Source organism: Nelumbo lutea, chromosome 5 (genome assembly GCF_056320005.1).
Source record: "Nelumbo lutea isolate HS-2025 chromosome 5, American lotus-T2T, whole genome shotgun sequence".
In the NCBI taxonomy this organism is placed as follows: Eukaryota; Viridiplantae; Streptophyta; class Magnoliopsida; order Proteales; family Nelumbonaceae; genus Nelumbo; species Nelumbo lutea.
Window position 1 is genome coordinate 60,230,667 of NC_142688.1, and position 72,089 is coordinate 60,302,755.

The 72,089-nt window shown below is 38.4% G+C and overlaps 1 protein-coding gene and 1 long non-coding RNA gene across 3 annotated transcripts in view; both read left to right on the top strand.

Annotated features, from left to right (window-relative positions):
- The first annotated feature begins 25,677 nt into the window (after positions 1-25,677).
- On the top strand, positions 25,678-32,586 carry LOC148852659 (uncharacterized). Its single transcript, XR_016099236.1, has 2 exons — positions 25,678-25,791; positions 32,143-32,586. It is a non-coding gene; the product is annotated as an uncharacterized LOC148852659 (long non-coding RNA).
- A 9,609-nt stretch (positions 32,587-42,195) lies between these two features.
- LOC148852660 (ENTH/VHS/GAT family protein) overlaps positions 42,196-72,089 on the top strand; it is a 61,886-nt gene continuing 31,992 nt past the window's right edge. The window contains exons 1-6 of one of the 2 annotated variants that reach the window (XM_088944650.1): positions 42,196-42,720; positions 44,441-44,605; positions 45,744-45,822; positions 51,649-51,747; positions 51,853-51,966; positions 62,463-62,620. In XM_088944650.1, the coding sequence (XP_088800776.1) occupies positions 44,505-44,605; positions 45,744-45,822; positions 51,649-51,747; positions 51,853-51,966; positions 62,463-62,620 (551 nt within the window). In that variant the 5' untranslated portion in view covers positions 42,196-42,720; positions 44,441-44,504. Of the gene's footprint in view, positions 42,721-44,379; positions 44,606-45,743; positions 45,823-51,648; positions 51,748-51,852; positions 51,967-62,462; positions 62,621-72,089 lie in introns of both variants that reach the window. The other variant, XM_088944651.1, reaches the window with a different exon arrangement.

Genomic DNA, 72,089 nt, shown 5'->3' on the forward strand with positions numbered 1-72,089 from the left:
AGAGGTTCTCCTAGTCCTATTAGGAGTTTCCAAATCCAAATCTTGTATTTGGATCTGGTCTCTCTTTAAGAGATAAAGATAATCCCTTATCTACAGATAAAGATCAACATTCCTAATCAAATTAGGAGTTTCCTAATCCAAATCTTTATTTGGACTTGGACTCTTTGAGTGGATAGGGATAACCCCATCCAAATCCCAGAACTGCCCCTTATTTAATTAATCTTATTAAGCCAGTTTGAATGGGCCTTAGATCCATTAAGTCTGTGTGCTCACTTAACCTCTTAACCTACTGCCCAGTTGGCTATCCTTGTATGGCCTGGGACTGAAACATTGATCTACACATCAGCAACATGGGTTTAGCCCAGCATTTGTTACAAGGCCTGGCCGAATTCACTATAGGAGACAGTGAACCCCTAAGTCCAACACCATGGTCTCTTAACGGGCTCAACATTTACACTAAATGGTCCTTGGGTCCAGCCACCTTATGAAAACCCAAGGACTGTGGGCAGATGCAAGATTAGCCCATCAGGTTACCCTCGATGGTCTTACACTTAACCTCTCAGCCCATAATGATCAAACACTGCCCGACAAGAGAGGACCTCTCCCTCCGCTGTAAGGTACAATGTTGCACTCTCTACTCACATGGATCCCAGGAATTAAAACCTTTTGTAAACATTTTGAAACCATAATATATATATATATATATATATATGTATATCTTTATATAAATATATTTTGCAAAACAAATTTCAACGGTTGAAATCAACTGTCGGCAGTTTAGGTTTCCATCAGAGAGAGCATCTCCGATCATTCACTTTGTCCGACAAAGGGGCTGATCCTGTCACTATGATCACCCACTCAGGTGCATTCTCGGACTGTCCCAACATACCCAGGTTTTGATCCCCTCTGAGGATCTTACTGATTAGCATATCAAAGACTGTCCAATCCGACACCTAGTGCAGTATCATAATCGAGTCTAGGGGTCAGGTGTAACATTCCAGTTTTACCCATCTATCTCCAAGGTTCAAGGCAATACTGGACTTTTGGTCTGGTTTATGGTTTCAAGAAAACCCACATTGCATTTACCTCAGGTCTCACCCTGGCATCTGAGACAAGCCACCCCAACCAACTTGGCAGCACATCAGTGTTAGCCTTGGCAAGATAAATCTCTCCAGATCTATCCAACGGTTGTGAAGATTCTAAAGTAACACGAGTCTCATTAAGTGTCAAGTTTTAGGATATTACAAAAATACACCACAATGACATGAATCAATTATGTACTTTATTCATTTACAATAAATGTCAAAAAGTACATCAATCTGATTAGAATTAAGGGCATAACTATTTAATAGCTCCCCCTTGCACTTAGGTCCAATCGGGTACAAGCTGGAGTCCCATACTTTCTAGGTGTTTCTCAAACACCTTCTATGTTAGTGGCTTAGTCAATGGGTCTACTACATTTTCCGTTGATGCTACCTTTTAGCATCAATCTCCCGTAAATCCAGTGTTGTCACACAAGAGTGGAATGGGTGATGTGCTGAATTCCAAATTCCAGAATGAACACCTTCATTCTTTAGGCAGCCTCACTTACAACAATGTGTTCGGCTTGGGTTGTGGACTGTTATTCTTACTACTCAGGACCCCATCATGAATATGTAACCAAATGTAAACATTCTACCATCTGGATCTGACTGGTAGTTGGTATTGGTATGGATCTATAGTGAACTACCATCGAAGACTAGACAAAAGTCTTTTGTCCTTCGAATGTATTTTAGTATATTTTTAACAACGGTTCAATGCTCCTGCCCTGGGTTTGATTGGTATCTGCTTACCACATTCATTGCCTGAGAAATGTCCGGACGAGTACACAACATGGCATACATGATGCTCCCTACGGTTGAGGCTTAGGGAACCTCTTTCATGCCCTCAATCTCTTCGGGAGTCTTGGGAGACTTACCCTTGCAGAGAGTGACTACGTGCCTGAAAGGAACATTTCCTTTCTTGGAGTTCTCCATGTTGTATCTCTTGACTATATTGTCAATGTAAGCAGACTAGGATAGTTCTATTATTCTCTTTGATCTATCTCTATAAAGTCGAAGACCTAATATGTAGGAGACTTCTCCAAGATCTTTCATGGAGAATTGTTGTGAAAGCTACACTTTCACCATAGTTAACATTCCTACATCATTCCCAATGAGTAGAATGTCATTTACATATAGAACCAAGAACGTAACCTTATCACCACTGGTCTTCTTATAAACACAGGGCTCATCCAGATTTTGCTCAAATTCAAACTATTTGATGGTAGAGTCAAACCGAATGTTCCAACTCCTAGAAGCTTGCTTAAGTCCATATATGGATTGATTGAGTTACATACCCTGTGTTCCTGACTTACAGCTATGAAATTTTGTTGTTGCTACATAAAGATATCTTCAGTAAGATCTCCATTCAGGAATGCAGTTTTGACATCCATTTGTCAAATCTCGTAGTCATAGTATGTTGTTACAGCTAGCAAGATCCTAATGGATTTCGCCTCAAGACGAGCCTTGTAGGTCTCAACTTTACCATCAAAGCCCTTCTTCCTCTTATAGATCCATTTGCAACCAATTGCCTTTACCCCAGGAGCGGATCTACTAGAGTCCAGACTCCATTGGTCTCCATTGAGTCCACCTCAGTTCTCATGCCATCTACCCACTTCAACAAAATCTATGTCCAGCATAGCTTCCCTATAAGTTACGGGATCCTCCTTACTGGTCGTGGCTTCCACCAAGTAAATTTCTTGGTCATAGCTGAAAAGAACTGGAGGCCTGGAAACCTGGGTTGGAACCCAGTTCAGCACGTATATTGCAGTCTCTAATGTGTAACCCCAAAAGGATGAGGGTAACTCCGAGTGTATGAGAAATGATCGGACCATATCCAGTAAAGTCAAATTCCTCCTTTCAGACACACCATTTAACTATGGTGTAGCAAGAGGAGCTAGTTGTGTTACTATCCATTGTCCTTTAAGTAGTCCCTGAATTCGTCAGAGAGATACTCGCCGCCTCGATCTGATCAAAGGTTCTTAATTTCGATCCCTAACTGTTTCTCGACTTCTTATATGAATTCTTTGAACTTTTCAAAACATTCAGGGGACTACATACATTAGTTTGTATAAGGTCAAGCGTGCCTGTAGATCATTCAGGCTTACTGATAAGTGGTCATTTCGTCATCTTACCCTGAAGACAAGGTTCACAAGTTGGAAGATCTTCTATAGTTAGAAAATCCAAAGAACCATCCCTTACCAACCTTGTGATATGATCAACATTAATGTGGCCAAGTCAGTAATGCCACAAGCACATAATATTCATTGTATCACGGGTCCTCTTCTTGGGGATTATTTTCAATGTAGTTTCGGTAAGGTTTGTTTCTAGAGAATGATGGAGAACATAGAGACCATTCTCAAGTTCTCCATATGCGAGGAATTTGTTATTCCGTTTAATAGTAATCACATTACTGAATAAGATAGAATAACCATCATGCACAATTTTGAGACAGAAATCAAATTTTTTCTTAAATTTGGTACAAAAAGACAATTTTTAAGTACAATAGTTCCTTCTCTGAAAACTAATTCTACAGTTCCTATGGCTGTAGCTGCAACTATTGTAGAAATCCCCAAGTACAGTGTCACTTCTCTGTCACTCAGTCTTCTACTTATCTTGAACCCTTGCAGTGAGTTACACGCATGAGTTGAAGCCCCGGAGTCAATACACCAGGAAGCAGAAGTGACCAACAAATTGGTTTCTATGATAAAAGATTCGAAATTACCTTTCTTCTTAGTCTCCAGATATTGAGGATAATTCCTCTTCCAGTGGTCGGCCTGTTTGTAGAAGTGACAGGCATCTGATGCCTTATCCTTCTTCTACTTCTTAGCTTTGTTACTTTTCTTCTGAGCCTTCCCTTTAGCCTTCCGCTTTCTCTTGTCTGATTTGCCACCTTCAACAAGCATGGCTATTGGCTTATCCTTTTTAATCAGTTCTTCAGCCCTCTGCAACATATTGTTGAGTTCCTGAAGGCTAACGTTTAGCTTATTCATGTTATAGTTCATGATGAACTGATTGAAGGAGGGAGGCAGGGAATTGAGGACAGCATCAATTTTGGTGTCATGGTCTAGCCCTGACCCCAGAGCCTCTAGTTCATTGATATAACCCATCATCTTTAGACAATGGTCATGAGCATGTTGGTTCTTGGTCATTTGTGCAGTCATAAACAACTTTATGACCTTCTGATAAGTAACGGTTCTGCTCCTCATACATAGTCTTTAGACTATCCAATATATTCTTGGACACTTCAATCTTATCGAATTGTCATTGTATCGGATTATCCAAAGAGGATATAATATAACATCGGGCAAGATAATTTTTCTCCTCCCATTCTTGATACTCTCTTCGTTTGGCCTTAGAAGTCCTATCACCCGGATGATCCAGAGCAGGATTTTTAGCAATTTTGTCCAATTTCTCGGACGTTAAGACCAGCATAAGGTTCTATAACTAGTCAGCATAATTAGGGCCCTTGAGTTTGTTGTTATCCAACAGTTTGGTGAAGTTTCCGTTTGCCATTTTTGGTAAAGACAAGGCAGATTTGTAAGTCCACAACCTAATTGATTCATGTCATCACATAGATATTGAAGGGGATGAGAGATCCATCATATGGATGGCCGAACCTTTCAGGTAGGTAAGGCAAAATTTCAAAAATTTCTCTCTCTCCCATGTGGGAATCACATTCCCTGTTTTAGAAAATCTGCATTTTCAATGATCAATCTTAAACCAAGAACTGAACCAAATCTGAAACCAAAAGGTAGGAGAGGGATATACCTGATACAGAGTAGAAGTAACCCCCAATGAAGGTGTTCACACCCAAGAAAAACTCCAAAGACTGCTCCCACTAGAGATGACAGTGTAGGGTGGAGCAGAATCAGTAGGTTCTTCACAAGAACCGAATCCTTCAACAAGAATTCGATGAAGGGTATGTGAGCACAACTTCAGATCAATTTTTCTCCAAAAACTAATATCAAGAACTCTTCTTGATTGCTCCTACAGTGGAGATCAAACTGGAAATGGCAGCAGTAGGAGGAGGACGCAAGAGCAGAAGATGGCGCAGTCTCACTATAGCTATCTTCTCTCTTTCTGTGATCTGAGATCTGTTGTGATGTTGTGTCTGGAGGTTCGCCCTCCTCCTCCTTTTATAGCCTTAAAGAGAGCTCCTAATCTCATTAGGAGTTTCCTAATCCAAACTATATTTGGATCAGGATTTCTCTTTAAGAGATAAGGGTAAGCCCTTATCTTTTCTGTAGATTAGATCAGCCCTCCAAATCTTATTAGGAGTTTCCAAATCCAAATTTGTATTTGGATCTGGACTCTCTGAGTGGATAGGGATAACTCCCTATCCTATCTGTTGATACAAATCCCAGATCTGCCCCCTTCTTTAACTAATCAAATTAGACCTGTTCGAATTGGGCTTTAGGCTCATTAAGTCTATATGCTCACTAACTTCCAAACTGTTGCGCAGTTGGGTTTTATTGTATGGCGTGGGACCCAAACATTGATCTACACATCAGCCACATGGATTCAGCCTAACCTCTTTTACAAGGCCTGTCTGAACACTGTTATGGGCAGTGAACCCCTGAGCTCATCACCATGGGCTCTTAATGGGCCCAAAACTTACACTAAGTGGTCCCTGGGCCAAGCCACCTTATAAAAACCCAAGGACTATGGGTAGATGCAAGATTAGCCCATCAGGTATTACCCTCAATGGTCTTACACTTAACCTCTCAGCCCATAATGATGAAACACTACCCGACAAGAGTGGACCTCTCCCTCGGCTGCAAGGAATAGTGTTGCACTCTCTACTCACACGGATCCCGGGAACTAAAACCTTTTGCAAACATTTTGAAACCGTAATATATATGTATATCTTTATATCTATATATTTTGCAAAAACAAATGTCAACGATTGAAATTGGTTTCCGGTAGCTTTGGTTTCCATCAAAGAGAGTGCATCCCCGATCATTACCTTTGTCCGACAAAGGGGTTGATCCTGTCACTATGATCACCCACTCAGATGAATTCTTAGACTGTCCCAACATACCCAGGTTTTGACCCCCTCTAAGGATCTCACTGATTGGCATATCAAAGACAGCCCAATCCGACACATAGTGTAGTATCATAATTGAGTCTAGGGGTCGGGTGTAACATTCCAGTTTTGCCCACTAATCACCAAGGTCTAGGGCAATACTGGAATACCAGACAAAACTCTTTTGTCCTTTGAAGGTACTTAAGTATATTTTTCACAACAGTCCAGTGCTCCTGCCCTGGGTTAGCCTGGAATCTGCTTACCACACTCATTGCCTGAGCAATGTTAGGATGAGTGCACAGCATGGCATACATGATGCTCTCTACGGCTGAGGCATAGGGAATGTCCTTCATGCCCTCAATCTCATCGGGAGTCTTGGGAGACATCCCCTTGGAGAAAGTGACTCTGTGCCTAAAAGGAACATTTCCTTTCTTGGAGTTCTCCAAGCTGTATCTCTTGACTATTTTGTCAATGTAAGTAGATTGGGATAATCCTATTATCCTCTTTGATCTCTATAGAGCCGAAGACCCAGTATATAGGAGGCTTCTCCAAGATCTTTCATGGACAATTGCTGTGAAAGTCATACTTTCATTATAGTCAACATTCCTATATCATTCCCAATGAGCAAAATATCATCTACATACAGAACCAAGAATGTAACCTTATCACCACTAATCTTCCTATAAACACAGGGTTCATCCGGATTCTGCTCAAAGTCAAACTTTTTGACAATAGAGTCAAACTAGATGTTCCAACTCCTAGAAGCTTAACTAAGTCCATATATGGATCTATTTAATTTACATACCATGTGTTCTTGGCCCGTGGATATGAAACCTTGTGGTTGCTACATATAGATATCTTCAGTAAGATCTCCATTCAGGAACGTAGTTTTGACATCCATTTGCCAAATCCCGTAGTCATGGTATGTTGCTATAGCTAACAAGATCCAAATGTATTTAAGCATGACCACCGGCAAAAAGGTTTCCTCATAATCGATGCCCTCTTTCTGAGTGTACCCTTTCACCACCAGATGAGCCTTGTAGGTCTCAACCTTACCATCGGGGCCCTTCTTCCTCTTATAGATCCATTTGCAACCAATTGCTTTTATCCCGGGGGGCGGATCTACTAGAGTCCAGACTCCATTGGTCACCATTGAGTCCATCTCAGCTCTAATGGCATCTGCCCACTTTAAGGAATCTATGTCCAACATAGCTTTCGTATAAGTCATGGGATCCTCCTCACAAGTCATAGCTTCCACCAGGTAACTATTCTGGTCATAACCAAAACGAACTGGAGGCTTGAAACCCGAGTAGATCTTCTAGGTTGGTCACTACCTGGAACTTATGAGACACCTCCCACTACATCTGAGCACTCCTCATCAAGAACAACTTCCTGACGATGACTGTTCAGGATGTAATCATCCTCCAAGAAATGGGCATTTTGGCTACAAAACACCTTCTGTTCTCCTGGGTCATAGAATAGGTAACCCATAGAGCCCTTGGGGTAGCTTACAAATAGGCAATGGCTGGTCTTGGATTCCAATTTGTTTGCACTCATTCTTTTAACGTGTGACAGAAAACCCCAAATCTTCAAGTGTCTGACACTTGGTTTCTTTCTGGTCCAAAGTTTATATGGAGTATTTGGAACTGATTTGGCTAGAACCCAGTTCAACACGTATATTGTAGTCTCCAATGCAAAACCCCAAAAGGATATGGGCAACTCTAAATGCACGAGAAGTGACCAGACCATATCTAATAAGGTCCTATTCCTCCTCTTTGAAACACCATTTAAATGTGGTATAGCAGGAGGAGCTAATTGTGATACTATCCCATTGACCTTTAAGTAGTCTCTGAATTCGTCAGAGAGTTACTCACCACCTTGATCCGATCGAAGGGTCTTAATTTCTCTCCCTAACTATTTCTCGACCTCTTGTCTGAACTCTTTGAACTTTTCAAATGATTCAGAGTTGTGTCTCATTAGGTACACGTAACCATACCGAGAATAATCATCGGTAAATGTAATGAAATACACGTGCTGGTTATGAGTCCTAACACTCGGGGGACCACATACATCAGTATGTATAAGGTCAAGCGTGCTTGTACATCTTTTAGGCTCACCGTTAAATGGTCGTTTCGTCATCTTACCTGAAGGCAAGTTCACAAGTGAGAAGATCTTATACAGTTAGAAAATCCAAAGGACCATCCTTTACCAACCTTGTGATACGATCTATATTAATATGGCCAAGTCGGTAATGCCACAGGCACATGGGATTAACTGTATCAAGGATTCTTTTCTTGGGGATATTATCTGACGTAGTTTCGACTATGTTAGTTTCCAAAGAAGGATAGAGAACATAGAGACCATTCTCAAGTTCTCCGTATGCGATGAATTTGTTATTTCTTTTAATAGTAATCGTATTACCAAAAATAATAGAATATCCATCTACACACAATTTTGAACAGAAATCAAATTTCTTCTCAAAATTTGTACATAAAGACAATCTTTCAGTACAATTGATCCTTGTCTGAAAATTAACTCTACGGTTCCTAGAGTCGTAGCTGCAACACTTGCAGAAGTCCCCAAGTAAAGAGTTACTTCTCTGTCACTCAGTCTTCTGCTTATCTTGAACTTCTGCATTGGTTTCTATGACATAGGATTCGAAATTATCTTTCTTGGATTCTAGGTACTGAAGACAGTTCCTCTTCCAGTGGTCGGTCTGTTTCCAGAAGTGACAAGCATCTGATGCTCTGTCCTTCTTCTATTTCTTGCACTTGGTGGCTTTCTTCTGGTGCTTCTTCTTTGCCTTCCTCTTTTTCTTGCCCGACTTGCTAGCTTCAACAAGCATAGCAAGATGTTCATCCTTCTTAAACAGTTCTTCGGCCTTCTGCAACATATTGCTGAGTTTCTGAATGCTGACATTCAGTTTGTTCATGTTGTAATTCATGATTAACAGATTGAAGGAAGGAGGCAAAGAATTTAGGATGGCGTCTACCTCAGTGACATGGTCCAGCCTGTATCCAAGAGCCTCAAGTTCATTGATATAGCCCATCATGCGAAGACAATGGTCATGAACCTGCTGGCCCTTAGACATTTGTGCAGTCATGAACTGTTTCAGGACCTTCTACCGAGTAGAACGATTCTGCTCTTTGAACATTGTCTTTAGATTGTCCAATATGTCCTTGGCTAGCTCGATCTGATCGAACTGCCTCTGTATTGGATTGTCCAGGGAGGCAATGATATAGCATCGGGCCAAGGAATTTTTCTCTTCCCACTCAAGGTATTCCCTCCTACGGGCCTCAAAAGCCCTATCTCCCGGACGCTCTAGGGCAAGGTTTTTAGCCACCTTGTCCAACTTTTCAGAAGTCAGGACCAGCATAAGGTTACGGTACCAGTCAACATAGTTTGGTCCTTTAAGTTTGTTGTCATCCAATAGCTTTGCAAATTGTTCGTTTGCCATTTCTGATAAAAAGCAAGCATTAGTCCACAACCTAATTTGATTCATATTGTCATCCAATCGCAGATATCCTGCGCCAATAAAGAATTCAATCTCCATTGTACGAACAGCCCATAAATCAAAAAAATTATAAAGAATAATTCTAAATATATTTCAGATTTATAAAGAATTAATTTCAGATCATTCGCCCTTGATTTGGGAAACAATTTCCCATAAAAAACTACAATCTGCACAAATCAGGAAGAACGCCTTCTGCCCATTTTCATATGTTCAAATCTGATCTATTTTGGTTCAAGATTTGAACCATGGCTCTGATGCCACTAAAGGGGATGAGAGATCCATCATATGGATAGCCAAACCCTACAGGTAGGTAAGGCAAAATTCCAAAAATTTCTCTTTCTCCCATGTGGGAATCACATTCCCTATTTTAGAAAATCTACATTTTCAATTATCAATCTTGAACCAAAAACCGTACCAGATCTGAAACCAAAAGGTAGGGGAGGGATTTACCTGATACGGAGTAGCAGTGACTCCCAATGAAGGTGTTCACGCCCAAGGAAAACTCCAAAAACTGCTCCCACTGAAGATGACACAGTGTTGGGTGGAGAAGAATCAGTAGATTCTTCACAAGAACCGAATTATCCATTTGACAAGTCTATTGGAAAGAGGAGGCCTGTCCATGAAGAACTTAATTAGGTCATTTCGTGTGATAAGCCTCAACTTTTGCCCTAGGATGTAGTGCCTATATTTTTGTGTATTAAAAACCAGGGCCAGGCACTGTTGTTCCATGTGGGAATAGTTCTTCTCCACCAGTTCAAGGGTCCTACTAGCGTAATAAATGGAGAGTTCCACTTTGCTATCATCCTCCTATGCTAATAGGAATCTTGCTCAAAGGTATCTTGATGCTCTAGAGTCCATCAAAATTCAAAAGATTTCTTGACTAACTTCATTAATGGCAGGGCTGCGTGCACGAGGCCGGGGATGAACCTTCTTAAATATGAGATCTTCCCTAGGAACCTTAGCTTAAACTCTCTACATCTTTTGACTACTTTCCTCAGAACCTCAGAGTGATCCTCTCTTCTCCTTGCTTTAACCACTATATCCTCAATATAACACTCAATTTCCTTGTGGGTCATATCGTGGAAGACATTAGTCATCGCTCTTTGGTATGTGGCCCCTGCATTCTTTAGTCCAAAGGGCATCATCTTATAGTAAAAATTCCCTATGGGTGTTCTGAAGGTTGTGTGCAATGCGTCTACTGGATCCATGAAGATCTGATTGTATCCACTGTAAGCATCTAACAAAGAGAAAAGTTCATGTCCTACGGTTGAGTCTATCAGCACCTCCATGTTGGGAAGAGGGAACTCATCTATTGGGCAGGCCTTGTTCAAGTCCCTAAAATTAACGCAACATCTACAGTAAAGTGGAGTTAGTGTCTGGGTGTAATAATATTGTTAAGGAGCTAGGTGGGAAAGTACTAACCTTAGTTTACCGTTCTTCTTCTTCATTGAGACTACATTGGTGAGACACTGAGGATGTGCTATAGGTTTGATGAAGCCCACTTTCAGAAGCTGCTCTATTTCCTCTTTGATCTTTAGGGTTATTATCGGCTTAAAAATCCTTGGAGGTTGTTTCACTGGCTGGAATTTTGGATCTATGCACAAGGAGTGGCGGGCAAGTTCTAAATCTAATCCTGGCATCTGGTCGTATAACCAGGCAAATACATCCTGAAAATCTGCAAAAGGAATATGGGTTAGACTGGTTTTAAGCTTTAAGTTTTCTATGATAAGGACACTTCCTTACCTTTTAGAAGTGTGACAAGTTTTTCTTTGTCCTCAGTTGCAAGATTGGCAGATACAAGGGCCTTTTGTCTGCTCCGTCGGTCACTAGGTTGATTTCATCTATGTTAGATAGTGTATGCCCTTAGCTCCAATCAGCATGATATACATTATGACATTTATTGTAAATGAATAAAGTACATATTTGATTCATGTTATTATGGTATGTTTCTGTGTAATACCCTTAAACTGGACACATATGAGACTCGTGTTACTTTAGAATCTTCACAGCTGTTGGATAGATCTAGGGAGATTTATCCTGCCAAGGCTGACACTAGTCTACTACCAAGTTGGTTGGGGTGGCTTGTCTCAGCTGTCAGGGTTGGACCTTAGGCACATGTAGTGTGGGTTTTCTTGAAACCCTGAACCAGACCAAAATTCCAGTATTTCCCTAGACCTTGGAGATAGATGGTTAAAACTGAAATGCTACACCTGACTCCTAGACTCGATTATCATACCGCACTAGGTGTTGGATTGGGCTGTCTTTGATGTGCCAATCAGTGAGATCATTAGAGGGGGTCAAAACTTGAATATGTTGGGACAATCCGAGAATTCATCTGAGTGGGTAATCATAGTGACGGGATCAGCCCCTTTGTTGAACAAAGTGAATGATCGAGAAAATGCACTCTCTCTGATTGAAACCTAAACTACCGGCAGTGGATTTCAAATGTGTTTGGAACTTGGTTTTGTAGAATATATTTATATAGAGATATACTTATATATATAATGGTTTCAAAATGTTTGCAAAAGGTTTTAATTCTCGGGATCCATGTGTGTGGAGAGTGCAGCACTGTACCTTGCATCCAAGGGAGAGGTCCTCTCTTGTTGAGCAGTGTTTGATCATTAAGGGCTAAGAGGTTAGCTGTAAGACCATTGAGGGTTATACCTGATGGGCTAATCTTGCATCTACCCATAGTCCTTGGGCCTTCATAAGATGGTTGGACCCAAGGAACATTTAGTGTAAATGTTGGGCCCATTAAGATCCCATGGTGATGGACTCAGGGGTTCACTGTATCCAGCAATGAATTCAGCCAGGCCTTGTAATAGAGGCTAGGCTGAACCCATGTGGCTGATGTGTAGATCAATGTTAGGGTCCCACGTCATACAAAGAGAGCCAAGCTAGCCAGCATTAAAAGGAAGTGAGCCTGAAAGCTTAATGGGCCTAAAAGCCCATTTCAAACTGATTTAATTGGATTAATTAAATAGGGGTAGATCTGGGTTTGGATCAGTAGATAAGGATAAGAAGATAACTCTTATCCACTTAAAGAGTCCAGATCCAAAAAAAGATTTGGATTAGGAAACTCTTAATTTGATTAGGAATAAGCAAATCTTAAACTACAGATAAGATAATGGATTATCCTTATCACTTAAAGAGTCCAGATCCAAATAAAGATTTGGATAAGGAAACTCCTAATCAGATTAGGAGGTTGTCTCTTTAAGGTTATAAATAGAGAGTAGGGCGGACATGAAAAATACACAAAATACAACACAAAGAGAAGACAACTCAGTTACGCTAATCTTGCCTTCTATTCTTTTTCTTCCTGCTCTTGCCGCCCTACCCTGTTCGATCTCCAGTTCTTAGATCTGATCAAGATTTGATCTTGATATTGTTTTTTGCTGGAAGAAACAATTTTGAAGTTGTGCTCACTACCCCATTCGATTCTTACTGAAGAATCACAAGTTCTTGGTGAAGAACTACCTACTGATCCTACCTCATCTGAAGTTGTGTCATCTTCAGTGGAGGGAGGATTTGGTACACACTTTGGGCGTGAACACCTACATTGAGAGGAGCTTTTTCCATGGATTTCGTATCAGATATATCCCTCCCTAATCTTGGTTTCAGATTTGGTCCGGTTTGGTTACAAGAACGAACCTTGAAAATGTAGTTTTCTAAATCAGGAATAGGATTCCCGAATTGGAGTAAAGAAATTTTTCAAATTTTGCCCAACCTTCCTGCAGGGTTCGGCCATCTATATGATGGATCTTCCATCCCTTCATTCTAATGGTTCCTTGACCGTGTCGATGAAATCTATCATGCACCATGGAGGCACCCTAACTCCATTGCAGTATTCAAGTGTGTCTTCTTTCAACTCTTGAAGTTGTTGGGGCAGTTAAATGTTCGTTTAATTTTGTGTTTAAAGGGTTTAGTAGCTAGGAGGCACCCTCGTACTTTCATTTTTTCAAAAAAACACCCCCTCTCAACTGGACTTGACACCAACTTCCCAAAATCTGCATTTCAGCCATGAAAACTTCCTAGTTTTCCCCAAATTTTGCACAGAGACCCTTAGAGGCCACAACATTGCATTTAACTTGGAAAATGGCACATCTTGACTATTCTAAGGTCGAAAGTCCCCTGAATTGATGCCCTTAAGGCATCAAAATGCAGAGTTATCAGCTTTCCTTATCCTTGAGATCTCTCATTACTCACATGTGCTACTACCTTTTTACGCATTATAACTAATCCTGTGTGGCATCGGTGACATCATCATTCGGTAGTTGGCGTTCTGGCGATTCCACGAGATAGCTCGCAAGGTCCTTTGCTATCGTGGGTCCGCATGCCTCCAGGCATATGCGGGCCTTACCATGGGCTTGGCCTGCATCCCGTCTGACTCGTCATCACGAGTGGGCTCGTGGGCTGTGAGTTCATTGCATGCCTTAGCAGGCGTAGCTTCATCGCACACTTAGGTGGGCTTGGGACCCTCGGATGGGTACGGTTGTGGTTTCTTTAGGTTTGGGCGCTGACTAGACTCGGTGAACCATGGGTTTATCGCAGCATGGGGTTGATTGTGAGCTGCTCGCATGTGCTTCCATGGTGTTAATCCTGATGTTTGGGTGTTCTCTTAGGTTCTGAGTGAGCAATTCATACCTACACATATTCCTTTATTTAAAATAAACTAAGGGTGTTACAATAATGGCCTACTAACCCTCTTCTTTTTTTTATAGGAAGTGGACCAAGCCTTTGTTGAATATCCAGGATATTGTGCACCCCTTAAAGATTGGATTCTCGAAAAAGCAAATGACATCAAAACCATTAAAGGGACACCCGTTGGGAAAATGTTACGTACTTATCATTGGTGCAGTTGGAATGGCCAATGCTTAAGGTGCCCTTTGAGTGTTGGGATCCAGAAAAAATGGTCTTCTCCTTTGGGGAAATTGAGATGTGTCTGACATTAGAAGAGGTAGATTATCTCTTGTGAATGCCCATCGAAGATGAGATTTCCTTTCCAGTTGCCAAGTAGGGGTACAAAGCAGACCCATGCCAATTCTTAGCATGCGAAAAGCACTAACTACAGATGGTAGATGATGAATCCATCACAGTTCAGTTTCTCCAAAACTGCAGCACCCAAGTCTTCAAATCAGATAAGCTAGAGAGGATAGGGAAGGATAGAAAAATGCCTTGTTCATGACCATCGTAGGACATCTCCCCTTCCCACTTGACCATAAAAGGATTCATGCAAGACTAGTCACAGTGCTGCATCAAATCAAAGAAGCATCATCAATCACCTTGGTCCCCCATGATCTTAGCAGAAATTTTACGGGGCTTAACCATGTCACAAACACATAGAGCATGGCCACTCCATGGCTCTATCCAGAGCTTATAGTTGTGGTTGATACAACATCTACCGCATTTGGTTATCCATGCCGGGAAGTTTTTAACTCAACCCATATACAAGGTAAAAGAAATATTGAGCACTAATCCACAAGCAGTAGCCTTGACAAAGAAACAAAACTTCACATTATTGCAAAGGGTCACGGAAGAAAAGGTCAATTGGAACATTGGGTTGTCTATCCAAGAAGGGTGTAACCGACCCCGTTTAGCTGCATAAGGAAGACAGAGCATGGTTCTAGCAGGTTTATACGAATCGGCACCATATGTCCCAGTACGAGTGTAAGTAGGAGGTGGTTAGGGTAGGTAGGGATGGTCTCCATGAAAGACAAAGGAACACCGAGAGCAGGGAACTAACTAAGAGGCTAGGGTAAGGGAGAGCGAGGAGACGACTTACGTAGGGAATCCAATGGTAGGGTTGATTAAGGGTTGAATGAATGAATTTTGTTATGAGTAGGGTCTATATTTATAGACAGGGATCCCGATGTCCCGAAAGGAAGGAGCCAAAAGTGCTCACTTTCTACTAGGAAAGAGAATATTAGATCTGTTATCAGTTATTAAGGAGTATTACTAGGGTTTTGCCATGTGTTCTTATGAGATCTCTCAAGGGTTAACTTTCCTTTCACCCGAGGATTCTCATAATCCATGTGTGCTACTACCTTTCACACCTTACTTAATCGACATGGTGCTAGTGATGTCATTGCATAGTAAGTGGCCTTTTACTAAACCTATGTGGTGCCTTATTATACACACTACTTAAAATTACATGTGTGGTAAATATTTAAGCCTAGTTCTTAACGAACTGGGATCCCTTGGTGGTCCAACATTTATCGTAAGACTGCGCTCTTCCAAAGTTCATCGTCGGACCATGTGTGTCTGATGTCTATACCAGGGCCGCACACATTCAAGGTTCATCACGATTGTGTAACGAACCATGTGTTTATAGCAAACCTGCGGTGTACTATAAGTTCACCATAGGGGAAAGATAAACTATGGACTAATCATAAACGTCCATATGGCATCAATTTAGTGCTCTCTATACTCTGAAGGACTGAGCGAGCACCATGTACCTACATTAGCCCCCTGCTTATCGATAAGTGGAGTGGAATCTTATCGATAAGCATGTTGCCTTCACATTTGTCTTGAAGTTCTATGATGGATCAGTAAATACTTGTGCATTGGGCCTGGGGATCTATTCTATTTTGCGATTTCATGTGATTGGAGGAAAGTGATAGTGTGTCCTTGTGCGTTAGTGGCTTGGCCAAGAGTTAAGAGTTTGTTCTTCGATTGGGTTTCATCTCTTTTATGGTCTAGCCCCCTTGTCTTTTGACGATTTCCTGTCTGTTAGTGAGCAACTCTACATCAAATTTGTGAGTTTCAGTACCCCTGGCCATTGACAGAAAGGAAATTAGCAAAAGACATTAACATTGTTCCACCAGTGTGGGCAATAAGCCCCCTATGTGTCAGAGTGATGCCTTTTTGTTGATGCATGGTGTCAGACGATGGTGTAGGTTCAATGGCTAAACATATTCGATGACTAATGGAAGTTGAGGAAGATATTAAGTGATAGTGATGTGGTTAGTATCATTAGAGATTTCTTAACTGTCATGTCGTAACAAATGCAGTCTATTAGCGCATCTAGCACAGACACAATATCCGATAATTAAAGTGGCGATTGATGACGTGGCACTTCATTTAAATTAATGCACCGTTTCATCCCACCTTTTGAAGGGCATATCTATAATTTTCTTTAGATTACTTTTTCGTTAACCGTCAGCTAGGGTCCCACACCCGCACCTATTCGTCTTCCCCAGTGCCATTGGTCATTCCTGACACATGAGAATTGTTTATAAAAGGGTAGGGGACCGCACCGAATCTCCACTTTGACTTCTTGTTATTGTCAGCCTATTTTGCTCTCTATGACCTTTTGATTGCCCTGCAACCTTCTTTCTATTTCCCTTCTTGTTTTCTATCCTAACCATTGTTTGCTTGTCATGGCTCCTCAACAAAAGAAGGTTGACTGTCCATTCTTCAAACTTTGTCAAGGAAGTGGACACAACGGAGTTGTTATTGGAGAGGGAAACAACCATTGTGGCCGACGGGGGATGGGGGTTTTGGCCCCCGATGCCTGTGTTTAGAGGCAAAGATGGATTGTTCAATGTTATCACCAGCACAGAGTTGATGTGCCTCTACAGCCAACCAGATCGGTCGATGTCATATAAGTGTTAGGAGCCTAGGATAGACAACTCGAAATCTTCGAACAGCTACAGTGCCTAGACAAAGTTCATGCTCGAAAACTCGATGTACTGTCGAATGTTGTAGGACTTTGGTCTTCTCCACTTTGTGGATTGTTACACTAATCTAAAAGGGTGAGAAGGGGTAAAATATGTAAAACCCCTCCTAGAACATTGGTCTTGTCAAACTCACACCTTAGTCGATGTACTCGGGGAGTTTATCATTACCGTGGAAGATGTGGCTGCGTTATTGGCACTGTCCATTGGGGGTTCCGTATCCGCTCAACATCTCCAGCACATTGAGTCTATTCCTTCTGATCTCTAGGGTCTCTATGACAAGCTTATTGCAGAGATTGCTGCATTCAAGGTTTAAGTGGACAAGACTACCGTCGAGGAAAGTTGCAGTTAGAACAGTGGCTGGAGTATTGGTTTGAGTCCAATGGTAGGGGAAATGTGATGGTACATGGGGCGAACAATCAGTGCCATCTTACTACCATCATTTTGTACATTGCCTCCCGATTTCTATTCCCGGGGCTCCCTGACTATGGATTGCATACAGTTTTGGTGCCCCTCACTGTCCTAGCTACCAGTGGCCACTAGCTACCTTTGGCCTCTACGTTCCTATGCTATTTATACGTGCAGATGGATGGCACCATTCAGTAAACAATGAACCCCAGTTGTAAGAGGTGTATCAGTTACGTCTGTGCCCCCTTTTATGGATGTTTTTGTGTGAACGCTTTAGCCTCAGTGTCACACCCCGTGATCTCTCTCCTATGCACGTAGTTGTGCCCACCATGAGGGGAGACGAGTCTGAAGAAAAGGTGTTTAATGTCTACCGGGGGAAGCGCTGGCTCCAAGCTAGTAGACACAAGTAGTTTAAAATGAGCAAGATTGATTTGAAGCTAGCTTCACTAGATGGATTTGTGTGGAGGCCATATACCCAAACGTTCATCATGCCATGCCATTTTGTAGCGGCATGACTATTCTAGAAGGCAGTGATCAGCACTGTGTCGTGGAGATGAAGAATCCTATTGCGGGCATGGTGCAACTAGTAATTAGGCCAAGTGTAGTGGCGTACCTTGATCGCACCAGCAAAGCACAACTGGCTGTATATCGTTTGGACCGAGTATTGCGGCAAATCAGTTATGATGACATGGGCACCCAATTCTTGAGGTCCTCTGGAGAAGACTTTTTTGGGTCCAGCACCATTACCTTGCATTCCCTAGGACTTTGAGGTTCCCGATCGCAAGGTATTCTAGGGTTCAAGGTTGCAAGTCCCTCCACTTTGCATACCTTTGTGCACTGTTTGGGGGTTTTCAGGAACTGATGAGGACAAACCCCCACCCCCATCATGTCTTAGCCTCCCATGAAGGTCACATTGCTAATTAGAGTGAGAGTTTAGCTGCTCCTCCATCACACTCGCCAAAGAAAGTGAGGATGAAGCGTGAAGGGAAGCGCCCACTGAGCCAGTGACCTTTTCACCCCTTTCACTATATCTAGCAACAACCTCCCTCAAAAACCCTTCGTCATTCCTTACCTAGAACTCTGCGGAGAAAATTCACCCAAAGTCCCTTGGAACTATTACACTGAGCCAGTAATGGCGCATGTTGGTCAAACCGATTTATAACGTGGAGCCTTATTAAGATCTAGAAGGTTTTTGCCTCCAAGACATGTAACTAGGGCAACAGATAAAGGAAAGGCTAAGATAGGGGAAGAGCTAGGTGAAGAGAAGAAAAACAAGGAGAAGGATGATTTCCTAAGAGCCATTAAAAAGTCTCGATACAACGTACCCGATCAACTAGGAAAAATACCAGCACATATTTCAATACTTGGGCTATTATTATCTTCAGAACATCACAGGAACCAAGTTATGGAAGTTTTCAAAAGGGCTCTTGTCCTCCCAAGTATAGAACCAAAAAGGCTAGCACAAATGGTTGGCATGATTTTGGCCCCTCGATTCATAACTTTTTCAGATGATGAAATCCCAATAGATGGTGTTACTCACAATCTTCCATTGTATATAATAGTGACTTGTAGAGGAATGAGGGTCCCTACTGTCTTGGTGGAAATGGGTCTAACATAAATATACACACTCTCAGAACACTACAAGCACTACATGATGGGAAGAAGAGACCCATTGCGGTAAGGGCCTTTGACAATTCAATTAGGCCAAATTTGGGAGATGTAACACTTATTGTGACTATTGGAAAGGTTAATTATCAGATTCAATTTCAAGTTCTAGACATTCAAGCATCTTTTACCCTATTACTAAGGAGACCTTGGCTTCATTCCAATGGAGTTTTGCAATCTTCCCTCCGCTAGAGACTAAAATTGGCCCATGATAATGAACTCATTACAATCCTTGGGGACAATCAGATTGCACCAGCTACAGAATCATCAGTTCAACACCTGGAGGAAAGTCTAGGTTTCTTCTCTTACTAGTTTGAAGAAGTGAACTCCATCGAGAAGGTTCAAGAGGCAAAGAAAGATCAAGGGAGGATAGCACCACCCCTTCGAATGATGGATCATATGAAGTTCGACCCTAGCAAAGGGTTAGGTATCAAGCAATAAGGGAGATTGAACCCTGATAAGGCTAAGGGATCTCTCCTTCGATTTGGAGTGCACTATAAACCTGATGAACATGACCTATTTGACCCACGAGGTGGGAAGAAGAAAGGTGTATCTCTTTCAACACCACTGCATTTTGTCAAACCCAGTAACTTAGCAACCTTGCCCGAACCATCACCAACCCCTCAAGCCAGCCTTGAAACCCCCCTTGACATCCCAGACATTTCATTGCTTTTTATTGAAGACCAAGAATATCAAAAGGAAATCGGCTCATCATCAAAGGCCTAGGAGGAAAAGGAGACTGAGGTGATCTACATGCCATGTTGCCTCATCAATTGGGGCAAGGTGGAAATCCCTATTGAACAAGAGGTAATTGACGGGCTCGAGGATTGTGCCATTTGGAAATCCTTGGATGGAGATGTATGTGTGATAGGAGGCAAATTCATGGAAGACCTTGCCCATTCAATTGTCCCTTTACAAGAGCTAGTTCATAATTGAATGTCTTCTCCAACTACATTGGGCCTAGAGGCCCCTTCTCTTGAGGTTTGTTGAGATATACTTCTCAGACCATGGGGTCAATGCTTTTTACCCTATGCCTCAATCCCAAAAGAAGTTTTTGTACTCCATTAATCCAAATGAAATTAAAATCCTTCTACTTGAACTATGATTGGCCTGATCCCCCTCAAAAGGGTACATAGACAACCTTAGTTCATAGCCTAGGCCCGACCACTTTTTTTTGAAAAATCTCCTTTTTGTCCAGTTCCAATTCCCATGTTTATTCCTCTTTTTGATCTTACAGGAACCCAAATCCATCTCATAAGTCTATGACTTTGACCTTGAGTTAGACTTTGCTCTCATGGGGATAGAGGAGGAACCTCCTGAGGAGGAGATCCCTTAAAATATCCCTGATTAGATTGAACGACAAGAGGAAGAATACTAGAATCTGATTAAGAAGAAATTAATCTTGGAACTATTGATTATCCAAAGTTGGTAAAAATTGGGAGATATTTAATCCCATTGTAGAGACTTGACATGATAGAATTGTTGAAAGAATTCAGGGATGTATTTGCATGGTCCTACAAAGACATGCCAGGATTAGACACAGACTTGGTGGTATATAAGATTCCCATATATCCCAATACAAAGCTAGTAAAGCAAAAGCTCAGGAAGCTCCATTCAAAGTGGTCTCTAAAAATTCAATAAGAGGTTAAGAAGCAGGTTGAAGCGAGATTTCTGTGAGTGGTTACCTACCCTAAATGGCTAGCCAACATTGTAATGGTGCCTAAAAAGGATGGGAAGCTTAGGATGTGTATGGATTTTTGGGGTTTAAACAGAGCTAGTCCCAAGGGTGATTTGGAAGTACGAGATGAAAAACTAGCATTATATCATAACTGTCTCAAAGAGTTGATCAAAAAGTTTAAGTACATCTCCTTCAATTACTTGCCTAGAAAAGACAACCGCTTTGTGGATGCTTTAGCTTCCCTTGGATCAGCCATACGTTTACCTCCCAACATGGCGGTAGAACCAATTGATTTAAGTTGGGATAGTGAACACATACTAGAAATCACAACAAAAGATGAAAGTCGGATGATAAACCATGGTTCAATGACTTCACAAATTTCTTAGAGCACCAAGCATTTCCAAGAGGGGCAGATCCCAAGGTGAGAAGAACTATAAGTAGGCTAGAAGGGCATTTCATCATAGCAGGGGAATATTGTATCGAAAGTCCCCAAGATTACCTTAGTTGAGATATGTAGATGAAGAATAAGCACAAAGAAAGATGAAGGATGTACATGGTGGCATATGTGGCCCTCACATGAATGGGCATATGTTGGCTAAAAAGTTGCTCTTAATGGGATTTTATTGGATGACAATGGATGAGGATTGTTGTCAACATGTGTAGAGATGTCATGCTTGTCAAGTCTTTGATTGAAAGATAAATGCACCTCCCTCAGAACTATATTGTTTCACTACACCTTGGCCTTTCTCGGTGTGGGGAATTAACATGGTCAGTCCACTGCAACATGCAACAAATGGGCATAAGTTCATCTTGGTTGCCATTGATTATTTCACTAAGTTGGTAGAAGCAATGTCTATAGCCTGCCCAACAATGACCAAGACAGTTCAATTCATCAAGAGCAACATAATTGCCAGATATGGAGCATCTTGCGAGATTATCTCAGATGATGGAAATATTTTTGTTGGAAAGGAAGTCACAGCCCTCTACAATCATTTCAAGATTAAGTAGTTGCTTTCATCCCCTTATCGACCTCAAATGAATAGAGCCATAGAGGTTGCAAATAAGAACATCGAAAAAATTCTGAAAAAGATGTCTCTTACCTATAAGTCTTGGTAGGACATGTTATCGTATGCTCTTTTGGCTTACCACACGTCAATCAGGACATCAACTGGGGCAACGCCATATTTTTTGGTGTATGGAATAGAGGCAGTCCTACCAACAGAAGTTAAAGTGCCATCTTTTGCGAATGATATTAGGCTTAGAGATCCCGGAGACAGATTGGGTCCAAGCACGTTATGAGCAGTTTGCATCTTAGGGTCGTACCCTCTTGTTGAATGCACGTTCTGTTCACCTTTGATATGCTTCAGCCATGTTATCATATGCTCTTTTGGCTTACCACACGTCAGCCAGGACATCAACTAGGGCAATGCCATTTAAAGAAAGTAGTTAGGAATTAAAAAAAGAAGAAAAAAAAGGGGAAGAAGAAGAAAAGAAAGAAAAAAAAGAGAAGATGATGAAGAAAAAGAAGAAAAAAAGAGTAAAGAAAAGGGAAGAAAAGGGAAAAATTAAGAAGATTTTAAGAATTTCAGCTTCCTAATAACCCATGAACCAAGTTGTGCTAGTAACCCACCTATCCTTGAGCCTTAGCCACATTTTGTCCTAGTACTAAGACCTCCCTAATCAAAGATAAAAATAGGAATATGGAATCAGATGACAAAGAAATTGTCTCCCCATCCCCTTGTGGCAATGATGGGAGAAAGAATGAGTGGAGAGAAAAAACAAGCAATCGCACGACTTGAAAGGACAGAGTGAAAACCCGATAGTGCACTCTGAGTAAAAGCACCAGGTCGTGACAAAATCAAATTTCCCTATTCATATGAGTGCAAAGTCTTCTCCTTCTTTAGTTTTATAAGAGACCTTACTTTAGTGTTTGATACACCTCCTAATTCTGAGAATTACAGTGGAACTAAAGTTATACCAAGGTTATGTAAGGACCCACAACTAGATAGAGTTAACCTTGACCACACCCCTCTTCTAAGGTAATGCACCCACACCAGTCGTCCAAAATAATAATAATAATAATAATAATAATAATAATAATAATAATAATAATAATAATAATAATAAATAACTAAATAAAATCCAAAAAAAATAAATACCATAATTAAAGATCAAAATTATCAAATTCATCAAAAATTATCAAATAATCCAATATCAAAATTATTGAATTCATCAAATATCAAATTCACCAAATATCAAATCTTAATCAAATCATCAAATATCACAATTATCAAATCATCAAAACATCAAATATCAAATTCATCAAATATCAAAATTATCAAATATCAAATATCAAAATTATCAAATCATTAAATATCAAATATCAAATCAAAGTTAAGTCATCAAATACCAAATATCAAATATCAAATATCAAATATCAAAATCAAATTATCAAATTCATGAAATATCAAAATTATCAAATCATTAAATAATCAAATATCAAATATCCAAATCAAATCATCAAATACTAAAATTATCAAAGATCAAATGTCAAAATCATCAAATACCAAATCAAAATCAAAGCATCAAATATCCAAGCCATCAAATTCAAAAGTCAAAATCAAACCATCAAACATCAAATTTATCAAACTCGTCAAATCATCAAATCATTGAATATCAAATATCAAATATCAAAAGTCAAAATCAAATCATCAAATATCAAATTTATCAATTTCGACAAATACCAAAATTATCAAATCATCAAATATCAAACTCATCAAACTCTTCAAATCATCAAATATCAAATATCAAAAGTCAAAAGTTAAAATCAAATCATCAAATGTCAAATTTATCAAATACATCAAATATGAGCTCGAACCCGACCCAAGCATTAGGCCTAGATCTTGAGCCTGCCCCAACCCTTATATAAAGCTCGAAGCCCGACCTGTACACAAAATGTCTTATTTTCATTGTACTTTTATAAACTAATATTATATTAATTTAGTAATAAACTATTTGTATTTCCTAATAGTAAACAAACATTTATTAATAATTTAAGAAATAAATATTATATATATATGCATTTTTTATTATATGTAATAGTACCGGACCAGGCTTGGGGCCAGGTCGAACTTATTTGAGAAAGCCCGAGTTGATGACTTTGTATTTTGATGCCTTAAGGGCATCATTTTAGGGGTATTTTAGACCTTAGACTGACTAATCTATACCCTTTTTTCGGTTAAACTCAATGTTGTGACCTCTAAGGGTCCTTGTGCAAATTCTGGGTAAAAACTGTGAAATTTACAAAGTTTTCTGCAGATTTTGGAGAGCTAGCGAGAATTCCAACTGAGAGAAGGGGTGTTTCTGAAAAACTGAGCCTAGGAGGGCGTCTCCTATCTGGTAAACCCAGAAAGGCACCCTTCCTACTGTATTAGCATACTCCCCTCTCCTTAACAAACCCTAGGGTGCCTCCCCACTCCTTCTTTTCACCTCTAACAAACCCTAGCCGCCACCTAACTCCTAATCTCCACCATTCAGCCTTTAGCCACTAGATCTTAGCCCTATATTTCACTCTCTATCTCAGCCACTCAACCCTAGGCGCCCAAATCTCCACCATTCAATCCTATGAGCTTAAATCCCAGCCCTCCATACTTATAGGTGCCCTCTCCTTTACACTCTAGTCGTAGGATCCTTCTAGTTTAATCCTAATTCTCCATTCCTAAACCCTAGGGGTGCCCATTTTCCACATAAACCCACTAGCCGCCCCTCTCTATCTCTCTAATCCCAGTTTTGTCCACCCTTCTCTATAAAAAGGATCCCAAGGGCCCTGGAGAAGGGGTTGGTTAGCCCAGTTCACAAGCCCAAGGCTTCTTGAGGGGTTCAAGGGTTACAGGAAGGAGGACGCCTAGTTCTTGTCAAAAGGGGTTCCTGCAAGCAGTTCATCTAACCTACAACTGCCACCACTAGAGTTGATCCACCATTTTTGTTTTGTTTTATTTTCTTTCTTTTTATTATTCAGCTTTTCTAGCAATTTAATTTCTATAATTTTTTATTTTAATTTGATTTAATTTTTGTTTTTTCTTTGTCTTTTGCAGATCTAAATTCGCCCATTTCAAGGCTAAGGTGTCTCGAGGGGTTCGTGGGCTAAACGGAGGAGGAACGGCTTGCAGTTTGTCTTCTCGGAAAGCTACCACCACTATATTTGAATTTCAGCATATTTTTATTTATTTTCTTGTTAATTTCAGTTTTATTTAATATCTAAATTTAATTTCTTGTCTTTTTCAATTCTGAATATTTAATTTCAGCTTTAATAAATTTTATTTTCTTATTTTCTACAAATCCCAAATCTATTTTCTTTGTCTTATTTGCCTGACACAAAATAATAATTTTTAGCCATGCTTCCCTAAGGATTAGACCCCTTCCTCACCACTAAACTACGTTCTTTATTTAGTTTTGAGGATTGGAAAAATATAAATTATTAAACTGGTGTTTCGGGTGTTTGACGATGCATCTTGGGGTGCACCACATTTTTTGCGCCATTGCTGAGGAAGCAACGGACTGAAAATTTTTATTTCTTTGTTTCGGATCCGTTTACATTATTTTTTTTATTTCATTATTTTTCTAATCTTTGGAAATAAAACTCTCATAATTCTTCTTTTTTTTCGTAGGACATATTAGCCGAAGGCGGGGGTGCCAAAACACTACCGAACTGCGCACAAAAAAAATATTGGGTAGTGATTCAGGTGTGGTCATCCAACTTATTTCTGATTTTTCTTTTTATTTTCAAACTTATCTTGGTAGATTAGTGTTTTCGAATCTTTGGTTTTTTATTTTTATTTTTATTTCTTAATAGATTCGGCTATATTTTTTTAGGATAATTTATTTTCTTTTCTTTTGTCTTTAGATCTAATTAGTTATTTAATTAAGTAATTAATTGTTAATTAAGAAATTATTCAAATTTTCAAATTTGAATTTAAATTTTAAATTTTGAATTTTAATTTGAATTTAAATTTGAATTTAAATTACAAAATTTAAATTTTAAGTTTTGAATTTCAAAAAAAAATAATATTTTAAAATTTTTTGCATTTGCATTCCAACATTTAGAGTTTGATATGTTCTAGAGCATGCATCATATAGGATTATTTAATTGCTGAAATCATATTGTTAGTTGTTAATGTGTTAGGGTTTTTTTCATTTTTTTTAATTGCTCTCTTTGTTGAATTAATTTGTTTTATTATTTTATTACTGAATTGCATATTAGAGATAACTATTCATGCATTGTAATTAGTTGCATTTATTTTGTTTATTGTGTTTTTCCATTAATCCATTTAAGGGCAATCCAATTTAAATAAGATAAAGTGGGGATTTCATCACCCTTCCTTGGCCAAAAAATCACCACCATTTCACGTGTGGTTCACCCTAAACCTTAATTTAAAATTTGGATAGTAAGATCCTTTAGGAGGCCCCACACATTTGGGTTCAAAAGTGTACTGAATTTTAGGGAAGCTTGTAATTACTTTCCATAACCGGCGGTTGGTGTCTAAGGAAAGAGGTTAACCGGCTAAGCCCAAGCAAGTTTCGTGGTTACTTAATTAGGTCCTTGCGAGAGAAAGGGGAGCCTCCCACATCCCAACTCTTACTTGACTAACCAAAGGAAGTGGTGTAATTCCAAGTGAACCTAAGGGGATTCACATTGGTTCAACCACTAGTTTAGGAAACCTTAGTTTAGCCCCTAGGTCGTGTGTTTTACTTGTTTATGCTTAATCTAAAAAAAATTAAAACAAAATAAAATGAATTCAATGATCGAAGTTTGTGGAATGAGAACTATTTCCAACCTAAGCCACGAATAGATTGGAACAATGTGTCTCAACAACTGGATAAGATTAATGAGATGGCCCAAAGACTTGATCAAGTCCTTGCATTTTGTTAACAAATTGGCCCATACCCAACCTTGTCATCCTACCCAACATGTTCCATCTGTGCAAGCCCCACCCATCATGTTAGCCAGTGCCCTACGGCGGGCCCATGTCAACCAGTCATTCCAAAGCAAGTACATGCAGCTAACGAATTTTTCCAGCCCAATGCTAACCCATTCTTTCACCCATATAACCCTGGGTGGGAAAATCAGCCAAACTTTGCTTATTGGGCCCAAGCCCAAGAAACCATCTTGTCAGATGTGCACTCTCAATCGTCAGCCCAGACTCACTATGAGTATAATGATTACCTCGAGACTCAACCGGCTCAGCCATGTCAAACTTACTCTCAACCCCATCAAACTGATTCGCTTGATGAAATGTTTCTACAGCTCCAACATCTGATCTTAGCTCAGCAAAAGCCAATCCTAAGATTAGAAAGACAAGTAATTCAGCTCATGGAAGCTAACCTACAGTGGGAGAATGATTCAATGCTTAGTCAGCCGATTGTTGTCCCTAGAACTGAACCCCTAGGTCTTCCCCAACACCATATGACTTCTAACATCCAACACTTAGAAAATGCTGGGGAAATTTTGGCTCTCCAAAGTGGAGGAAAGTTTGAAGACTGTTATGAGTCTAGAAGTCCTTCTACCCACCCAAAACATAATTGTTGTACCATAAATGTAAATAGAAACCCTAGGGAAATCGGTCGGGTCACAGTGGATGACCAGACGAAGGAAGCTAGTGTTTTAACAAAGACTCCTCACCCATTACGGTCTTGGCCTACTATTGAACCTTTCTCAGAGCTAAAGAGTGAACCACTCGTGCCTTCTCTTGAATCTCCTCTGCAACTAGAATTAAAACCCTTGCCAGACTCCCTCAAGTATGTGTTTCTAGGACCCGACCAAACACTACCAGTAATTATAGCAGCTGATTTAACCCCTATACAAAAAGAAAAACTGATTGATGTCTTCAAAGAGTATAGGGGTGCCATTGGTTGGTCGGTGGCTGACTTGAAAGGGATTAGTCCATTCATTTGTATGCACCCATTTGTATGCACCATATTTATACGAAGGAGGATGCCAAACCGAATAGGGAAATGCAAAGGTGGTTGAACCCAAATATGAAAGAAGTGGTCAAGCAAGAAGTAGTCAAGTGCTTGGATGCGGGTATTATCTACCCAATTTCAAATAGCAGTAGGGTAAGTCCTACGCAAGTGGTGCTTAAGAAGGTTGGACTCACCGTGGTCACCAGCGATCAAGGTGAAGTGATCCCCACCCAGTTTACCACAGGATGGAAAGTATGCATCGACCTCAGGAAACTTAATGCAATCACGAAAAAAGACCACTTCCCTCTACCCTTTATTGACCAGATTCTGGAAAAACTTGTAGGGCAGAAATATTTCTATTTCTTAGATGGGTATTCTGGGTATAACCAAGTAGCCATTTACCCTGAAGACCAAGAAAAAACTACTTTCACCTGCCCATACAACACATTTGCCTTCCGAAGAATGCCGTTTGGATTATGTAATACACCAGCAACCTTTTAGAGGTGTATGATGGCAATTTTCTCGAAAATGGTAGGTGACTTTCTGGAAATATTTATGGATGATTTCTCTGTCTTCAATGATTCCTTTGAATCTTGTCTCAAACACTTACAAAAAGTTCTTCAATGATGCGTCTGAAAATGTACTAGCTTATCATCTGTCTAGAATTCAAATTGAAAAGAGCGAGCCTATGCATGACTATTCCTTTCCAAATGAACACCTCTTGGTTGTTTCCCATAGTACACCCCCATGGTTTGCTCATATTGTCAACTATTTAGCAGTGGGCAAAATTCTTGAGGGGTGGTCCAAGAATGAGAAAGACGGATTCTTCTCACAACTCAAATATTATTTCTGGGAAGACCTTGTGCTATTCCATATCTATTCGGATCAAGTAATCTGAAGATGCGTTCCCGAGTCTAAACACCTTAATTTTTGCCACACTCTTGTTTGTGGGGGGCACTTTTTAGGGAAGAAAATGGTGGCCAAAGTACTGCAAAGTGGCTTGTATTGGCCAAGATTATTTAAGGATGCCCATGCTTTTAGTAAATTGTCTAAGATGCCAAGCTGTTGGGAATATGTCCCTTAGAGACATGATGCCACTTAATCCCATTCTAACTATAGAAATCTTCGATGTTTGGGGTATTGGTTTCACGGGACCATTTCCGCCATCATCTAGTTACGAATACATCCTAGTGGCCGTTGATTATGTGTCGAAATGGATTGAGGCTATAGCAACCCAGACCAATGACCACAAAGTTGTAAGGAAATTTATTCAAAAGAACATTTTCTCTAGGTTTGGGTGTTTGTGAGCAATCATTAGTGATGGGGGTCACATTTTACTAATGCGCAATTCCGTGCTTTGCTCCACAAATACGGAATCACTCATAAGATAGTAACCCCCTACTCCCCAAATGAATGGTCAAGTGGAAGTTTTTAATCGGGAAATTAAGAGTATTCTGCAAAAATTCGTTAGGCCTAACCGAAAAGATTGGCCTAGTAGATTGGAGGATCCACTTTGGGCTTATCAGGCGGCGTATAAAACTCCCATTGGAATGTCTCCTTATAGGCTAGTCTTCCGAAAAGCTTGTCATCTTCATGTAGAATTAGAGCATTGGGCTTATTGGGCCATCAAAAAGTTTAATTTTGATCTAACCCAAGCTGGATCCCATCGGGTTCTGCAATCAAGTGAGGTAGAAGAATTTCGCAATGAAGCTTATGAAAGCTCACGCATTTATAAATCCAAAATGAAAGCGTTTCATGATAAAAACATCTCAAGAAAAACATTTGAACCTGGTCAAAAAGTTTGGATCTTTAATTCTAGGCTACAGTTATTTCTAGGAAAATTAAAGTCCATATGGGATGGGTCGTTTGTTGTTGATAAAGTATTTGAGCATGGTGCGGTTAGAATAGTTAATCCTAAGAATGGAATCATATTCAAGGCCAATGGTCAAAGGCTTAAACCATACATAGAAGGAGTATCTAAGAGTAGAAGAGTTGAGAACTTTAGTCTGAGTGATCCAATTGGGTCTGGCTAAAGACATTAAACTTAGTACTGGTTGGGAGGCAACCCAACGAAGTTTTATTTCAGTTGTCTTGTTAGACTTTGTCTTTTCATTTGAGTAAGTTTTAAAATTCAGTTGGCAAATCCTGAACCCCTGTTGAATCCTTACCTCTTGATTGTTCCCTTTGACCCAAGTCCCTTTTGCATCATTCTAGTCATGCCATTGGGGACAATGGCATTTAAGTTGGGGGGTGAGAAAAGAGAATTTTGAAAAATTGAGAAAAAAATTTAAAAAAAAAATTGAGAAGCTAAGCCTTTAAATATGTAGAACTAAAATTTCACTGAAATTTTTAAATTTTTTTTCCATTAAAAGAGATTCCTGAATAGAAAAAGTTGAGGAAACTGATAAAACAATATTGAATTTTGTAGAGATTGGTAGCAAGTGACAGGAGTTAAATTTTTCTTGTTTGAATGTTGTCGAAACCATTTAGAAATTAAAAATACTCCTAAGTTTGCCCTTGTGAAGATAAGAAGAGAAATATTGAGAAATCAGACAAAAAATTCTTCAAATTAAGAAAAATAGTGGACTGCCCCAAACAATGCTGAATTTTACACAGCAAAAAAAAAAGAAAGAGAGAGAGAGAATAAAAGGTCAATGGACACCCTAGACTTAGTAACCGGGTCTCCCCACCTAAGTTAAGTGTCAAGATTCACATCAAATGGGAAAGGAAATGCCAAAGAAACTTACCTAACACTTAGTAACCAGGTCTCTTCACCTAAGTCAAGTGTCGAGATTTGCGTCAAACGGTGGAAGGTAGAAATAAAAATGTGTGTGCAAATCAAGTTCAAGGGTAGAAATCCACTGTTAGAAATGATAAGAAAAATACCTGCCTGATTTTAAAAATCAATCTCAGCTTATCGAGATAGTCTGCAAATGGAAGGGTATATAAGATTTCTAAGCCAAGTTTCTGTAATGTTCAAAGTAGGACGGACAGTTTTACCCCTTAAACCCAATACTAATCTATACAAAGTTTGAGAATTCTAGAATTAGGATACTTGGCTAATTTTGTCAGGGATGATCCTGCAATGGGAATGATCTCTTTACTCAATGTAATTTTAAGGCTGCATTGCTAAGGGACTAGCAATGGTTAAGTTGGGGATGTGATAACTCTGTATTTTGATGCCTTAAGGGCATCATTTTAAGGGTATTTTAGACCTTAGATTGACTAATCTGTACCATTTTTCAGGTTAAATTCAATGTTGTGACTTCTAAGGGTCCCTATGCAAATTTTGGGTAAAAACTAGGAAATTTACAGAGTTTTCTGCAGATTTTGAGAAGCTGGTGAGAATTCCAACTAAGAGAGGGGGTGTTTCTCTGAAAAACTGAGCACAAGAGGGCACCTCCTATCTGCTAAGCCTAGAAAGGCACCCCTCCTATTGTATTAGCATACTCCCCTCTCTTTAGCAAACCCTAGGGCACCTCCCCACTCATTCTTTTCACCTCTAACAAACCCTAACCGTCACCTAACTCCTAATCCCCACCATTCAGCCTATCTCAGCCCTCTATTTCACTCTCTATCTTAGCCACTCACGCTAAGGCGCCACCAATTCCTTTTAATCTCCACCTTCTAGCCCTAGGCGTCCAAATCTCCACCATTCAATCCTAGGAGCTTAAATCCCAACCCTCCATACTTATAGGCGCCCTCTCCTTTTCACTCTAGTTGTAGGACCCTTCTAGTTTAATCCTAATTCTCCATTCCTAAACCCTAGGGGCGCCCATTTTCTGCAAAAACCCACTAGCTGCCCCTCTCTTTCTCTCTAATCCCAGTTTTGTCCACCCTTCTTTATAAAAAGGACCCCAAGGGCCCTAGAGAAGGGGTTGGTTAGCCCAGTTCACAAGGCCAAGGCTTCTTAAGGGGTTCAAGGGTTACAGGAAGGAGGACGCCCAGTTCCTGTCAGGAGGGGTTCCTGCAAGCAGTTCATCCAACCTGCAACTGCCGCCACTAGAGTTGATCCACTATTTTTGTTTTGTTTTATTTTCTTTCTTTTTGTTATTCAGTTTTTTTGGCAATTTAATTTCTGCAATTTTCAATTTTTGTTTGATTTAATTTATGTTTTTCTTTGTCTTTTGCAGATTTGAATTCGCCCAGTTCAAGGCTAAGGTGTCTCGATGGGTTCGAGGGCTGAACGGAGGAGGAATGGCTTGCAGTTTGTTTTCCTGAAAAATTATTGGGCCTAGTAATTAAAGCCTAAGCCCAAGCCCGAGCCAGCAGACCTGAAGTTTTGTCCAAGCCCAAAAAATAATAGGCTAGGCCATTGAGCTACCTGACCCATGGTACATGTCAAACTTGGTGATACAATAATAACTTCAATTCGAGGGGAAATATGGAGTATTTGGTGTGGAATAAACTCACACATGAAGGGGTGATTGTTGGGATTCATGTGAGTATTTAGAGTGAAAAGTCCTACATTGGAACAAGAATATGCAAGGAACTTATATACAGAGATTGGACCACAACCTATTAGGGGTAAGCCTTGTTCGATTAAAATAAAAAAATGAACTAAAATTTTTTGTTTTTGTTTGTTTGGTTCAGTTATTTCGGTTTTCAATTTTCAATATTAGAAATTCAATTAACCAAAAGAATTGAATTAACTAACATTTGTTATATATATAATATAATATATTATTTCACCAATATATATATACATTAATATAGTATAATATTAATGAAATTTGGTTTTAATCGAAATAACCAAAAATTTTGGTTTTGGTTTTTTTGGTGGTTTTTTGGGTTTTTTAGTAATTCGGTTTTGGTTTGATTTTATGCTTTATAAGTTTGATTTTTAAAATTTTGGTTTATTTGATTTGGTTTTTAACCAAATAAGCCGAATGCTCACCCTCACAACCTAGCCCATGTTTAGGAGTGTTTATTGTTAACATAGGTGTTTATTGGATAAGTGCTTATTTAACTAAGCACTTACTAGTGCTTACTGAAAAAGTGCTTATTTCAAATGAGGGTAGCATAGGTATTTTAAAAATCTTAAAAATAAACAGCCTCTTAGGTGTTTATTCAAAATGGGCTTATTTCCATGAATAATCACTTATTGAGGCTTATTATCAACCACCAATAAGGTTGTGTTTGGGAAGAGTGCAAATGCCGATTCAATGGATATTCTTGGGTTTAGTTTTGTAGGTATTTGGTAAGAATGTATTTGTGTATTGATAATGACAACAAACACGGATTCATAGACATCTTTGCATTCAAATGAAAGCAAAAGATGGATGCAAACTTTTGCATAGAGTAAAAGACTAGGAAACCATTTGTAATATTTGAATAACCTAAGTTCCTTTCAACATATTTGGGCCATGTTTGATTTCACTTCTTTTAAGTACTTATTCAAATAATTACTTAAAATAAATGGTGTGGAACTACACAATAAGTGGAAAATGACCATTTATTCCTATTTGGCAAAATAAGTTAGGAATAAGTGCTTATTTCAAAGCTAAGCACTTAAAAAATAAGCAGGTTCAAGGTGACTTGTTTTAAGCACTTATTCAATAAGTGCTTATTCGAAAATTTTGGGATGGTCCAATCCCTAAAATATTTATTAATACCAAAACTACCCCTACAAATGGAGAAAAACCTTGTCTTCTCCATTTGCACAATCCAAACAAGGCAGCGGTAGCAAGAGCTTGGAGGGGGACCAACAACGACTTTAACGACCGGAAACTGATCGATAGGTGCCCGTTTTTCATTTTCTAGTGTTCCTATTGCTTCCAAAACTAGTATTGCATTATTTTTTTTTTGGGGGGGGGGTTTAATTGAACGAACTATCCATGGTGTTTTTGTTCAAATCTGAAATCTAGGATCGAAAACTCACCAGAATCTCACCAATGACCGTAGGTAAGGACTCCTTTGCCCAATACTTTGATCATTTCATTCCATTTTTCATTGTTTGTGTATATTTTAGTGCAAAAACCGATTTTTTCAATTTTCATTAATATAAACCGAATTTTAAAGCAATGTTGTATATGCTTTTTGTTGTACATTTGTTTGTTTGAATAACTAGATTTTTTGTGTTCGTTTTGGTTGAGTATTACATGAAAAATAGTCAATTGTAGATTTTTTTTTGTTATTTTTTGCATATTCCAAATTTTGATTTGATTTTTTGGAATATAAATGTGAATATTTGGTAATTATTTTACATTCTCATTACAAATTTGTGGTATTGTTTTTTCTTCTTGCATGTGCTTTCATTATTTATTATTGCTATTACTATTACTAGCTAGCATCGTTATATTATTATTATTATTGTTGTTACGAGTGACAACCCTCCTTTATAGGACCTCTACCTTTAGAGGCCTAGAAGGGCTCTCAGAATTGAAACTGGAAGAACTATGGCTAAGTGGGGCCATATCAGGGATACCGTAAGCCTCTTGGCCGGAGTCTAAAGTAGACATGATAAAGGATGTGTTATCTTACCTAATCAAAGGAAAAATGCAGTGACTTGAAGAAAACGGACATGAGAAATCTAGATGAGCTGGTCTAGAAGCTCTCAAGTAGTGACGCGAATGCAAATGACGGGGCTTCCAACCCCTTTCTCCTACCTTTTATAAAAAAAATGGACAGAGTAGATCTTCTTCATCCAACGGTCACCATCGCCTTGACTCAATTACTCGCGTTGATGACCACCACGTAGCACTAGCCTCGATAACCGAAACGATGCCAAGAGGTTTGTCCCTAGTTCGTCTCCACCCACCAAGTTAGATCTTATCAAACCAACACCTCCACCATCCTGGGTTACAACCTTTACCAATGGATGAAAGTGCCTTTCCGAATCGCATCGTTTTCCAGTGGTCCTAAACATGGAATTATCATCAAACTTTTCCTCCCTACTCCCCTCAACCAACGTCGAGGCCTATACATCTAATTGGATATCGACCTTGGCCTCGGCATATGGGTGTTATTGACTACTCCATTATTGGATGACATGTGGCATGTTGTAAGGGAATTTTCATAATCTCGGCCTCGTCTAGGGGTATCATCATCATTTTCTACTATCATAAGGGCATTTTCATGAACGAAGTGGGGGCAAGAGGCATGCTCGGCCACGTGGGTTTTGGTCCATTAACTGCCATGATCGTAGCCCCCAAAAAGTAAATTCGTTACATCACGCCCACTACGTGGGCTCCTGGACGACTCCAACTATATAAGGGACTCCATGGCTATAGGTATAGTTCCTCTCTACACTCATACATTACAATTGTTCTAGCTTAATGAGACCTGAGCCTTTTTTGAGTCCTGGGCTAACTTGACCATTGGAGTCCTTGCCCCTAGGATCACATCCCTAGGACTTTGACGTCTTTTGTTTGTTCATAAGTGGGACCCTTGGCCTAACTATCCTTATCTTTAGTCGATCCCATTCTTTCCTCGCCCTCTAGGTTCACCATTAGGGCCCCATTGGAAGCATCACCCCTCAGATCCCTCGGCCACGTCAACCTAGTACTCTCCTCTACAAACAATTCAAAAGACTAGTTACACTCAGCCCCATTAGTGGTAACCCTCCTCTATAGGACCTCCACTTCTAGAGGCTAAAAGGGGCTCTCAAAATGGTTGTTGGACTCATAAGAGCTAGAAGAACTATGGCTGGGTGGGGGCATATATCAGGGAGACAATAAGCCTCTTGGCCAGAGTTTAAACTAGACATGATAGAGGATGAGTTCTTACCTAAGCAAAGGGAAAACGACGGTGACTTGAAGAAAATGAATCTGAGAAAGCTAGTTGAGGTGGTCTGGAAGATCCTAAGTAGTGACACGAACGCAAATGATGGGCTTCCAACCCCTCCTGGCCTCCTCTCATCCCTTTTATACAAAAATGGATTCAACAGATCTTCTTCATCCAACAGCCACCATCACCTTGACTCAACTACCCAAGCCGATGGCCACCATGTGGCACTAGCCTCGATAGTCGAAATGATGCCAAGAGGTCTAACCTTGGTTCATCTCCACCCATCGTGTTATACCTTACCGAATCGATACGTTCACCCATTCCGGGTCACAACTTTTACCAATGGACGAAAGCATGTTTCCAAATCACACCCTTTGTCAATTATCGTAAACATGAAACAGTCATCAAACTTTTCCTCTCTACTCCCTTTGATCGATGTTGAGGCCTATATGTTTAACTGGATATCAACCTAGGCCTCAACCTCGGTAGTTGGGGCCAAGTGATATAGGTGTTATTGATCGCTCCATCAGCGAATGACACTTGGCGTGTCATAAGGGCATTTTTGTCATCTCGACTTTGTCTAGGGATATCATCATCATTCCCTTTTTATCATTACTACAAGGGCATTAATTGTAGATGTTACAATCCCAACTGAGCTCTCCCTAACCCATTTATAGCAAGGTAATGCTTGGCCATGTGGATCTTGCTCCATTAACTCCCATGATCGCAGCCCCCAACGAGTAGGAGTCATTACACCGCGCCCACTACGCGGGCTCTTTGCAACTTCAACTATATAAGGGACTCCATGGCCCCAAGTATAGCTCTTACGTACATTCATACATTTCAATTGCTTTAGCTTACTGGGACCTTGATCTCTCTTGAGCCCTCGACTAACTTGACCATCATAGTCCTCACCCCTAGTACCACATCCTGGGGACTCTAACGCCTTTTATCTATTCATAGGTGGGACCCTCAGCCCTTTCACCTCGAAAGTGATGAAACTATCCTCATCTTTGGATTTGGTAGCAACAAAAAGTACTTCCCAAAATTAGTTTATGAAGACTACTTTTTGGAAGTACTTCCTAAACGTACTTTATAAAAACTACTCACTGAAAGTACTTTATATTATTTTTCATTATCTTTGTTATATTGTTAATATTTTTTAAATTAATTATCATTATTATTTTTAATATTATTTTCATTATTATTATTATTATTATTGTTGTTGTTGTTGTTGTTGTTGTTATATTATTGCCACATGTGGGCCTACGTGGCATTCCACATGTGTTACATGTGGATTCTAATGTGTCTTGAAGCACTAATGTGGCAAGTTCCTTTGAAATATATAATACAATATGTGAAATCAAATATTTATATGGGTGTGTGAAATAAGGACTAAAAATGTCATTTTCACTAAATTAAGTACTTAGTGGGGAAGTGCCACACCAAATATCCTCACCTAAGTACTTAAAATAAGTTTAAATGGTTTGGAAAAGAGGTCGCCAAACAACATTAAGTACTTATTCAAATAAGTACTTAAAATTAAGTACTTTAAGTACTTATGCAATAAGAATTTATTTCTCAAATCACTATATCATCAAACAGAGCATTGTCTTAAATATTAACTAAAACTTCTACAATACTATGGAATCTGATATAATAAATATAATAACAATGACATTAACAACCTACATAGAAATAGTTGCTTAAAGCACAATATAGCTATTGAAGATTCCAACATTTCAATAGTTTGTAGGGTTTTTAGATTAGTTTCAAACAGAGCTCATCAAAATTCTTTTCATTGGCCCTAGAATACATGGTTTAACTAGATCGACTAGTTTGAAAATATTCCCCATAGCATAAAAGGATGATGACTAGTTGTAGGTGCATTTGAAGACAAAAATTATGAACAAATTCCCATTATTCCTCACCCCATAAAAGTTCACATCAGTGCCCCACAATGCCCCATAACACATCCCAACCGTGTATTGGGAACATCTCCCAATGTCGTGGGGCATTGTGGGGCACTAATGTGAACTCCATAAAGGGAACAAAAAATAAAAGAAAAACTACTTGTTATGTTAATAATAGATATAAAGATCAAACTTGTGTGTAATGTCCAATCCCAAAAAAATGGGGGATATAGAATGAATAAAATGTGGGTAGTTCTGATTCTAGATATAATCATGTGTCACATCTAATGAAACCCATATTAGGAAAAAAAAACTATGGAAGGTAAACTAAGAAACTAATTCATCTCTAATTAACAATTTATTATTAAAGCAACTAAATGCACTTGGTCCACCTCCACTCATGTAAGGTAAAAGTGGGTTTAGGTAAATTTACCATCACTAATACATCAAAGATATTCAATTATTGCATTGAAATATGTAGAGGAGACGAGCTTTTCCTTATGATTAAGGTTAAAACCTTAGAAACCGGACTAAACCGGTTAATTGAACCATAACCTAGACTTATGTTTGGTTCGATTGTACCCTAGAAACTGGAATAGGTAGAAAAGCACCTAATTCCAATTGACTCGCTAGTTTAACTAGAAAACTAGTGGACCACTCCCGATTTCTTAAAACTGATTGTGTGACAAATATATATAATTTTCAAAATGCAAATGATAAGATGTGAACCCATAACATTTTTTTTCAAATATATTGATTTATTACTATTAATCCACTTTAATACTTGTGTTCACTTATAAATACTAGTATGCGTACACGTGCTTTGCATGTGGCAATTCTAGGTGATGATAATGATACTAATAATGTATCCAAAAATTCTATAAATATGTGTGTGTGTGTGTGAAGGAAGGATTAGGATCCATCATATTGATGTCGGAACCATGCTAGATGGCTATGCGAAATTTCAAAAATTTCCTAATCCTTCTAGGAATCGAATTCCCTATGTTTTGAAAAATTGCATTTTTTCAAGGATCAGTCTTGCACTGAATTAGACCAGATTTGAAACCAAACAAAGAGGGAGATGTATAACTAATACAGATACCACAAATGCAGATCCTAAGGTGGAAGTTCACATCCAAATCATACCTAAAATCAGCCTCCACTGAAGATGGTGTAGTGTACTTCTGAAGCCGATTCAGCAATGCAGTTTTCAGCAAAATTGCAATCCAATTGCTTAGATCGAACTGGGAAGGTAAGCATGAAATTCCTCTGGATTTTTCTTGCAAAAATCAGAAGAAAATTTGATCTATATCAGTCAAGGTCAAACTGGGAAAAAACTGAGAAACAAAAGGGTACAGAGAGGACTAGAAACTACAAAATATGAAGCTATCTTAGACTGGTCTACCCCCTCCTCTTTTATAATCTTTTATGGAACTATATCCCAATCTAATTAGGAGATAATCCAGATATAAATCAGATCTAGACTTTAATTAGAGATAGACTTTATCTTCTTATAAGATTAGGTGCTCCATACCTGGATGCAAACCCAGATTCACCCTATGTCACATGTCAATCATGTGATAGCTTAATTAATCATATTAATTATGGGCCTTAGGCCCATCAGCTATAAGGCTCATGACACAAGGGTGTTGCATGGCCAACTTAGGCCTGATTTGTATAGCGTGGGACCCCACAATGACCTCACATAAGTCTACATGGGTTCAGCCCAACCTCTATGAAAAGGCTTTGCAGAATTCACTGCTAAAGGCAGTAAACCCCTGAGCACATCACTATGGGCTCAATATGGGCCCAACATTTACACTTAAATGATCATTGAATTCAGTCATCCTATGAAGACACAAGGATAATTCAACCATCTTGTAATGGTCTCTTACATTTAACCTCTCAGCCCATAATGATTAAACACTATTCGACAAAAAAGGACATCTCCCCTAGCTGCAAGGTGTATTGTCACACTCTCTACTCAGATGGATCCCGGGAATTAAAACCTTTTGCAAACATTTTTTTTCATAAAACATAATATATATATATATATATATATATTTATTTATTTATTTATTTATTTATATTACAAAACCAAATCTCAAACATAGTTGAAATCCATTGCTGGCAATTTAGGTTTCCATCAAGGATAGTGCAAATCCTATCATTCTCTTTGTTCGACAAAGGAGTCGATTCTATCACTATGATCACCCAATTAAGTGAATTATCAGACTGCCCCAACATACCCAGGTTTTGACCCACAATGGATCTCAATGATTGGCATATCAAAGACAGCCCAATCCGACACCTAGTGCAGTACCATAATCAAGTCTAGGGGTTATGTGTAATTTTCCATTTTTGCCCATCAATATCCAAGGTCCAGGGCATAATTAGAAAAATGGCTCGGGTTCAATGTTTCAACCAAACACACACTACATGCGCTTTGGGTCTAACCCTAATAGTTGAGACAAGCTACCCCAACCAACTTCTTTGGCTACACATCAGTGTTAGCCTTGTCAGGATAAACTCCCCAAGTGTATCCAATGGCTAAGAATATTCTAAACTAACACAAGTCTCATAAGCATTCAGTTTAAAGGGTAATTTCATAGAAACATACCAATATCAACATGAAAAAATAATGTACTTTTATTCATTTACAATAAATGTATCTATACATCAATTTGATTGGAACTAAGCACATACATTGGGTCCACCTACTAGTATTTTGCCAGTTAAACATTATATAATGTCAAAAATACCCTTCTAATGCAGTTGTCGTGAAATTGGATATGCTATTTGTTGTCCATGTGAGAACGCCATCATGGGGAGACATTCAGTTACTTGAGAATGATCTAAAAAATAGATGAGAAGGGTATTTTTGGCATTATGTAGAGTTTAACTGACGGAATAGTAATGGATGGACCCACATGTCTATTTTTGAGAGTTCAGGATACTCAGGTGTTGCAATTGAAAGTTCAAGTACCTATCTGTCACTACCCCCAAAGTACAGTCTTGGCTTGGCTAGAGTTTGGATTTGCTTGTCACACTGACCTCTTAGCATGTCTTGGCTGCACATTGGGAACATCTCCCATACTTGTATTTTTATTCATAAGGAGATTTTCTTCATGTAGGTATATTTGGTTGTCATACTAGACCTCGACACATTTGCGCCGCCTTAACCATCCACACTGACAACCTCCATGTGGCATTGACCTTGAAAGATGAAACTATATTGAAGCCTGAAGCCGGATCGCTCATTGCCTTCGACTCAGGCTACCTTGAATTGGTGTGCCTATCTAATCGTCCACCCCTGTCATGACCCCATGATAGTAGAACCTAGTGCCCATCCTGGACATGGCCATCTAATAGCAAAAGCCATCACCTATCCCAATCACGGCCCCATGGCAGTAGAAGCCAGTGCCCATCCTAGACACGACTACTTAACAGTAGAAGCCATCGTCGGTCTCAGTCACGACTATCTGACAACAACAACAAGCACCCATTTAAGTCATGACAACTTGGTAACAAAAACACGGATATGTCCTGATCACAAACATTAGACCGCGTAAAGACATTACAATGCCACTAGCAAAGCTCTTGCCCATGAACAAACACTTGAAGTACTACTAGAACATATATTTGCTCTCATCGACCGAGGCTGAGCCTTGAGCACAACTCACCCAACGGCCCTAGCCTTGGCTTTGAGAGTGGGGGGCAAGTGATATAGGTATATTTGGCTGACACACCGAACCCCAACACGTGGCATTGTCTAAGGGTACCCCTATCAATCCACACTCCTCCAAGGGCAACAAGGTGACTCCCACTTCGAGCCACTATGGAGCATTTATTGCAAGTGCACGTTCTCGACACATTTACTCCCGACACACTAATGAAGGGATTGTGATCAGCCGATGCCTCTTTGGCTCCCATCTATGTGACCGCAATCTACGAGATGGTTACTCGTTGCTCATTATTCCTCCCCCAAGTGACTCTGACTATAAAAGGGGCATCACAGCTAAATGTACACTTACTCTCTTGTTGTGAACTTGGCTTTACTTTGAACCTTGACTAACTTGATCATCATAATCTTTGCCCTTGGGAACACTCTTGGGGCCTTTGATGTCTTTTCACTCTTGGCAGGTGGAACTCACAGCTTTCGAACCTTAGAAATTACTATACTACCCTTGGCTCTAAATTCAGCAGCAACAATTCCCAAATACACGATGGGATGTGGGTGTGAGGAATTCTCTTTAGGGAGTACATCTCGGACAAGTGCCATGTAAAGGAAGTTTGGATCATCTGCCAACAAAATACGTTCTAACACCCTTCCAACATCATCTTACACCACACATCTCATGGCGGGTCCTACTTTTAGTGGGCCCCAATTTCATAGTGAGAGATGTGTGGTGTCGAATCAAATTCGTAAACTGTTGGAACGCGTTTTACTGAAGTAGAGGAGATGTCCCCGATGTGCGGCTGGGACGAGTTGTGAGGTTGGTGCATGAAGCGCTCTAAATAGCAGATCCGGACTCGGGAGTGAGTGCGTCCATTAACGTCCATCCAGCGGAGCATGGAATATGGGCTTGAGACCTGAACACCCTGTCGGGTGATTTCTCTCACTCTCTCTCGTCTTTTCCTATCTAGAATTCTTTCTCTCTCTACAACCTTTTTACTTCGCTGGGACTGGGTGCTCATGGCGGTGTCGCATACTGATATGAACTGTTTTTCTCAATTATATAAAGCAGAGAAATCAGTTGGAGAAAAAGAAAACTAAAAAAAAAAAAAAGGAAACGCAAATCTAACTTCTCGCTACCCCAGAACGAAAGCCAGTGCCTTCACTTTCACTGCAAAAGGACGAGGAATATTAACAGAACACACTCATAAAGAAGAAACCAGAAAGAGAGGAGGAGCTCAAAAGCAAACCCTAGCTTGGATTCTTTCATGGGTGGAGTAGACGCCGAAAGTTGCTGATTTGCTCTTCTGGAAGTTCTGGAGCTTTTTGCGTTTTATCTTGCTTTTTATTTCTTTTGCGTCTATGGGTTTCTCAATCCACACTCCTTGAATCGGGTACGCCAATTTGTATCATTTTGTGACCCTGGTCTTTGTTTTGATTCTCTTCAACTCGGAGAAAAAAGGCATTTTCGGAGTTTTCTAATTTTCTTGTGATTGAATTTTGTATTTGGCGATCCAGTTTTGTGGATCACTAGTTTTGTTTGTGGAATTTGTAATTGGGTTCGGTCTCTTTTAATGGTCGATTAGATCTGGGTTGTGGTTACTTGCCTGTGGAAGATTGTTTCTGACGTGAACGTTTGCAAATTTTGTGATTGAAGTGGGGTTTATGTTTGCTGAGTTGACTTATGTGTTGAATCTCCCTAATCCGTGGTTTTGGATTATCCAGTTGGGTAATCTGGTAGATTAGGTAATTGAATGATCTATCGGTGTTTGTTGATACTTGATAGTGAAGTGATTTGAACTGAAATTGGTAGATTAAACTAATGTACGAGAATAGCTTTTTCTAAATATTATGCCAACTGTATTTTGAGGTTGTTGTGCTGATGAAGCAAATAATGAAGTACAATCAAGTGTCTTTCAAATCGATGTCATCTCAAAACATTGCTGGTGCGTAGTAATAAAAAACTACTGTTGGCTGTGATTTGTGAATCTGTCCAAACTGTCCATGAACAATGCATTGGATTCTTTCTGTTTCCTCACATCCATTGATCCCTTTTGATACTGGACCTGCTTTATTTGCATCAGATTTTGGGGATATTTTTATTAAGTGTTCTAGCAGTGTATATTGCATTTTTGGTTGCACTTTAACAAGGGTTCAGAGGCCAGCATTGGCTTTAATGTTGTGAAATAATCCTTACTGTAATTCGCATCCAAGAAAGATTATTGCCTGTTAATAAGAAAATAACATTGCTCCTGCAATTATGCATTACTGAAATCATGATAAAAAATTATGCACTTCCTAGTTAACTAACCATGACAATCATGAGTTATGTGTTTCTCAGAATTTGTACTCACATATTTATATGTTTTTTGAGTTATGCACTCTTCTCAATCTTCACATGAATGGATTCATGGGGCATTGTGGTTGGAAGTTCTCTTTAGTCTTTAATAGCCTTTTCTGCTTAATATGGAAAGCATTTGTATCAAATCAAGCTGCACTTTTTAGTTAACATTACTTGGCTGGTTTTCGAGCAAAATTGCACTTTGTCTTTCTAGTAAGCAAATTGGTCCCAATTTAATTAGATCAAAATTTTTAATTCTTTCCTCCTGAGATTCAGTGGTTATATTATTTCATTGCTTAATTAAATCATGCTCTTGCAGATGACATTCAATATTTTGTGGGGTTTTACTTTTTTTTTTGTTGTGCTTAGTTCCTTTAACTCCCCTTCAATCCCTTTTTATCTCCAATATTTATTTTCTGTGAAGTAGCATATATGGGGTTCTCAAATTTCTTGTCTTGATTGATGTACAAGTTATTTTAGGATTTGAGTATAATCTTTAAAGTATTAATTGTTCTCCTTTGATGATGCTGATAACAAAAATGTTATCCTTTGATTGGTCAATTTATGTTAAGCTTCTTGCTAGGTCTAAAGGAATGTTAAGGTTCTCTAGCCACATTATGCTTCTTGCCTTAAATAGTTTTCTTCCCTACACTAGTAACTAACCCAGTTTTCTTGCAATCATGTTTTTTGCACATGCCAATTGATCTACCAGACGGGTGCAATGTATTGGCATTTGATACAGATAAGTTCTAATTCTTTTCCAATTATTACAGATATGTCCAAAAGTTTAACATTCTGAGCTATATGTCCTGGTGAACAATTTGGAACCAAGTAGTTATGGCAGCTGAGCTTGTCAACTTGGCAACCAGTGAGAAACTGACAGAAATGGATTGGATGAAAAATATTGAAATCTGTGAACTAGTTGCACATGATCAAGGGTATATTACTCGCACAATAAAGATTATGCATTATTATTTAGTGTTATTACCTATTCAAGTTTACTGGCAATTTCTATTTAGTTAGATACTTTGAGTCTCAACTTAACTTAGCTTAGCCTTAACCCAAACCATTTGGGGCTAGCTACATGAATCCTGTTCCATCATTATGCTATATCAAGAGTCATGCTTTCTGTCAAATTAAACTCAGATCATTTCTGACCACTTAAGTCTATATTTCTTTTTGTTTTACCTTTTCTCTTTTAGACCCTTTTATTTGAAGTTTTGAACTAAATCACTTGTCACTGGTACAATCATTGGTTGCCTATAAGCATGATAAAATCATCTCAGTAAACTTCTCATCTCATCACTAGTTAGAGCTACTCTGAAGTCATCTCTAACATGTTTGTTTGAATTATTTCTAATTTTTTTGTTTCTAGTCAATCCATCTCAGCATCCTCTTCTTAGCTACATTCCTGTTTTTTTTTTTTGAATATGTTGTTTTTTGAATTTTGATTGCCTACACTCTATCCCATAAAGCAATGTTGGTCTTTATCCATCTTAATAGAAATTTTCTTTTAGTCTAACTAGTATGCACCAGAAAGACAGCACATCAGATGCACCTTTCCACTTCAATTGGCCTGTTCTGGACAACATTCTCTCCAACTTTTCTCATTATTTTTTGAGTATAGTTGAATATTTTAATGACCACAATATGCATGGCAGCATGGGTAAATGAATGCTAGAGAGTGACATTCTCTAAGGCTGTAAATACTTAATATACTTAGTCATATTATAGGTAGGTTTTCTTTTATTTATAGTATGATGGCTTTTCATTGTTTTTAGGTTATTTTTCTCTTCTAATTCTTTGAGATCTACATATTTGACCTTCAATGAAGCTGTTTCGGTTGTGGTAAATTGCTTTTTTCTATCATGTTGGAAAATGGGAAGTATTAATGGTTGTTGCCTTGCAATATTTGTCTCTATTAGTTTTTTCAGTTAAAATCTTGCAAATGCATCTGGTACATGCTTTATATGTCACTCCTTGTGCAAAGTAATATAAGATGATTCAATTCCTCCCTTTTCCACTATTTTCTAACCATAGTTTTTTTTTTTTTTTAAATCTTTTTTGAATGAGCAGGCAAGCTAAAGATGCTATAAAAGCTATTAAAAAACGGGTGGGAAGTAAAAATGCTAGAACTCAGCTCTTTGCTGTTATGGTGAGTGCAGAACCCTATACTCTCCATGTTGTTTAGCTTTAAATTTCATCAAAATGGTGGTTATGAACAGCTTATGGAATTCAATGTAATATAATTTATTTTTTATGTACGCATGCATGTAGACTAAGGGGGTGTTTGACAGCATGGTTGGTTTTGTTTTTAAAAACAAAAATGACTGCAACATCAGCAAAAACATATAATTTTGCTGATGTGACAGTTGTTTTTGTTTTCATAAACAAAACCAACCATGTTGTTGAACACCCCCTAAAATATGCATAGATACATAAACATGTGTGTATTGTTAGGAGGCATGATGTCAGGGGTAATTTGGTCTCACTACTTATTATGTTATAAGAGTCTCTTCAGTTTAGGGATGCCAGTGGATTGGATTAGGTGGTAAACCTGCAATGACCCAACACTATCTGATTAGGATCGGGTAGCCTTTCTTGGGTTTTAGTTCAGTTGAATGATAAGATGGTTGGAATGATCAGTGGGAGGAGGGGGAGGGAGATGAAGTTACTCGACTGGAATGTAAGGGGACTAAGGGAGGGGAGAAGAAGGGATATGATCGGATACTTGATTAGAAATTGTTGAGAATATTTATGTGAAAGGGATACAAGAAATTTTGGGGAAAAGGAGAGGAGTAAGGAGGCAGTGATAGAAATCATAAAAAAAAGGAGGCAGTGATAGAACTCATAACTCTTAGAGTTGTACATTGGGTAAAGACCTTGAAATTCTTTTCAGACTTCAAGGTGGAGGATTTCTCCAGGAGCTAGGGGGAAATAGCTGGCTCTTCCTCTAGGAAACAAAAAAAAAACCTTAGAGGTTTGGTCACCCCCAGTGGGTGGTTGGATGAAACTAAATTTTGATGGTGGTAGTGTGGACAATCTATCTCCCTCAGGAATTGGAGGGGTGATTAGAGATGAGGGTGGTATTATATGTGCCTTGTTCTTAGGCCCAATTGAGCAAGGTGATTCAGGAAGAGCAGACTTTTTAGCTGGAAAAAGAAAAAGAAGGTGATTTGAAGATAGTATTGGGGTAGTTGAAGAAGGGTTAGGGGGTGACTTGGCAGCTTTGAAATGAATTTAGGCCTTTCAAATGGCTGTCAAAAGACATGAACATTCAAATAAGATGGGTCAGAAGATCTGCCAACAGCTTGGAATCAGCATTGGTGTATCCCTCTATTTCAAAATTTCCTCCACTCTTGTATAACAAGCCACGACCAAGAGCTCCCTTCAAATACCATACAATCCTTAGAACTGCATTCCGATGTGGAACTCGAGGATTCTACATAAACTGGCTCACCACACTAACTGCAAATGAAATATGTGGCGAGTAATGGTTAGGTAGTTTAACTTGCCTACCAACCTTCTGTGCCTTCCGAGATCTTCAAACTGCTCACCCACATCACTACTCAACTTGGTATTTGGTTCCATAGGTGTTTCAGCTGGTTTGGCACCTAACAATCATGTCTCCAACAAATCAAGAACATATTTCCTCAGACACAGATTAATACCTTGCTTAGACCTTGCTACTTCTATCCCCAAGAAATATTTTAATTTACCAAGGTTCTTTGTTTGGAAGTGCTCTTGTAGAAAGGTCTTTAGCCTATCAATCCCCAATCTGTCACTATTGGTAATAACAATGTCATCTTCATATACCACCAGTAAAATCTTCATAGCATGTGAATCATAGCTGAATACTGAGTGATCAACTTGACACTGTTTCCTGCCAAACTTCTTTATCACTTCACTGAATCTACCAAACCACACACGGGGGACTGTTTAAGTTCATAATGGCCTTCGTTAGTCTACACACCTTACCATCCTTCCCCTGAGCAACAAGCCCCAGTGGTTACTCCATATAGACCTCCTCAAGGAGATCACCATGTAAAAAGGCATTCTTGATGTCAAGTTGAAACAGAGGCCAATCATACATAGCGGCTAGAGATATCAAAACATGAACTGAACCAATTTTAGCAACAAGAGAGGTCTTGGTGTAGTCAATGCCATACGTTTGGGAATATCCTTTGGCAACCAGACGAGCTTTCAAGTTTTAATCGCTCTACACTACCATCAGGTAAATACTTAACAATGTATACCCACTTACAACCTACACCATGCTTACCGGGGGGGGGAGTGTGGTGAGATCCCACGTATGATTATGAGCCAAAGCTAAGAGTTCTTGCATTGCATGGTAGAGGCAAGGGCTTCCTGGACATCCGTAGGAATAGAAATAGAAGACAATAGAGAAACAAACTGGCGATGGGAAACAGAAAGGCGAGATGTAGAAACATAATTGGAAATGGGATGAAGTGTGCAATTGCGTTTATCCACAAGGCATAGGAAGATCAAGGTTAGAAACAAGGGGTGGGGCTGGTGTGGGAACATCTGCCGGATCTGTCGATGGTGAAGAAGCTGGATGAGGAGCTGGTACATGTCATCGATGCATATACACTTGGCAGATGGGTGGCCGTTCAACAGGAGGTTGCACTAGAAGTGAAGACTTAGTCACAATTAGAATAAGTGGAATGGGGTCCTCAACGGGAATTGGAAGAGGTGGTGGAGAAGAAGAAGAAGAGACATCACCTGGCCATAGTTTTCAAGGCGCCGAGGCGAGGCTAGGCGATGGGGGGCACCTTGTTGCCTAGTCGCCCAGGCGATGGATTTTTTTAAGTAAAAACAGGTATCCTAGGATAGTTCCCTAGGTTCCATAATCATATTTCCTTAATAAATATCCATACTTTTTATAAAAAAGTATAAACTTCATGTTAAAGTATAGAAAATCAACATATTCCAACATATTCATGAGAAGAAAAAGAAGTAAAGAAAATTTAAAAAATATAGGGGCTGAACCCCTATTTCTGTTTTGGGAAAAGAAGAAAAGAAAAAGTGAAAGAAGAAATTAGTATATAAACACACAAAATTAGTAAAGAAAAGGAAGAAAATGTGTTGATTGGACAACATTTATGTTCTTCCTTACTTATTGGTTTAGGTTTTGAAGTCTTTGAGGGTTCAATACAGCATTTAGCAATGTTTGTGTTGATTAAACCTTAACAAATAAGAAAATAATAAAAAGAAATTAGTATATAAACACACAAAATGAATCTTTTGGTTTAAAAATGTCTATTTTATAATTATAACCTCAAAAAATTAAGAATATAAAAGTTTTTTATAACATACTATAGAAAACTACTTGGTGATTAGGCGAGGCAACCAATTTCTTAAATAAGCAAAAGGCCAAATTATACCAGAATTTCACACAGGCCCTCTTCCTCCCATAAATACATACAAGTCTCCAAAATTTATCTGCATCACAAATAGACACCTACAACCTCCAAAAACCCCAATACAATATATCTCTCGACACCTTCCCTCAAACTCAAGGTGGGGAAACCAACTTGAGTTTGCAAGAAGGATGTTGAAGCAACCTTTATGAAAATAGGTGTACTGTTGAAGCAACAACCATGAAACTTGAGATGTTGAAGGGGCCACTTAGAAACCAAAGTTGGATGTTAGAAAGTTGAATGAATTCGTGTTGGAAAGCCAGAGTAGAGCCAAGTCATGATCTAGTAATCACCAAATTGAAGTTGGCCAACGGAAAGTCAACACATATCAGGCCAAAGGATCAAATTTACCCATCAAAAGGCCAATAACAATGTTTGAACTCAAGAACCAACCATGTCTAAAGATCATTAGAAATACCAACAGAATTACCACAGCATAGTTGGCTAGTGGAAAGCCAACTATGTTGGACTCATAAACCAGAGCAAAGATTCAAAGTTGATAGAAGGAAAGCTAACTATGAACTCCATAAACCAAATTGAGGAATCGGAGTTGGCCAATTGGAAATCCAACTATATAAAGTGAATCAAAATCCCATGTCACCGAAGGAGATCAAGACTCCAAGGATTTCTTCAACCTTAAATCAGAACTGGTGTGCATAATATAGGATAATTGCTGAAACATTTCGTCAAACATCTTCCATGCAAAACATGTATGAGGTAAACAAACCAGATATTGACCAATGATAATAGATCCATCACACCGAAATAGTCCAAATATCAAACCAAGACACAAACAGAATCAGATCAGAACTGATCATAACAATGGAAGACCATTGTAGAAATTTGCACCATCAAGATGTTTTCTCGAACACCAAATGGTCACCTTGAGCTCCAGTATCTCATGCTGGTATTGATAATCATAAATAGATCAGAGAAGTTGCAGAGCTTCTATAATACTTCTTCAAAAAATTGGAGCTCCCAAAGAAAACACCAAACTTGGCTAAATGACCAACAACCAACCTTTTAGACAATAAATCAGACAGTTGATATGCAACATAGAAACCAGAATTTGCTTGAAGATATGAACTAGTTCAGATGCTAGGGAGCATAACCCACAATACAAGAAGGGAAAATATAAATCCTTCCATAGAGGTAATCCTATCGGAGAGCCAACAAAAGAGAAAAATCTAAATAAAGCTTTAATAGCATTAAAAATAAGGACTTGAAGATGCTCTAATATACCAACCAGATCAGATTTCCTTGTCCAAATGATCCTTTGATCTTCTTTCTCATATAAAAATGATCTGAGCTCTAAAAGCTGAAGTCTAGATTCCATTAGGTATGAGAGAACCAAAAGAAAATCCAAATATGGTGTTACTTTTTCCTGGTTTCCTAAAAAAGCAACGAGAAGCTATATCACCCCTTTTGGAGTCTAATAAAATTCACCAAACTAATTTCCACACTAAACCTGCTCTAATACCATGTCAACTAATATAAAACAGAATAACAAATCAAGAAGAAAATAAGAAGAGGAAATAGAGAAAACATCAAGATTTAACGTGGTTTGGCTCGGTAGCCTACATCCACAGGAAGAGAGGGAAAAATATCCACTATGAGAACAAGAGAGATACATGGCTGACCTCTCTACAGACACAAAAAAAATCCACTCTCACTCCACCCTAATCCCAGACAACCAATGGCTTAAATAAGCAAAAGGCCAAATTATACCAGAATTTCACACAAGCCCCTCTTTCTCCCATAAATACCTACAAATCCCCAAAATTTATTAGCATTACAAATATACACCTATAACCTCCAAAATCCCAAATACATTATATCTCTCGATAGGAGGATGACATGCTGTGGAAAGAAGCAAAAACTTGCCAATATAAGGGACGTAGTATGATAGTGGAGCAAATATTCGAAAAAAACGCAGTCTTGGAGCTTGAAAGGGTAAATGAAAAGAATGGAGATAAAAAGATTGGTGTGGGCCATCCTAATGCAGTTAAAAGATTTAGACAAAAAATTTAACAGACTTGTGCTAGTGTCAAAGGTGTTTGCTAGATTGAAAGGGGGTCTATTTGGGGTGGGAATCAACAAGAGGGTTAAGGAAAAAAAATTGTAAAGAAAAAGCAAGAGTTGCCTAATGTTGCTGATGCTGGACTGCAGTCATTGAGTTTTGTCCACCAACTCCCACTTGACCAAGTGATCCTTCTTTCCCCCAAGTCCCATGAGAAGTCCCTTATGGTTTTTTTTCCTGATCTTCTTGGCAATTCTCTACAAAATTTTAAAGACGAACAAATAGTATATTGGAAGATTAGCTTGGTGTTTTGAGAGCTTGAAGTTGTTGGATGCTTCTGCTTTTTTTTTCCTGGTATTCTGAAAATATGCCTTATTGTTTAGCTGTCAACAAGATATTTCAAATTCAAATTGTTTCCTTTTCCCATCAAATTTCATTATCCATCCGATCCCATCTTACATATTTTATTGAAGTGTACAGGCTTGTTACTCAGCTATTCAACTGTCATCTGGTTTTGCAGCTATTGGAGATGTTAATGAATAATTGTGGAGAACATGTTCATAGACTGGTGATTGATACTGGGCTTCTACCTATACTAGTGAAGATTGTAAAGAAAAAGGTTTATCCACTCCACATAGACATAAAATTATCTGCTGTTAAATGGATCTATATTTTATATTGTTACTATAAAATGAGCATGTTGAGTTTATCTTCTGTGCTATAGTCAGATCTGCCTGTGCGAGAGAAGATATTTCTTCTTCTTGATGCCACACAGACATCTCATGGTGGAGCTTCTGGAAAGTTCCCTCAATATTATTCCGCTTATTATGACTTGGTGGTAGGTATAGACATACAAAATCTTTAACCTACAAGGTTCTTTTTATTAGATGATTAAGTTCTGTGGTTCAAAATTTAATCCTGTTTGCTTGCTGTTTATCATATGCCATGCATAAGTGATAGTACACTATTCTGGTTTAGTTCATTTATGTGAATTATTGTTAAAATCATGAATCATCGATATTATAATTTGTTCTGGGCTTTTGTTGCTGTTATGTAAATTAACCCATTAATAGTCATATGCTGACTTATTTGTTTTTAATAGTAGCCATAAAGTTGACCTTTTTTTCAGGAGTTGAACTAGATAATCTATAATTTTGGTCAGAAGTGGAGAAACTGGATGAGGGTATGTGTATCTTCTCCCAAATTTTCTGTTCTAATCAATGGAAAGTCTTCTGGTTTCTTCAAAAATTCAAGGGGCATTTGCTAAGGTGGCCCCGTCACCTCTGCTTTTCCTATGTATTATGAAGGTTCTGACCCAATTCATCAACCACGCGGGTCAGGCAGGCCTATGGGAGGGTTTTGAGATAATTCCAGGTCGTGGGAGGGTCATTGTTCTTCACTTTGCTGATGATACTTTATGCTTCATTGGCACTTCCTTTTCTCAGCTGGAAACTATAATAGGGATTTTTAACTGGTTCGAGGTAGTAACTGGTCTGAAGATGAATTTAAGAAAATCTTCTATCATTCCGGTGGGCAGAATTGAGGGGCTGGAAGAATGGGCAGAAGTACTGGGATGTAAAATAGAACCTCCTGACTAGTTATCTTGGTCTTCCTCTGGGTGCAAAAAGCTCATCCTCAACAAATTGGGAACCTGTTGTAGAAAGAATGGAAAGAAAATTGGCGATTTGGAAGACAAAATACCTTTCAAAAGGGGGAAGAGTGACTTTGATTAAAAGTACACTTGCAAACCTTCCTACTTATTACCTTTTTCTCTTTTCCTACACCGAGTAAAGTGGCTAAGAGAATTGAAAAATTGCAAAGAGATTTTTTATGGAAAGGCTGGGAAGATGAGAAGAAAATTCACTTGGTGGCTTGGGATCAGATCTGTACTCCACATAGTTCAGGTGGTTTGGGTCTAAGAAAACTGAAAACTTTTAACACTGCTTTAATGGGGAAGTAGTTATGGAGATTTGGCACAGAAGAAAATAGTTGGTGGAGAAAGCTCATTGCTGCAAAGTATGGCCTTCAGCCTGGGGGTTGGATAACTGCTATTAACGTTCCCTCCTATGGATACTCTTTATGGAAGGCTATAATGAAAGTGCTCTCGACTTTTTTGAAGGGTGTGGGCTTCCAGGTGGGAAAGGGGGACAGAATTTGATTCTGAAAGGATAGGTGGCTTGATGAAACAATTTTAGAGATAAGTTCCCTATTATTTTTTCTGTGGCTGAGAACAAAGAGGCTACAGTGGCTGAATCTTTTGAGCTAATAAGAGGGGAAGTGTCTGGAAACTTAGTTTCCACAGAGCTTTTCAGGATTGGGAGGTGGAGGAAGTAATGAGCCTCCTTAGCTACCTGAATATGTTCACCTTCAATCCCTAAGTAAGTGATATTTGGACCTGGAAATGAAGGCTGATGGATATTTCTTTGTTAAATCCTTTTCGAAGGGTGTAGCTTCTAGAGGAGAGTGTGATTTCCCATCTAAACAAATTTGGATTCCTTCAACCCCTTCCAAAGTCAATTTCCTAGTTTGGGCTTCAGCTCTAAAGAAATGTCTAACAAGAAGCAGTCTGATGAGAAGAGGAATCACCTTTGATGACTTAAATTGTGGGATCTGTGGTCAAATGGAAGAGTCCATGGATCACTTATGTATTCATTGCTCTTTTGCTTGGAGGATTTGGTCACACTCTTGCATGTGGTGGGCATTAACTGGGTGATGCCAGGATCGATTCAGGAACTTCTACACAGCTGGTATATTCTGGGTTATCAAAAGAGGAAAAATCATTTGGAGGACCATTCCAGCGGCAGTGATCAGAACTATTTGGTCCAAGAGGAACAATAGAATTTTTAATGTTCTTTGTAAAAGTTCTGATGAGTTGATCAATTGTGTTATGGCTAAACTTGTTTCTTGGTTATCGGTTGTTCCTGAGCTTAGCAACATTTTTCTAATTCTAAATTCAGTTAGTTTATGGGACATCTGATGCTGTGTATGCAGGGGAGGCAATCTTGTTTGCTCCTCCATTTGTATGTGATTCTTCAAAATAATACTATCTTACTTTTTCCAAAATAAACAAAAGAAATTAGGGTTTTTAGCCTTGTAGGGATTTTGTAGGCCACCTACAAGGCTGCGATGAAATGGTCTCCTTTGATTTTTCCATTGCATTTGGGGCCTTAAGTTCAAAACTTCCTTCTTTTGTTTTCTCTGTCTCCAATATCCATTCTGCAAATTGCCTGTTGTGAAACATGAACAGCAATAACCTGTCACTCAGTTTTCTCATCCCCATCACTTTCTCTTCATCGGACACAAGAGATTACATGGTGAGATATGGTTGTGCAGTTCCATGCTTCCCCATATTAGTAGGAAGTATCTATGGATGAAACTTATTTCTTGGGATTTAGATGTTGCTTGTGCATATCAGTTGAGAAGTGAGGTGAATACTTTGAAGTAGGGGCATAAAGCACATGTAATCTATTTCTCTGCTTTGATGATATTGTGCATGAGATATACAATTTGGTGGTTTCTCAATGGATATATAATGATGATGCATCTACTTATCCGAAGTTGGTAGGAGGATTAGGGTTTTTGCATTTCTAGCTGGACTTATTTCTGAGTTTGATTTAATTAGGCAAAATGTTTTTACATAGGAGACTATTATGCTCTCACAGGCAAATAAGGAGAGTAGGAGATGTTTGATGCTTAAATCAATATGGAGGTGTGCATCCGGAGTTTTATGTGATAGAAAAATACCACTTAGATTAAAAGGAAAATTCTATAAAACAGTTGTAAGACCAACTATGCTGTATGCATTAGAGTGTTGGGTAGCCAAGAAACTACATGTCCAAAAATTGAGTGTAGCATAAAATGCATATGCTGATATGGATGAGTGGAAAACTAGAAAGGATAGGATCGGAAATGAAGTCACTCAAAGGAACCTAGGAGTAGTTCCAATAGGTGATAAAATGAGAGAAAGTAGATTAGGATGGTTTGGTCACGTCCATAGAAGACCATCAATATGCATCCGTAAGAAGAGGTAATTTGTTGCAAATTGAAGGGGCTAGGGTAGAACAAAAAGGGCATGAGTCAAAGTGGTAAGAAATGATTTAAGCACCCAAATTTAACAGTGGATATGACATAAAACAAAATGGAATGGCAGTAGTTCAGATAAAGCATGGATGATGATGACTAGTAGGGAGTTTAGGAACATGGAAAACAAGTATTGGTGGTGAGGCTGTTTGAACAGAAATCAAATTTGAATGTTAATTTGGAGAAGAGTTGTTTGGTAGGGATTAATTAGAGGACATGATGGTGGAGCAGTTGGCAAATTATCTAGGGTGTATAACAACTAGTTAGCCTATGAACTATTTTGGTGTACCACTAGGAGGCAAATCCCGAAGAGTCTAGATTTTGGTATCCTATTGTAGAGAAGTTCTCCAAGAAGTTGGTGGTGTGGAAGAGGAATTGTATTTATCTAGGGATAAAAATCACACTTATCAAATCCACCTTATCTAGCTTACGTATTTATTACCTTTTAGTTTTTAAGATGCCACAAGGTGTAGTTAGGAAAGTGGAGAAGATTATAAGAGATTTCCTTTGGGAACCAGGGGAAGGGAAGAGAGATCATCTTAGCAGATGGGATGTTGTCAGGAAAGATAAACAGAAGGGGGGATTGAGAATAGGGAGAGTGGGGCAGATGGTTGTGGGGATTCCCAAACGAGATGGAGAAGCTATGGCATAAAGTGGTGGCGTGTATTCATAGGATGGAAAATACTAGTTACGATGCAGGATTATTTGCAAGGGTCACTTTGGCATTTCCATGGATGGCAATCCATAATATTCTGTCCATTTGCCTACTTTGTGGAGTATGATGTACATTTGGGGAAGAACATAAAGGTTTGGGAACATTTATGGGTGGTGGAGTCTTCTCTCATAGATCAATTTCCTTCTCTTTTTATTCTTTATTGCTTTAATAATGAATTAATGTGGAGTGCAGACAGAGCTGGGCTGCTGCCCTGGATAGCAGACCTGTTTTGGAAGGAGATAACAGACCTGTTTTTCCAGCTGCTATTGTTTGGAAAGTGACAGCTCTTACCTAAGTAAATGCCCTTGTTTGGGCTGCTGCCCTGGATAGGTTCGGTTCCTCACCAAGAAAAGCCTGCTGAGGGAGGAGTGCAGATTCAAGACTTGAGTTGTGTGTTATGTGGTCAACTGGAAGAGGATAACAATCATTTGTTCCTCCACTGTTCTGTTTCAATGTCTTTATGGAATCACTATCTTTCCAGGTAGGAGTGCCTGGGCCATGCCAAAGTCTGTGCTGGATCTGATGTTGTGCTGGAACTATTTAAGGCTTTCCAAGTTGGCCAAAAGTGTTTGGAGATGAATCCCTGCAGCAGTGATTAGTACCATCTGGGAGGAGAGAAACAATAGTGTGTTCCAGAACAAGGCTAAAGGAATAGACAGCCCATTTCTAATTCCATTGGAAAAGTGGTTTCTTTGATTGCTTCTGTAAATGGTTTCCAAACTAGGGAGATTGGAGTCCAGCTGAACTCTAGAAATCTCCTTGAGCTGTAATGTAATCTGGTTCTTAGGCCTGCCTTCTTTCCAGGGGCCTACTTGTATCCTTCTCTATATTCTTAATAAAATTACCTTACCTTTCTCAAAAAAAAAAAAATAATGAATTAATGTCTAAGTTCATTAAGACTTCTCCTTCTTCAAATGGGCTTAACTGGAATTTGGGTTTTAAAAGGGGAATTTGGGACTTTAAGTTTTATAACGTTATTAATCTTTTGAATATCCTGGAAAGGGTGTTTGTGGATCCCTCAAAGCAGAGTTTAGGGGCTTGGTTAGGTTTAATATGGGAGATGGGGCTAGAATGAGGTTTTGGGAAGACAATTGGACTGGGGTTGGGAAGCTGTGTGACATATGCCCAAAACTGTATAGCTTGGCTGAACACAGGTCTTGATTGCCCACTATTATGATGTTGGAGGTGAGCAGGTGGTATGGAGTCCCAATTTTAGAAGACCTCAGCTTGATCAAGAGGTGGAGTGTATATTACTGCTGGACAAACTAGAGCAGACCAAAATTTCTAAATCAACCAAAGATGGTTTGCGGTGGAAGCAATGTAGAAATGGAAACTTCTTGGCCGGTATACTTGTCTACCTTCAAAGTGCTTTTTAAGGTTGTGGATCAAATTGAAAAAATAATGATACTTTATCTGGGAACCTAGGGATTCCAAAAAGGATCATCTAGTGAAAAGTGGTTTCTAGGAAAAAAGATAAAGGGGGTTTAGGGATTGGAAATGTCAAATTAAGAAACATGCAGTGTTTTAAAAGCGCAAGGCGCAAAAAAGGCGCAAGGGCCATTTTGTGCCTGAGGCGCAAGGTGAGGTGCACGCCTTTTTGAGGCAAGGCACACAATTTAAAAAAAATGCAAAAAAATTCAAAAAAGAAAAACAAAAAATTATAAAACATAATATTAATAAAAATATTAACTTAAGTTTTAAAAAACCTATTATCTAAAATTAAAATACATAAATATAATATGTAAAGCATATTCAAATGAGAATTTAAAAATGAAATCAAACATATAAAACATTTTCAAGCATATAAAACCCACAATCTCTTTTTTTCTCAATTGCATCAAGTAGCTAATGTGATATATTACATTCTTAATTCTACGAGCTGCCTTTGTGCCACGCCCACCGAAGCTTCAAGAACCCCCTATTTGGTAATGTTGTCCATTCATTCATCTTAATAAAATATCTTCTTAAAAGCAATTTAAACTATAAAATTATTATTTTTTGTGTGAAATCTAAGAATTTAAGACCCTAACATGGACTTGTTTGGGTTGGCCTCGAGGGGCGTGGTACGGGGGTCCAGGGGCGGAGCCCCCGGCTTAGTGGCCAGACTCAAAAAAAGGGAAAAAGCGGCAAATTTTCAAAAGATGCACGCCTGGGCTAAGGCGCAAGGCACACTAGGCGCATGCCCTGGTGCACCTTTTGAATGGGTTGCGCCTAGGACTTGGGCGAGGCGCCTACCCTAAAATGCGCCTCGCCTGAGTGCCTAGGCACGCCTTTTAAATCACTGGAAACATGGCATTGCTAGGTTAGTGGTTGTGGAGATTTTCCAAGGAGCAAGAAAGCTTATGGCATAGAGTGATAGGAAGTATACATGGATTGGTAGCTAATGGATGGGATGCTGGTCTTAACCCTAGGACTTCTCGATCCTCCCCGTGGAAAGACATCATTGGTGTCTTGCTTTTGTTTTCTCCTTTCATTAGGTATGATGCTTTCTTGGGTAATGATGTTTTCTTTTGGGAGGACACTTGGATTGGGGACCATTCTCTTACGGATATTTTTTCGGCCCTCTATTCCCTTTCTTCGAATAGAAAAAGAAAGAAAAAAGAAAAAAAGAAAAAAAGGAAAAAATATTCCCTTTGTTTGAACAAATTTAAAGTTATCTCTTCCTTTCGTGTCTCTAGGGATTCATGGCAGCTGGGTTTAATGAGAGGTTTGAGGGATTTAGAAGTAGGCTCGACAGGTAAACTTTTTTCTCTTCTAAATTCAATATTTCTGGATCAATCTTGTCTTGATAGTAGAATTTGATAAGAATCTTCCTCAAGGTGTTTATCTTGTTCTTCATTTCTCAACGCTTTGTTGCAATCTTCTAACTTGGCTACCTCTTTGCCTGTTAAAGAAGTATGGTGTGCTCCTGTACCTCCAAATGTGAGGACCTTTTGTTAGGAAGTGGTTCTCCAAAGGAAAAGAGCAAATTGGTGTTAATCCCCACGTGCCTGTAGCCTTTCCTTGAAGAGTGGTGAGATGGTAAATCATCTATTAATCTCCTATCCTTTTGTTACTTATATTTGGAATTGGTTCTCTTCCCTTTGGTTGCAGGTGGATCCTCCCACTAGCGTGACAAATCTTTTTGAATCTAGCCTTTTCCGACAACCAAAGAAAAGAGGAAGGGTGATGTGGAGAACAATGAGGGCAATCCTTTTGTTACTTATATTTGGAATTGGTTCTCTTCCCTTTGGTTGCAGGTGGATCCTTCCACAAGCGTGACAAATCTTTTTGAATCTAGCCTTTTCCGACAACCAAAGAAAAGAGGAAGGGTGATGTGGAGAACAATGAGGGCAGCAATTATTTGGGCAGTGTGGGAAGAGAGAAATAACAGGATTTTTCAAGGACAAGAAAGAACAACACATGAACTCATAGGAGGGATTGTCATCAAGGCCATACATTGGCTGAAATAGTTGGAACTTTTCAAGGACTTCTCCGTAGATGATTTGTTTAGCGGTTGGAGCATGGTAGTGGGCTCTTCCTACTCATCTATTACCATTCAAGGAGATTGGTCCCCCCATTACAATTTAGGGTCCGTTTTGTTCATAGTCGAAATCGGAATTGGAACCAGAATCGCAATCGCTTGGAATCGGAATTGGAATGATTTGTTCCCATAGTTTGTTTGTTTCAGACAGGAATTGGAATCAGCTGGAATGGGATTTCCTTCCCAAGGGAGGGGGAGGGATGGCCATTCCCTCAAACGGAGGAATGCCATTCCACCAGGAATGGGAATGGGATTCCGATTCTGTCCAACCAAACAGTTGGAATTGGAATGGCCCATCCCGATTCCAACTCCAGACCCCTATTCTTGTGAACCAAATGGGCTGTTAGTGTGAAACGGAATATTGATGGCAGCTCTGTAGGTAATCCTGGTCCGGAATTGGGGGTGTTTTTGGAGATGTGGAAGGAAGAGTTTTGGCCCTTTTCTTTGGCTTGATAGGATTGGGTGACCCACTTAGTGCAGAAGTTGCACCTCTAGGGGCTCAGATTGGTAAACAATTGGTTTGTGTGGGAAGAAAGGAATTAGAGGATTTTCAAGGAGAAGAGTAGGAGGGAGATGGAGATCATTGAAACAATTAAAATAAAAGTTGCATATTGGGTGAAGACCCTAGAAGAGTTCCAAGTATTCTCTATAAATGACATATTGATAAATTGGAACTAAGTGGCTCTATTAGCTAAAGGGAAGGAAAGAGTAACCATGGAATGAAGACCCAAAGCAACCAATTATTTTAAACTCAATTTCGATGGGAGTTACATTGGTAATCAGGCCACGGCTGGCCTGGGAGGGGTTTCTCGTGACACAGAAGGCAAGGGGTTGGCATTGTATTAAGGCCCTTAGCAGAAGGTAATGATGATTTGGCAGATGAGCTATGTGGATTACTCCATGGCCTAAAATTTGCTAGGCAATTTGGTTTCCATAACTTGGAGGTGGAAGGGGACTCTCAGGTGGTCATTTTTTGGACAAGATGTAGCTCCCAAATCACTTGGGTCTATAGACATAAGTTTCAGGAATAGAAAGTTTAAGAAGGGAATTAAATGTGGTTTTTAAATGGGTGAGAAGATATTGATAAAAAAAAAAAGGGTGAGAAGATCAGCAAATAGGAGGGCAGATGTTTTGGCTAAGGGACAGCTAGGCACCATATGTTTTTGGAAAAATTATAATTTATCCTTTGGATGGAGAAAATTTCCTACCTCGTTGTAATCCATTGAGGTTACTCTTAATAAAATCTCCTCTTATTGATCAAAAAAGGAAAAAAAAAACAGTTAGAAGTGGAGGGAGGTTGGATTTAAACACAGTTTGGGCACTTCCCTTAGACAGCCTCATAGTTTTCAAGGTGCCAAGGCAAGGCTAGGCGACAGGGGGGTGCCTTGTCGCCTAGTTGCCTAGGCAATGGACTTTTTTAAGTAAAAACATGTATCCTAGCATAATTCCCTAGGTTCCATAATCATATTTCCTTAATAAATATCCATAATTTTCATAAGGAAAGTATAAACTTTATGTTAAAGTATAGAAAATCAACATATTCCAACATATTCATGAGAAGAAAAAGAAGAAAGAAAAGAAAATTAAAAAAATATAGGGGCTGAACCCCTATTTCTGTTATAGGAAAAGAAGAAAAGAAAAGGTGGAAGAAGAAGAAGAAGAAATTAGTATATAAACACACAAAATTAGTAAAGAAAAAGAAGAAAATGTGTTGATTGGACAAAATTTTATGTTCTTCCTTACTAATTGGTTCAGGTTGTCTTTGAGTGTTCAATACAGCATTTAGCAATGTTTGTGTTGATTAAACCCTAACTAATAAGAAAATAATAAAAAGAAATTAGTATATAAACACACAAAATGAATATTTTAGTTTAAAAATGTCTATTTTATAATTATAACCTAAAAGATAAAAGTTTTTTATAACACACTATAGAAAACAACTTGGTGATTAGGCAAGGCGAGCCTCCAAGGGTGCCTTGTCGCCTAGGCATCGCCTTGACACCATGGACAGCCTGTAAGGGGAATATTGAACCTAACATGGGAGCTTGAAGCACATTTTAAATGGACTAGGAGGTCAGCAAATGCAATGGCTGATACCTTATTCTAGGCGTGTTTGTAAGTTGTTTTTATTTTGAGGGGTCACCTTGCCTATGAAGGTGACAATTGTACTAAATTTCCTTTAAGCTTAATGAAAGTTGCTGCTTCCCATAAAAAAACCACTTGTTTTTACCACTTTATTACAGAATACTGAATACATTTGGATTAATGCAATCTTCTAGGCTTTCCTTCTAGCAATTGCCATGCCTCACCTTCCATATAAAGTCTGTCCTTACATGCTGCAATTAGTATTAGATCTGTATTCACCAATGCACACAACTATACATCTCTTGGAACTTTCACCAAATGGATGCTGTACATGAACCCTTGTAACTGCTTTATTCCATAATCAGTAGAAGTTTGTATTGGCTAGAATGACCTAATACTAGGATTCTGCAGAAGGCAAAAGCATACACCTGGGGGAGGGAGGGATGTACAAGTTATATTTCCTTGTTGGCCAAATGTTTTATCAATCATCTACTGATTTTTTTTTTTTAATTAAGCTTTTATTTGTAAAGTCAACGTCTATTTCTAGAGGCAAATAGACATTATTGTTAAGATAGTCTTCACCATTGACTCCCAATAGGCACCAATATAGTATCAATCTAAGTGAAGTATGACATGCATGTCCATTGCTTGTTTTGGATATTATCTCCATTCTCCATTTCATGTCTTTTCTGTCAGGTCACCATTGTTAATTCACCTTTATTTTAAAAATCTTCCCAGATTCATGTATTTTTGCTTTAGTAGTGCTATCTAAATTTCATATTTATCGTAAAATTTTCATGTATGGGTCACACTACTAGCTCTTTTAGTATATTGTTTACTATGGTATAATTAAAGAAACTGAAACCATCAGAGATGGTATAGGTTCATGTAAGCTAAAGATCACTTTTCTCTTCTCTTTTTATTTTTCCAGAGCGCGGGGGTACAGTTTCCTCAAAGGCCTCGGGTTCCTCTGCCAGATCATCCTAGTAAAAAAGCACAAGTGAATAATGTATCTGCAGACAAGCCTGTTTCTCCAAAACATGAAGGCATTGCTCAGCAAGCAAATGCTCAGATTGTGCCTGAATCTAGGTACTTACGCCATCATTGATGCTGCTGAATTGGTGTGGTAGTCCCCTTTAGTAGGATCATCTTTCCCTTCTGTGTTTGGTAATTTGGTTAGAGGGAAGATTTTGGTGGGATGGGATGTGATGAGAAAGGAAAAATGGGTGGAAAATTTTCCCATTCCCATGTTTGGGTGCAAAAGGGAAAATATTGGGAAAATCAACCCCAATAACAATTATTAATTAATTAATTAGGTAATTAATACTATTTTTTATTACTTTATATTTTTATTCATTAAATATTAAATATTAAAATTAAAATTTGTAATTAATTAGTATTGATAATTAGTCAATTAATTATGAATTAAGAATTAACATTTTTATTTTTAGTTAATTAATTAATTATTAATTAGTTAATATTTATTATGAATTAGTCAATAATTTTTGTTTTGCATTACTAGTTCTTCTTAATAATCACTTCTTCTATCATTTATTTATCAAGCAAATTAATAATAAATAATTATTTTAATGAATTCATAAATTAATATTTTTATTAACTACTTTTATAATTAATTAGTTAGTTAATTAAAATTAATAGTTTTTATATTTATATAATTAATTATTAATTAGTGAATATTTAATATGAAGTAATTGATAATTTCTATTTTATATTACTAAATGCTTTTGATTATTTATTAATGAAATTAGTAATAAAATAACTTTTTAATAATTCATTAATAACTTAATTAATTAATTAATTATTAACTACTTTTTTGTTAATTGTTAAATAATTATTAATCAATTAACATTAATAGTTAGTTAATTATTAGCATTAATTAGTATTTTAACTTTAATTAATTAGGTAATCAGTAGTTCTTTAGTGTTTTATATTTTGCTTTTAATTAATTGTTAATTACTAATATGTTTATTCATGAATTTTATTAATAATTAACCAATTAATGAATATTAATAATTAGATAATTAATTAGCTAATAATTTTTATTTTATTTTACTAGTTATTTTAACAATTTTACTATTTATTAAGTAAATTAATAATAGAATGATTATGAGTTATCAATAATTGCTTAATTAATTAGTAACTACTTTTGTTAATTTTTAATAATTATGAATTAACTAATAATATTTTTATTGTTAATCAATTATAATTAAATTATTTTATTATTGTCTTATTACAATTAACAATTATTGTCTTATTGTCTTGTTTTATTATTGTTAATCAATTAACTCTTCTTTTTTTGTTAAACAATTCCCCCCCACCTTTCCCATTTGTTTCCTGCCAAAATGGTGGTATTCCACATCCTAGGAATTGAGAATGTAATCCCACCTTTTTCCTATCCCATCTCATAGCACCCCACAAACCAAATGTGGGAAGGAAAGAATATTCAAGAATATTCCATATTTTCACTTCTTATCCCATTTACCAAACAGAGCCTTATTGCGATATAGCAATGAAAGCCTACAATTGTATTCTGATTCGTAGGTTTTTGGTTTGCATTGTCTGAGGGAAGGCAAAATAGAAACTAAATTTAACTTTTGTTAACTTGTCATTCTCACTCTCTCTCTCTCCCCATATATATGTGTGTGTGTGTGTGTGTGTGTGTGTGTGTACGCGCACACGCGCGCGTGAATAGTTTATTGTTATCTTGCAGATGCATCAAAATAAGGGATGGAATGGTCTGTGCAAATTAGATTGCAAAATTGGATTGACCTTGTATATTTGGATGGTGTGTTGCACAGAACATTATTTTGGCATCCAAGTCTCCAGTTTGCAAAGCCCTTGCCTTGTTACCGGAAATAATAAACAATATATTTGGATGATTTTCAGAATAAAAAAAGAGAATAAACAAGCAGAAAGCATAAAATAAAGAAGAAAGGACGTAAATGCTGTATTCAAGTGGGTGAGGACTGTAAATGGGGTGTAGCTGATTCCCTTGCTAAGCAAGGGGTCATAAGACAGTAACATTTTTGGGCTTCATTGTAAATTTGTTTGCATTTTTGGGTTGACAGTCTTTTCAGCTGAATGTATTAATTTTATCTACTTGCTAATAAAATATATTTATTTACTGATAAAAGAAATAAAAATAAAAGTAAAGAAGAAGAGAGGAGGAAGAGAAGACAAGCGTATGTTTGAAGACAACTCCCAATTTTGGGCTGCTATGTTGTCCATCTATGTTATATGGTAACTGCCGTAAATAAACATATGTCCCTGTCTAGGTAAGAAGTAATGCTTAAAATCCCACTAATACTGAAGTCCCAATAAAGAAACAAAAGTGAAAAATAAAAGATAAATATAGCCCACTTTTTGACATGCCTCCTCAAGCTGAGCATAGAGATTACATGCCCAGCATGCCTACATAGAAATCAAGAGCTTTCCTATATACAAATTAAGCTTTGATTCGATAGCATCTTTAGTGAAGACATCTACCAAGTACCAACTCTCCTAAAGCCACAAATGAAAGACACACCTTGCATGAAAGTACCTTTTCTCTGATAAAATGTTATTGACTTCAATATGCTCTGTCTTATCATGTTGAACTTGGTTATCAGCTATGTTAATGGCTGTTTGGTTGTAATAATACATTGTCATAGGCCTTTGATATACAATTGATAGTTCCTTTAGCAATGATCTCAACCATAACATCTTAGGGACACCATGTGCCATTGCCCTGTATTCTGCTTCAACATTAGACCGGGTTACAAAAGTTTTTGACCTCTTGTGATCCACAGAGCTAAACTAATCAGTATTTCAAAGGATTCGATCCTCATGTGGTCATAGTCCAAACAAAATTCCCTTCCTAGGTTGACTCTTCAAGTTGTAGAGACAAAGGGGAGGGCTAGTTTTGTCTTTTTCCTTTTGTATACTATCTGCGCACTATTTGTTTTATTGTTGTACACTCTGTGTCTTGAGGATAGATTGGTCCTTTTACCTCTTAATATAAATATTACTTTCTGGGAATGGCTAGTAACTTTTTGGACAAAGTCGTATATTGGTCTCTCTTCTCTCCTCTTATTCGAACCTTTTTCAACATGGTATGACAGCAGGTCACGATCTGATCTGCTGGTAAGGGTTCATCTATCCTCTGTTTCTCTGCTGTTAGGAGCACATTCTCTAGTTGGCTTTTCAATCACCCAAAATCAGTTCTGTTTTCTAGGGTTTTACGCAACCCGAACCCGAACTGGTGTTACCCTTGTATTTCTCTTGGGAGGCATCTCATCTCTATAAATCTCTGGATTTGTGGTCACCTAGAAGAGTTTTACTGATTCCCCTTGGCTGGAGTAGAGTAAATCAGTTTTTTAAGAATATTTTTTATTCTTCTCTTGGAGCAGCTACTGCTATAGATTCTCTTTCTGGACAAGTGATCAACACTTTAGTAGTCTTTGTGTTGTCAGCTACTCTGGTTAATCATTTCGACCAGGTTTGGCGTTTCCTCTTCTCTCTCTTATCATTTTCTTCAAGAGGGTTCTGTTTCATCTTGCAAGGTGTTTAATAAATGTTCTCTTAGACTGTTCTTTGGCTGCTTTGTGTGGCTTGTTAATCACCTCCATTTGATTACTCTCTACTACTGTTACACCACCATTGTTGCTTGTTTTTCTGTTTCAATGGCAGAGGAAAGAACTGATATTCTTCCCATCAAGTTTAATGGATCTAACTATGCCTTGTGGAAGTTTCACTTCCAATTTTATGTTGAAGAGAGGGTCTTTGGGGCTATTTGGATGGATCAACTACTAAGCCCAATGATACTGATGTTAAGGCCGTAAAACAATGGAAAATTGACAATGCAAAAGTTACCTCTCAGATCCTTGGTTTGGTTGAAATTGGTATTGCTATTCCGATGTGTGGGTATAGGATTGCTTGTGAGATGTATCAATATCTTGAAAAGGTATATCAATAGTCTATTTTTTCTAGGTAATATCAAATAGAGGTTGACATATTCTCTTACCATCAAGGAGAGAGAAATATTCAAGAGTATTATGTCGGATTCATCAACTTATGGATTGAATATGAATTGGTGCACATGGGAGAGGATCCTTCATCTTGTTGTGTCAAGTTTATGAAGACAAACTTTGATAGAAGAAGGATTATGCACTTTCTGATACATCTTAGGCCTGACTATGAAGTTATTAGGTTTAACATTCTGTTTAGGGTAATACTACTAGACCTAGATACTATTCTTGGGGAACTTCTTAGATTAAAAACCAAGTTGACTACTCAAATTGGTCTTGATGGGAAGAGGGACTCTAGTTTGTATACTGTTTTTCTTGCTACTAGACCCAAAGAGAAGAAAGATTCTTTCAGGTACAATGTTTTTCTTGCTACAAGACCCAAAGAGAAGAAAGATTCTTTCAGGTACAGTGTTTTGAATGTAAAGAATTTGGTCATGTGAATTTACATTGTAAAAAGAAGAATACCAACACTTATTGCAAGCAGCAAGGGCATATTATATCAGAATGCCCTACTTGGCCTTGGGCCTAGTCAGAAGAAAGTTCAACATAAAGCATATGAAACTTCAGTAGAGAGTTCAGATAGCTTATCCTCTTCTGCTTCCTTGGTGCCAAGGGGGGAATTTCAGGTGTCATGACAGAAGAAAAGATTCGTTAGCTTATGTCCACGACCATTTCTTCTGCTTTTTCTGCTATTGGCTTGTCTGGTAAGTCTTATTCTTTTTGTCCTTCACCTAATCATTCGTGGATCATCGACTTTGGTGCCTCTAATCATATGACAGGGGTCTCTTTTGGTCAGTCACCTAAATCCTTCTCTTCTGATAGACACATTGTTACTGTTAATGGTGAAAAGCTAAATATTATTGGATGTGATGACCTTTTTTTTATACTTCTATGTCATCTCCTTTTCACCTACCAAAGAACTTGTTTGTGTCCTAACTTACAACCAATTTTCTCTCTGTTGGACAACTTTTTGAAGATGAAAATATTGTTTACTTTTCTTTTGATGGCTGTTTGATACAGTGCCGTAGATTGGGTACTCTATTCACTTTGGAGTTAAAGAAGAAGGATTTATCCACATCTACTTCTTGTTTACTTTCTACTACTTGTTTTCAATTCTAGTTGTAATAATATTTGGCATTTATGGCACAAATTCCTTGGACATCCTTATTCTAAGAAACTAGATTGTTTGTTTACTTCCAGTAGTTTATCATCACTTTTAGTTACGGTGCTTAAAGATACTAATGAAGCTTGCATCACTTGCTCTTGTGTAAAAGTCATGTTTTGCCCTTTCCTTCTTCAGCTGAGCATGCTTTTATACCTTTTCAACTTATACATAGCAATGTTTGGTTGTCTCCAATTATTTCTAGGTTGGGTTTCAAGTATTTTGTGACTTTTATTGATGATTGTACCCTCTTCACTTGGATTTATTGTCTTCATAGGAAATCAAAAGTTTTTCCTTCTTATAAACTATTTTAGGCTTGGGCTACCACTTAGGTTAAATGTACAATTTGCATCCTACGTTCTAATTCAGGGGGAGAGTACTTTGATGAAGTCATGAAGACTTTCAAAACTACTTGAAACAAGGCATCCAATCCCATAAATAATATCTTGGCACTCCACAACAAAATGGAGTGGTAGAACGGAAGAATAAGCACATCTTGAGTGTTGTGAGAAACTGAGAACTCTTTTCTAAGATTCACATGTACCTATCTAATTTTGGGTGAAGGCGGTCAGCACTGTTGTATTCCTAATAAAATCTTCTACCTTCATCAATTTTTGGTAATTTTTCTCCTTTCCTTTCTTGTTTTTACCGTCCATTAGACTTCTCCATGCTTCATGTGTTTGGTCATGTTTGTTTTGTTCATCTTCCTTCACAAGAATGTACTAAGCTCTTTGCTCAAGTAGTGTTGTGTGCTTTTGTGGGCTATAGTCTATATTATAAAGGCTTTCTTGCTATGATTCCAAGGCTCGTCACATTCACATTTCTTAGCATGCCATTTTTCTTGAAAACATCTCTTACTTTGAATATATTGTTAAGTTGCCTGCTCCATCTATTTCCTCGTTACATAGCTTTGACTTTGTAGATTTGACAGAAGCCTCTTCAAACTTTTTTTTTTCTAGAAGTGGCTAGTTGGTCCAACCCCTGTGCCTCTTCCTTCTTCATCACCAGATGTTTTTCATACTAGTTCTACAGACATTGTAAGTTCCCCCAATCCTGCATTTGAGTCCAATTTATCTTCTACTCCTACTTTGCATCAGTAGTCTAGAGTTTCTTGACCCTCTGATCGCTATGATTTTCCTTTAGACAATAGCTCCTTGTTTGTTGTGTTGTCATCTATAGATATTCTCAAATCCTACGTCTTACCAACAGACTACTACTCTTCCTCATTGAAAAGATGCCATGGAGAACGAACTTTAATCCATTCTTGAGAATGGCACATGGGAGCTTATTCCTCTTCCTCATGCCTCTGTAATTGGTAGCGAATGGGTTTACTCTGTAAAGTTGACACCAAATGTGAGTCTTGGTTGATATAAGGCTCCTCTTGTAGTTCAAGGCTATAGGCAAGAGCATGGGATAGACTATGACGAGACTTTTGCACTATTAGCAAAGATGACTACTATTTGATTATTTTTGGCTATCTTTGCAATGAAGAATTGGGAGATTTATTAGATTGATGCGAAGAATGCTTTTCTTCATGGAGAGTTGAAGGAAGTTGTGTACATGAAACCTCCTCTCGAGTATTGTGGTAATCCTCAACTTGTTTGTCATCTCAAGAAACCCCTATGTGGTCTTAAATAGGCTCCTAGGACCTGGTTTGATATAGTGTTTTCAACCCACCATTGACCAGGTCAGTTGACCTAGATGGTTGGACCGTTGACCCATTCATCTCAAGAAACCTTCTGTAGCATTTTCAAATTATTGATTTTTCTATGAATTGCATCCCAACAAAAAGCTTTATTTTAGGGGGAATGGGTTTGCACTAGAACTCTTTCAAGGGAAACAAAGGAGAGGATAGAAAATTACAAAGAGACTTTTTTTTTTTTGATCAATAACAGAAACTTTGTTAAGAATTATGAAGCTTTAGGTACAAAAAGGGGGAGATAAAGAGTCTTATCTCCCCATCAGAAAATTACAATGAAAGAAGATTAAAAATTAGCTCAAAAAATAGCCTCCCTATTCACCCCTTGCTTGGCCAACCCATCTGCAAAAGAATTAGCAGTCCACCCAGCTGTATTGAATTACAAAGAGACTTGAAAATAGAAGCACTGATTTTTCACTGACATTGATTCTCCACCCTCTTCCTTTCTATGCATCTTGTCCCTATTTTGATCCTAGGTCCTTCCCTAAAGTTCCCACAAACACTAGTACAGGTCATGTCACTTGGTGTGTGACTATTGTAAGGGTAAAGAAGCAAGTTATTAATAAGAGGCAAACACTAGTACAGGTCATGCCATTTGGTGTGTGACTATTGTAAGGGTAAAGAAGCAAGTTATTAATAAGAAAGACAAGGATCATTTGGTGTGTAACTATTGCAAGGGTACTAGACACACCAAAGATACTTGTCTTAAGTAACATGATCATCCTTCATGGTTAAAGAAGGAAAACAACTCTAAAGGCTGAGTGCTCAGTGTTGTGAATATTGAGAAGTCTATTGGAGTTGCCCCTGCTAAGCACTACTACTAGAAATTCTTCCATTTCCAAGGAAGAGTTAATTGGCTTGAGCCTCCTTTTTTCCTAGTTCGAAGTTAACAATGGTAGTGCCTCTTGCTCTGGTGGTGTCACAACCTCCTCCTTTTTCCATTTAGGTGATCTTGCTTTTAGAAATTCTTCCATTGTCTCCTTGTCCACTGATTTAGAAGCTTTCGACCACATGATGCTTGGAATTATCAAGAATTCTATTAGATGATTCTCACTCAATTTGGGAAGTCCATCAAGATTTTCATATCAAATAATGGAAGAGAATACTTTTAAAAAAATGAGTATGTTATTAGCAGAAAAAGAAGTTATTCATCAAATTTTGTGCATTTATACCCCACAACAAGATTTGGTAGCAGAGAGGAAAAATCGACAATTAATAAAGTTACTTGTGGGATGTTATATACTATGCGCCTCGTCACTTTTGGGTTGAAGGTGTATTGATGGCAACCTATCTCATTAGTCAAATGCCATCTCATAGTCTTCATTTGTACTCTCCCTTTTCTCTTCTTTATCCTAGTCAGTCCCCTTTTTCTGTCCATCCTTGGATTTTTGGTTGTATGCAATATATTCATGTGTGAAGTCCACATTATTCTATGTTTGATCCTAAAGCTCAGTCTTCTTGGGGTGTTCTACTTGAAAGAGTTGCATATGCTATGACCCTATAATTGGTAAATAGTATGTTCTTGAACCTTCTTTGCAAGTTTACTTAGATGGCTGGATAAGAAGAAGGTTGTGGAAGCTATTGGTGATATATCACCAAAATCACCTCTATTGGATTCAGATTCAAGTAACTCTCCTCTCATTGTTGGTTCTTCTCCTACAGAAATTCAGATAATGCAAGAAAAGAAGAAAAGAGAGAAAGAGAAAGAAGAAGAAAGAAGTTTCAGCAATAGGTTGTGGAAGAAGAAAGGAAGGGAAGAGAGAACAGAAGAATTCAAACCTCTCTCTCTAGCTCCCTTTCATCACTTTTATTAATAATTCTAAGTCTGAGTACAATTACTTGGATGCCCTTAATGGGGCAGCCAACACTAAAGAACTAATTAAAGAAAATAAAAGAAGGCCCATAACTAAGAAATATAACTTTTAAATACTACTTAAAAGAAATAAAGAACACTAAGGCCCATCGGCTCATTCTCACTACACTCCCCGTCAAGCTGAGCATAGATGTCAATCATGCCCAGCTTGCTTACATAATGTTGAAGCTTTGCCTTTGGGACTCCCTTAGAAAATCTGTTAGCTGCTCTTCTGATGCAATGAAAGGTAGACACACCTCTCTTGAGGCCTCTTTCCCATATAAAGTGTCTGTCTACCTCAATGTGCTTAGTTCTATCATGCTGAACTAAGTTGTGAGCAATGTTAATAGCAGCTTGGTTATCACAATACAACATCAGTGGCTTGTCACATGAAACATCCATCTCATTAAGGAGAGATCTAAGCCAGAATAACTCAAAAACACCATGCACCATAGCTTTATACTTTGTCTCAGCTGAAGATCTAACAACCATTGATTGCTTTTTGCTTTTCCAGGAAACAATGTTTCCAACTACCATGGCACAATATCCTGATGTGGATCTTCTGTCATCCACATTTACTGCCGAATCAACATCTATATATTCTTCTACCTTCATGTGTCCATGTTTAGCAAATAATATTACCCTTCCTGAGGGTTCCCTTAAGGTAGCATAACACCCTTTCTGCAACAACCATATGTGTGTCTCTGGGATCTTGCATGAACTGGCTGATGACACTCACAACATATGAAATGTCTAGACAAGTCATACATAGATAAAAAAAGTTTCCCTAGTAATATCTGAAACACTCCCCTGTTAGC